Below are 70,447 nucleotides of genomic sequence, written 5' to 3' on the forward strand. Positions count from 1 at the left end.
TATGTATACATATACATGTAACTTTCCTTTTCATTTTAAGTTAAGAGCCTATAATTTGGAGAAATTGACAGTCTAAAGTGGTAAAAGTCTAAAAAAGAAAAAGAGATACTACTAGTCCAAAGTTGTGCCTTTTAATAGGCAACATTTTGCACAAATATCTTGCCTTTTAAAGTAGAAATGATAGATCTGGATCCGGATGGCCTTGGGCTGAAGTATCAACTTACTAGCTTCATGAATTAGAGCATCCCACTTAGCTATTCCCAGCCTTGGCAAAGTGCTTATTATAAGTATCTGAAATAAAGTCAATTTTCAGTACAGATCACTAATAGCTAGCAACATTTAGGTAATAAACATTGAATTCATAAAGTGTATGATATGTCTCATTGTGTCTATACAGCTTAATGTATACTGTTCATTTTCTTTCTGACTGGCTTATTCTTATTCTAAAACTTTATCACCACAGGCATTTATGAATCAAACCAGTATGTACCATATTGTTTATTGAATTAATAAATGGTGTCTTTATTATGCTAGTTTGGAATGTAATGAAAACATATGTCCAGCAGAGTGCCTGATACTTAGTAACTTAGTTCTCATTTGTTTATATTACCTGGAGACAGCTCATATGGAGGTATATCCATAAACTCAGCATAGAGCCTTCCCCAGATTTAAAAACAAAACAAAACAGGAAAGCAATTAGAAGAAAAATGCTCACAGCTCCCACAAGTAACATGAGAAGTATCAGCTTTGGCTGTGCCAGCTCCAAGTCTTGCTGGAGGGGCAGATTTGGGACAAGGAGCCATCAGGAACCAGGAGTCTTCACACAGAAGAGCTCAGAGGAGAAAGACCACAGGACAACACAGGAACTGGTTTAAACCAGATATGGTCAAATCACATTATACGCGTGCATAGAAATATCACAATTTTACAATTGATATGTGCCCTTAAAAAGGAAAACATGAGCCGGGCGCTGGTGGCTCACGCCTGTAATCCTAGCTATTCAGGAAGCTGAGAGCTGATCACTGTTCAAACCCAGCCCAGGCAGAAAGTCCGCAGACTCTTATCTCCAATTAACCACCAGAAAACCAGAAGTTACACTATGGCTCAAATGGTAGAGTGCTAGCCTTGAGCTGAAAAACTCAGGAACAGCATCCAGACACAGAGTTCAAGCCCCACGACCGACTTAAAAAAAAAAAAAAAAAAAGGAAAATTTGTTATATGTGCATTCAAAGGAAATATTCTAAGGGTGTTATCCTTATTTTAAGGACCAAAGTCATCAGTCCTAGAATGTATGAAAAGGATTTGATTGTTCCCCCTCCTCCTCCCACTCTGCAAACAAACTATTCTATTTTTATCTGATATGTGAATGTCAGTTCTTAGTATCTTACAAACATTAGGTGTTTAGATCATCGTTATGATTTAGATTATTCTCTTTCAAGCCCCAAAAGAGCTGAAAACATAATTGGTCGCGCCCTTGTATCATGCACTTGCTAATTCCATGAAAAGTGATCAACTGTGGCAATGGAACAGCATAAATCTAAGAGCTAGTTCCTACATCCAGTTGGAGACCCACAATTCTGCCATCCATCAGAGCTCTTATACCATCCTTCTATGCCATTGAGGGCTCAGACGGCATCACTCTTCCTATTTTAGCTTTATTTTAGGTTCCTAGTTTAGTCTTATATCCTGCAGGACGTCATTTTATCATTAGTTTTAGTGATTTTCCTTTAGTTTTGCATTTCTGTATGTGAAAAGTATGTCTTAGGTGATTAAAATCATGTAGTGTCTCATGGCTGTGTTGCACATCACCTCAATGTAGTTTTCAATGGCAGTCATCGTTGAGTTCTCTTCGTTAAACCACTTTATAAAATCATATGACTGGCGGGAATGTGGCTTAGTGGTAGAGTGCTTGCCTTGCATACATGAAGCCCTGGGTTCGATTCCTCAGCACCACATATACAGGAAAAGCCAGAAGTGGTGCTGTGGCTCAAGTAGTAAAGTGCTAGCCTTGAGCAAAAAAGAAGCCAGGGACAGTGCTCAGGCCCTAAGTTCAAGCCCCAGGACTGGCAAAAAAAAAAAAAAAATGTGACTTAAGATGAGTTCAATAGGTGTTTTAGATAGCTGAACAATAGCTGATTTATTTAATCAAGACCTGGAATTGGTTTGTAGGGGTTATTTAGAAACATAAAACAAATCTGGGTGCTGGTAGATCACACCTATAACCCTAGCTACTTAGGAGTCTGAGATCTGAGAATCACAGTTTGAAGCCAGCTCAGGCAGGAAAGTTCATGAGACACTTATCTCCGATTAACCAGCAAAGGAGGGGGGAAAAAACCTAGAAGTGGTTCTATGGCTCAAGTGGTAAGGCACTAGCCTTGAGGACAAAAACTGAAGGACAGTGCCCAAGTCCTGAGTTCAAGCCCTAGGACCAGCACAGAAAAAAAAAAAATGTTTACTCCTTTATCACGCTGAAGCTAGACTAAATCTTGTGATGTGGAGAATGATATGTGGAAAAGAGTAGGCTAAAGAGTTTTAACAGGATCTAGCACAAAGTAAGACCCCTAACAGGAAAGGTAATACTATCCTACTTGGAGTCTAACCACTGGGGCCTAAATGACAGTGGAGGAGGTGGAAGTCTAGTTATTTCCCTCTCTACCATCTGCCTTCTACCCCAGGGATTCTCACCCCTGCTGGGCACCAAATCAGATAAGCAGATGATCTTCAAAATCTAGACCAATTCCTCCATACTTAGGAAAAGAAAAAGTGTGGCTGGCTTATTGCTAGTAAATGTGGCCTCAGAGATGTTTGGCCCCTAGTCTTTGACCTCCACCACCTTTAGGTCTCTTGGTTCATGAAGAATCCTAGAAGGGTTAAATAAGAATGCCGACCTCTGAGATGTCTGTCCTTCTCATCCCCAAGGGAAAACGAACCTCTTAGGGTATTCTCAGCCCAGACTAGACTCCTGAGGCTAGCTCTTAATTTTCAGTCATTACTTTTTTTTTTTTTTTTTTTTTTTTGCCAGTCCTGGGCCTTAGACTCAGGGCCTGAGCACTGTCCCTGGCTTCTTTTTGCTCAAGGTTAGCACTCTGCCACTTGAGCTACAGTGCCACTTCTGGTCATTTTCTATATATGTGGTGCTGGAGAATCGAACCCAGGGCTTCATGTATATGAGGCAAGCACTCTTGCCACTAGGCCATATTCCCAGCCCCTCTCATTACCTTTTAAGTGACTTTCAGAAAATGCTCTCTCTCTCTCTCTCTCACACACACACACACACATACACACTCATGCATGCACAGATGTGTGCACACACATTTCCAACCTGCTGCGTGGTTGAATTTAGCCACATGTAGAGTGAGCTCTATCTGCCTGTTTCACGAGTAACATGGCTAACAGTTCCAAAGTGAACAGGATAGAAGAACTGATAGGCTGGGACACGACTGATGACTTTCACTGAGACACGGAAAATGTAAGATGTAGAGTAGAAATGGGCCAGGGAAAATGTGACTATATTTAGAAATTCTGAACCAGAGACTCCCCCAGGACACCCAGAGAGAAGGCCAGTGTGCTGGGTAAAGCATAATGACATTAAGAGACTTAGGAAGTGTAGAGCTATAGAAGAGGCCAAGTGCTGGTGGCTCATGCCTGTAATCCTAGCTACTCAAGAGGTTGAGATCTGAGGGTCGTAGCTCAAAGCCAGCCCAGGCAAGAAAGCCCGTGAGACTCTTATCGCCAATTAACCACCAGAAAACCACAAGTGGCACTGTGGCTCAAGTGGTAGAGCGCTAGCCTTGAGCTGAAGAGCTCAGGGACAGTGGCCAGGCCCAGAGTTCAAGCCCTCCAAAACAACAATAATAGCAATAATAACTGTAGAAGAATTCTACTGTGACTACAAATAAATATGGCTAAACTCTGAGAGAGTTTATTAATATAGACTAATATATGAGTACTACTGTAAGTACTCTATTAGGGAATGAGTTACCTCAAAGGTAACATCATCCAGAAACATAAACTTTGTAGATAAAATTTGGTTATGTTTGGAAGATGAGGAATGAGAAAGGCTCTGTATTTCTTGCTGGAAGTAAGTTCACAATGGCTGGAAGTAGTGAAATACTGACATGCAAAGGGAGATACTTGCAAGAAATCAGAAACAAAAAAAATCAGAAATAATTTTCTACTATTGAAGTGCTCACAAGGTAGCAGAATCAAGCTTTGGTGTACATGCTAGTAGTAGGGCTTGAACTCAGAGCCTTGCATTCTTCTCAACTTCTTCACTCAAGGCTGAAGCTCTACTAGGTTGAGCTACTTCTGGCTTGTGTTTTGTTGCTGTTGTTGTTAACTGGAAGTAAGAATCTCACAGATTTGTGTGCCTGGGCTGGCTTCGAACCACAATCCTGAGATTTCAGCCTCTTGAGAAGCTAGAATTACAGAAGTGTGCCACTGTCACGAGGCAGAACAAAACATTTTGCAGGATAAACCTAAATAGAAGGGGAAAATGATGTTCAGAGAAATGGAAGTTAACCTCACAGACCAGGATACCAAAGAAGAGCTCTTGTTCAGAAGGAGACAACGTGTATTTTCAATCCTTTCAAGAGACTGGCCCTGTAACCAGAGAAACACAAATGCAAAACTGTGCCTTCAAGAGGCCTTAAGGAGGACATGGCTTTGGGGGGTGATCAACAGCCAGGATTCCTTCATGGCTACTCTGGAGGAGAGTAGGAATGGCTCGTGGTGTGTTGCTGATTGAGCATGAGTAATACTAATAAGAATCTTTCCATTTACCTGTAGTTAAAACTTAAAGAAGATTCTGTTGTCAGGGATATGAGGATAGGCAAAACCCAGCTCTAAAACCCCATCACATGACCAATACCTTTCCACATAATGCTCCCTTTTTCTATTCCCCCAAGGATGAGCACACACATGAGGACCCAGGCAATCTTTTTTTTTTTTTTTTTTTTTAATGTAGAACAGTCTTGGGCATTGACAGGGGAAGAATTCCTAAGTAAGTGGATTTCCCCCTCCTCCCTCTGCCTCTTTCCTCTCTCTCTTCATGGATGGGGGCACTGTGAGCACAGCCCTAGGCCAGTGGCACCCCAAGAAGCTTCTCAATGGCAGCAGGGATGTCTCCATCTGTGGCTATGAGGGCCTGCAGGTTTGCTTCATGATCAGCAAAACCCAGGGCCTTCAGCTGCTCCAGTTCTTGTTGGTAGCGACTTTCAGTAAATTGGGATGAAGGGAAGGAGGATTGGGTCGACTGGGAACAGGCATTGGCCAGTGAGTAGAGGAGCTGGAGAACAGCCACCATAGGTTGTGCAGGGTCTTCTCTATGACCTTGTCTTCTACCCCTGGTTTCTGGGACTCCTCTAGCCACACGCGGTCTAGCTGGATCTCGGAAGAATGGTCCCAGTCCAGGCACCTCCTTGGACAGTATGTGGAGGCCTTGTTCTATCTGTAGCAATGCCTGCAGCGCTCGTGGGTTGGTGAGAATGGGGAGAAGTGGAATATGGCGTAGCAGGGGGCTGCCAGTGGCCAGCTGGTGTAACAGAGATGGATTCTGCTGCAGGACATGCAAGGCTCGGCGCAGAACCGAGGGTGAAAGTCTCTGCTGACTGGCTAGAGAGCCTTTCTCTATGGGTTGCTGGCTGTCCTGGGAGGGAAAATCTTGCCCTGGGTATAAGTCTGCCATACCAGTTTTGCACCCCAAACTGACCTGATTTGGAGCCATTCCCCTGACATGGGCACCTCCTCCTGTACTGACCTCTTGTGCCAATGGCCTGGTGGGTGCAGAGGTGGTTGGGATGGTTGAGGTGGTGGTGGGATCCGAATTGCTTTGAGCATTGGCTTCTCCTCTGCAAGATTCAGAACCCGAAACATAGCCTTTGGCGGCCACCAGTAGGGCCAGAGGCGAGAACATGAGCTGCTGGATAGCGGAGTAGACTGGGTGCATAGCATTATCACCACCTGGCACTGCCTTTAGAGAGTCGAGGTTCCGCTTCTCTTCCTGCAGTAGCTCGTGTTGCCGGGCCGGCTTCTGAAAGCTTTCCAGAGTCTTGAGAGCTGGGTCACGTTTCTGCCCAGGTCTTGAAGATTCAGGAACGTGGCTGCCATTGGCTGCTTTCTCACTTGCCAGGCCTTGAATCAAAGGGTCTTCCAAGAACTGCACCAGAGACTCTGGTGCGGTCATCAGCAAGGGAGCCAGCTGGCAGAAGACATCAGCTAGCTCGGGGAAATTGCGGGCCAGCCGGCCCAGCCTACCCGGAATCCCCACAGTCTCCGAGGCCGATGGTTCCGAACGATGGGTGCAGTGGGCTGGGGGGCCTGGCAGAGCTCCCGGACAGGATGGCCCCTTCAAACGAGTCCTCACCACCAGGTGAACGGTCGAGCCATCCTGGACGCCTCTCTGGCTCAGGACATCTTGATCGCGGAGGAGCTTCCCGGTGAAGATGAGAACCAGTCGGTCAGGGTCACAGTGAAGGCGTTTGGCAATCTGCTTCTTAAAGTGGCAAACATTGCTATTTTCTGCCAGCAAAAAATCCTGATAGTCCTGTGGGGTCTTGACAGACACTCGGATGGTTCGTGATGATGTCTCCCGGCCAGATACCAGCTGGCTGTCCCCTGCTTCTTCCCTCGCCCGTGCCATCCTTCCTTGCAAACAGAAGGCTGGGTTCTCTGAGGGTACTGTGGAGCACAAACCTGTAGAAGCGTAGGTGTGGCACCGAGCACACCTGGGTGCAGGGACCAGTGGGTGTCCAGCGATGTCCTTTCACCCACGTCCCGCAGATGCCACCTCCCAGTGTAGCCCTGCAGCCACCTGGCTCCCATAAGAGGGGGCAGCTTGCTCCCGCCTTAAACCAGCCTTTGGGGTATGATGTCAGTGGTGAGGTCATAGAAGTCAGGCCTGAATGGGGGAAGGGCACAGGTCTTACCATCTGCTTGGGGTTAGGCTGTCTTCATGGTCTGGTTTAAACAACTGTAGGAAAATATTGTTATTTTCTAGAAAGCTTTTGGAAGCCAGCTTGTTCCACCATTGAAAGTCCTAACAATTGTGTTTGATAAATGTTTGAATGGGGTAGAGTTGAAAGGTACTCATCTGAGCATTCAGAGCTACTGATTCCAGTCACTAAGCCTTCAATAAATCACTATAGACCGAACCATGGTCCAGCCAAGTCCTCCTGTCCCTGTTTTGGTCAGAACAGCATGTAGATATGTACAATTAGTTCAAATAGTCTCAAAGGGGCCTAGAGGTAGCTTACACCAAAGTCCTCCAGGCGGAATAATCTATCCCCATAGTTTTAAAGACATCATCATATTCTCAGAGAACTTGCCATCCAGGTTGCTCTCAGAGGGAGCCTATAAGCTCAACTCAGAGCAAGAGAACTCAGACAAGAAATCAGAAGATGGTAACAGTTTAAATCTCAGCCAGTATGATTTAACAACTAGTAAAGGTGGTAACATCTTTAGGCAGAAGACAGCACTTGGGAGGAGTCATGTTTTTGTTACAAAAGCTAGTCTCTGAAGCACTGTTTGGACCACATCAAGCAGCTGGCGCCCTAGGGTAAAGTCTAATCCCTAGAGCAATTACTTGTTGGGGAAAGAGTGGACACATCCAGCTGTTTTAGGTTTGTATCCATTTAAGATTGCTGTTAGGTACTGGATCCTTTTTTCCTGATTCTTAAAGTTCCAAAGACTATGAAACCAGAATTTGGATGCCCATGAGGTCACCTCAAAAAACACCAACGAAACATGAGTGTCATGAGCATCTAGATCTTCCTAAGTTTGTTTGTTTTTTTGTTTTTGTGTTGTTGTTGTTGTTGTTGTTGTTGTTGTTTTTTGCCAGTCCTGGGCCTTTGACTCAGGGCCTGAGCACCACTGTCCTGTCTTCTTTTTGCTCAAGGCTAGCACTCTACCACTTGAGCCACAGTGCCACTTCTGGCCGTTTTCTATATATATGTGGTGCTGGGGACTCGAACCCAGGGCTTCATGTAAATGAGGCAAGCACTCATTGTCACTAGGCCATATTCCCAGCCCCCAAAGTTGTCATTTCTGAGACTGAATGAAGTTCCCACTCCCAGGAACTTTTGAGGCTGCTGGGCCACTCCTTGTGTGCAGACCTCAAGACAGCATCTACTATGTAAGTATTCCTGCATAACCAACTCTTTTGGCAATTCTCTTTGGTTGGCCCTCCAAAGAATCACATACTCAAATGAGTGTCTGGCTTTCTCTCAGGAAATACAATAACAGGTAGCAAGAGTTAAGGAATAGTTTAGGTAACAATTTTAGATCAAGAACTACCTTTGCAGTCAGATGCTGGTAGCTATTAGCAGTAATCCTAGATACTCAGGAGGCTTATATCAGAGAATGGTTGTTTGAGTTTTCAGTCCAAGTAGAAAAGTCCCTGAGACTTTGTCTCCAAAATCAACATCACAAAGCCATCGTGGAGGTATGGCTCAAGTGACAGAGTGCCAGCAAAATAAGCAATCAGAACAAGTGACAGACCCTGAGTTCAAATCCTAAAACTGCCCCAAATAAATTATCTCCCTAATTAATAAAAACGTGGCCTGTTGAGCATGAAGTGACAAGAAACTTGACTCATATGTAATCATTGTATTATATATGATATATATTAATATAAAAGTATTTTATATTTTTTCAAAAACCTTTTGAAGCTCTGACTGATAAAGATTTTAGTGTCTTTGTTCATGACATGTAAGTGTCTTTGTTCAGCCTATATATTGTTTTACAATTTCCTTTCTGGAATTTTTTTTTTACTGATTTTGTTATTAAACTTATTCTGATCTCATAGAATTGAAAAAAAAAAGATTTTGTTCACCTTGCTTGTTCTTCCATTTTGTTTTGGTTTTTTTTGCTACTCCTGGGGCTTGAACTCAGGGCCTGAGTACTGTGCCTGGCTTCTTTTTGCTCAAGGCTAGCACTCTACCACCTGAGCCACAGCTCCACTTCTGGCTTTTTCTATATATGTGATGCTGAAGAATCGAACCTAGGGCTTCATGTATACAAGGCGAGCACTTTACCACTAGGCCATATTCCCAGCCGCCTTGCTTGCTCTTAAAAGCAAGACAAAATAGAATTACCTTCTTATTTTCCCATGTATTATTTTTCCCTTTTATAAACTCTAAGGTGAACCATCTTTCAGTCACCTTTTCTAAAAGGCTGTACTGTCAGAACCTCAATAATTAAAAAGGATCAGGTAATGTGACAGAAATGAGTAATACCATCTTGGCCATATTTAATTTGGGGGTCCCGTTAGATTTCATGGATGCCTGTTCAGCTGGAGATGCAGATCTGCTCCTCCTTAGCATGGACAGTCCTTCTAGAAAACCAGAGTCACAGCAACTAGGCCACAGCCTAGCCAAATATATTATTAATCCCATATTATAAATTCACAAAAATAGAATGACTCTTGAATCGATTAGCAGTTTCAAGCTTATTTAACAACTTAAAGTGCCTTTTGGAGTGACTATAGATCATATCTCTCCATTAAAGCAAGATAGAAAGCTGGACACAGTAGCTCTCACCTGTAATCCTAGCTTCTTAGGAGACTGAGCTCTGAGGACTATGGTTCCAAGCCAGCCCACGCAGGAAAGTCTGTGAGACTCTCATCCCCAACTAATCACCACAAAGCCAGAAGTGGAGCTGTGGCCCAAGTGGTTGAGTGCAAAAAAAAGCTTGGACAGAGACAGCATGCTCAGGCCCTAAATTCAAGCCCCAGAACCAGCACACACACACATATACACAAACAAAAAGCAAGATAAGACGGCACTGGAGACACCTTTCTCATACAAGGAAACTAAGGATGCTGAGTGCAGAAAGCCTAAAATTTGCACAATTGTGCCTTGTTAGCACCTAACTTCTTTTTCAATATCGCATTCTAAATAGTCCATATGGACCTTGCAATCGAGCACTTTCTTGAGAAATTCAAGTTCTAATATGTCCCATGGCAGGTGAGCAGGTTTGAGGTGATGGATGTGGAATGGGACTAATTATCTTTCATTTGAGGAAACTCTCCCAGGGATTCCCTTCTTCCTCCCACTTTCCTCTTATCGTCAGAAACAGAAAGTAAACACAATTTGAAGAGGCTGAAAGTCTAAAACAGGAGGAAAAAACGAAGTTGGTGAGGTACGCATGGGAGGGCATTTGCTTTGGCTAATTTTAAACCCACAGAATGATGAGAAGAAAACTGCAGAGCCACGAAAGGGGTGACACTGTCTAAAAAGACATGTGCTCTTTATCTGACTTATGTAACTGTAACCCCTCTGTACATCACCTTCATAATAATAAAAAAATTAATAAAGAAGAAAAATGCAAACCCTACAATACCTAGCAAATGCCTAATGGGGTGTGTGTGTGTGTGTGTGTGTGTGTGTGTGTGTGTGTGTGTGTGTTTTCTTTGGGTTTCTGGGTTTCTGTCTCACTCAGCTATCTCTCTGACTCTGTGTGTGTGTTGTGTATGTGTGTACTTCCCTCTGTTTCTATCTACATTAGCTCTGTCTCACTGACTGTGTGTTGTGTGTGTGTATTTCCCTGTTTTCATTTCACTCAACTGTCTCCCTGACGTGTGTGTGTGTGTGTGTGTGTGTGTGTGTGTGTGTGTGTGTATTTCCCTGTGTTTCTCTCAGTGTCTATCTCACTTGGCTCTGTCTCTCTGTCTTTGTGTCTTTGTCTCTCTGTGAGTGTCTTCTTTTTTTTTTTTTTTTGGCCAGTCCTGGGGCTTGGACTCAGGGCCTGAGCACTGTCCCTGGCTTCTTCTTGCTCAAGGCTAGCACTCTGCCACTTGAGCCACAGTGCCACCTCTGGCCATTTTCTATATATGTGGTGCTGGGGAATTGAACCCAGGCCTGCCACTAGGCCATATCCCCAGCCCTCTGTATCTTCTGACTAAACATTTCAGTTCCTCCCCTCAAGCTCTCCCTCTTATCACCAGCTTTTCTCCCATTCTCTCTCCTTTTTTGTCTGCATACCAGTATTAGGGTTCGAACGCATGGTCTGGATGCTGTCCTTTAACTTTCTTCCTCAATGCTAGTACTCTATCACTTGAGTCATAGCTCCACTTCCAGTTTTTTGCTGAATATAGATAAGAGTCTCGTGGAGTTTGCTGCCCAGGCTGGCTTCTAATTGCCATCTTCAGATCTCAGCCGTCTGAATACCTAGGATTACAGATGTGAGCCACGATCACTTGGCGCACCCCTCACCCCCTTTTTATAGCCCATAAGAATCAGACACAGGCAGCAGGTGACACTGGAGAATGGATGTAATTGCATCTCAAGGTAAACATACACAGAGCTCAGACAGGGGCCCTATGGCAGGAAAGTGGAAGGAGTAGTTGAATCACACGCAGTACCCCGACCCTATTTCTGGCTCTTTAGTCTTCCTCAATGACTCTGGACCAACATTGTCTCCTTAGTAAAGAGCATTATAGTAAATTTGGTTTATAGTGCTGCTGTATTCAAGTGCAGGAGAGCTACGTAATAGGCTGTGGGGGAAAGGTGCAGAGGACTCTTATGACTGCCTCAGTTTCTCCACAGCAGCATCTATATCACCCCCGGTAGCAATGAGGGCCTGAAGATTGGCTTCAGAATTTAGAAAGCCCATGGCCCTCAGTTGCTCAAGTTGCACCTGGAAGTGAGCCTCAGGCTGCAGCTGCTGAGGACTGGTAGTAGATAAGGCTTGGAACATCTGGAGGAAGGGAGAGGAGTGGAGACCTTGCTCTGCAGACCCCTGTGTTGGGGAAACCTGAGGATCTGGGGTTGGGTGGGGGTCCTCAGATATAAGGCTATCTTCTCTAGACTCTGTGCCTCCTGCTGCACCACCAAGTCCTACTAGCCAAGGCATGAACCAGAGTAAGAGGCGAGGGGATTCCGATGCCAGCACCTGCAGGCCCTGCTCAATCTGCAGCAGGGCTTGCATGGCCCGAGGGTTTTCCATGGCTGTCTGCAGGTGCAGTAGTAATGGAAGCTGTTGATGCTCCTCATCCTGCAGCTGTGGGACCTGATTCATCCCAGCTGTCCTCAGAGATCTTGGATAACCTGACGAAGACAGCCAGGGAGACTCGGGGCCTCTAGGAATGGCTGTCATAGGGGAAGATGGTGAAGGAACAAATGGGGACCTATTGGCAGAATCTCCAGACAGCAGATCGGGCATGCTAGCGCTGCGGCCAGTAGAGTCACCCCCTATCCCATCTTGGCCTCCACCTTGTCCAGTACTGCTCTCTGGGGGATATCTCAGGAAAGATGGACAGGAGGACTTCCCCTTGACTGCTACTGACTCTGTGGAGAGAGGCTGTCCTGACCCAGGCTCCTGGGATGACGGTGACATTGGGGGACCTCTGTTCACTGGAGGTGGTAGCTGTCCTTGGCTTGGATGGGAGGAAGCTGCAGACCCCTGAAGATAGGACCCCAGGGATAGGCCTGTCTCATGTAATTGTTGGAAATAATCAAATAGCCCTATATTACTCAGAAAGTTTGGAACCCTATTTCTAATTTCAGCTGTATCTTGGTCCTCGGGCCGCCTTCCTTGCCTGCCACCTGAGCCTCCTCTGTAGGTGGAAGTCCAGGGGTTTGGGAGAGGATCACAGTTCTCTGTCCTTGAAGGTTGGCTGCTACCGGTGGTTGTATTAGCATTCGTGGTAGCAAACGGGTTGCCACCAAACTGCTCCTGGACTGCGTTCAGCATGGGGTCCATGATATCTGTGTACATGGTGCGAAGTACATTGTAGCCACCAGGGATGCTCTCCAGGTTACTGAGTGCCCGATCCTGGCTACGCATCATCTCTTGCATCATGGCAGGGTTACGTAGAAACTCCAGCGTCTGCCGCATGATTTCAGGGTTGTTAAGAATATGCCCAATCTCAGGGTTGTGCTGGATCAGCTGCTGTATATGAGGATTGTCTAGAACCAACTGGCGTACCAGGCCCGTATTGGACAGCAGGCCTTGGATGAAGGGGTCATCAATGAGCTGAGCCACAAACTCAGGCACTGATACATGCTGCCACATCAGTGAGCTTGGCTGGTCAGGAAAGCTGCCAGAGGTCAGGCCCAGCCCATTGAGGCCTGTGAGGACACCTAAGCTGAAGGTGGGTGGCCCATCCGTTGGGTAAATGGAGGTTGGCTGAGTGAGGGACCCAGGACTTGGGCCTGGCGCCGAGACTACAGCAGCTGGGCATTCGGTGCCAATGGTGCGGCGCTGCATCTTGATGACCAGGTGAACGGTGAGACCATCTCGTACTCCACACTGTGCCAGGGAGTCCGTGTCCTTGAGGATCTTTCCAGCAAAGATTAGGACCAGCTGGTCGGGAGGGGCCTTAAAACGCTGTGCTATCTCTTGCTTCAGCTGCCAGATGGTGCATGTGTCCGTAACTGAGAAATCTTCCTTGTCCTTGGGCGTCTTCACTGTCACCTTGATGAGGTGGGGATCCTGGGCCGGCACTGAGCTGTCCTGTGGCAGAGCCTCTCCACTTTTGGCCATGATGGGCAGCAGGAGGCCCAGATCTGTGGGGACACAGCTGAGGGAATGGGGATGGAAGACCAAGATCAACCCTTGGGGCAGTGGTGAAAGGAGCAAAAACTGAGCATGAAGAGCATCGTGACTCTTGGGGTTGGGCAAGTTGTCAGGCCCACATGGAGGGGGCCCTGCGGGTGCTAGGACAGGGTGTTCAGGTGGATGATGGGATTGAGAGATGTGGAGGTCATGGGAGGAAACATTGAGGCCAGGGACTTCCGGTGATAAATGAGGAGGTAAAGGTACCAAGAAGGGCCTACTCCTGGGGATACATACCAGTCAGCTGTGGCCCCGTCCTTCCTCTTATGCAGGGCTCCAAACCGCCCTCATCTTGCTGCACAGCCACCCCTTAGGCCTTCTGGGCCGGAATCCCCTCCATCAAGTCGCCTCTGTGACCTCAGGACTGACATCACAGCCTCTCTCAATGGATTCTGAAAATGCCTGCAAGGTGTTCTGGATCCCTGGGAACCCATCCCTTTCCATTACCTATTCTGTTTCCTGTTCCTTGGTTGCCTTATTTAGAGAGAGGGCCCTGAGCCGAGCATTCCTCAGGCCAAGAGCCCTGACTCCACTCCAGTGTGGTAGATGGAGGCTGATACTGGGGTTGGATAACTATAAAAGCTGCTTGTGGCTTATGTCTTCATTAAGAACAGAGTTTGGCTCCTTCCTGTTTGAAAGCTTCCTCCTTGATTCCTGTGTCCCTGGTTTTTGCTTTGTTTGGGGGTGTTGTGGTGGTGGTGGTGGTGGTGGTGGTGGTTGTCAGTCCTGGGGCTTGAGTCAGTGCCTGGAACTGTCCCTGAACTTGTATGCTCAAGGCTGCCTCTCTATTACCCTGACCACAGCTCCGTTTCTGGTTTTCTGGTGGTTTATTGGAGAAAAGTATCTTAGGAATTTTCCTGCCCAGGGTTGGCTTTGATCTAGGATCCTCAGATCTCAGCTTCCTGTGTCTCTGTTTTCTGTCTCAGTCAATATTATCCATAAATTCTTTTTTGTATAAGCACAGGAAAAGGGGTTTTATTATATGAAAATATTTGTGTTTGAGAAAGAGGGGGTGGTAGGAAGCAGGGACAGCCCAACCCAATTCCTGCAATGAGAAACTAGTTTTCACAATCTGCACAGAGCCATCTCCTGCGATTTCTCATTAACATGGTACCCTATGATCCTTTTTTAAAATAAATACATAAGAAAAAGCAGCTTATGAATGTAACACAGCTTAATCAGTGAAGACAGACCCAGATAAACACAGGTTGCCTCGTTTCCTCCATTTGTGGTAGATAGAATGAACCTATAAATCTAGAAGTAAACATATTAGGACGGACCATATGCAAGTAGCTAGAAAGGAATTAGCTTTAGTATAATAGATATGGAGAGCTCAAGTAGTATAACATTTTAAAAATAGGTCAAAACCCAACAAAATTTGTACCAGGAAATGGTACATTTAGCGGGGGGTGGAGCCAAGAGGAGAGGGGTAAACAAATGAGGGGGGAGGGGGTCAAATGCAGTCAATAATTCATTGCATATGCCACAAAGTTAAGAAAAGTAAGGGAAGGGGTGGGTAGAAGGGCCGTGAGAATGTTGAAGGGGTGACACTGGTCAAGGTGAACTCTTTGTATGTTTTCAAAATATTGATTTGCTGATGAATAGAATTCGGAGGATTACAGTGGAATCGAGAATGACAATATTTTTGGCCTTTAAAAACAATAATATTGGGGGCTGGGGATATGGCCTAGTGGCAAGAGTGCTTGCCTCGTATACATGAGGCCCTGGGTTTGACTCCCCAGCACCACATATACAGAAAACGGCCGGAAGTGGCGCTGTGGCTCAAGTGGCAGAGTGCTAGCCTTGAGCAAGAAGAAGCCAGGGACAGTGCTCAGGCCCTGAGTCCAAGCCCCAGGACTGGCCAAAAACAAACAAACAAACAAACAATAATATTGGGGCCAGGGATATGGCCTAGTGGCAAGAGTGCTTGCCTCGTATACATGAAGCCCTGGGTTCAATTCCTCAGCACCACATATATAGAAAACGGCAAGAAGTAGCGCTGTGTGTGGCTCAAGTGGCAGAGCGCTAGCCTTGAGCCAAAAGAAGCCAGGGACAGTGCTCAGGCCCTGAGTCCAAGCACCAAGACTGGCCAAAAAAAAAAAAGGAGCTCTTTTCTAAAAACAATAATATTCCTAACTGTGAGCCCTCTGTATATCATCTTTACAATAAAAAAAACTAAAACAATTTTTTTAATTTTAAAAATGTTCTAGATGAAAAAAATACTATTTCCTAGAAAACTTTTTTAATTTACTGAAGTAAAGTTAAAATGCCAGCGAATAAGCAGGTTGTTAAGCAGAAAAGTAAGTTTTGTTGAACAGTTTTATGTATCTTGGAGAGGTCTGTTTAATAGAGAGAGACCTGGGAAGATAGCTAAATATAAGGCTAGAGCTCATTGGCATTTGGAGTATTTAAACTCATGACCTATGATTAGCTAGTGAGTGAGTATAGGGTAAAAGACAGTTTCGTGGCTCTTCAGCACGAAAGAGCAGGCTCCCTAGAATGGAAGGGAATCAATGAAATGAAACTGCAGAAAAGGAAAAAGAAGAATGAAATTAATTCCACAAAAGGAGAGTGTAACCAACTGCATCAGTTTATGCTATTGGAAGATAGAATGAGGACTGAGAATTGATCACCAGATAAAAAGAGAGAGTGAAAGACTGTGATAAGAACAGCTCTAGAGCAATGGCAGACAGAAAGCCTAACTAGAATTTAAGAGCAAACTAGAGTTTAAGAGCAAATGAGTTGAAAGGCAAGTGGATAAAATATTGTGAATGAGAAAGAGAGTATGGAGGAATAAAACAGGGTGTAAGACTTAATCAGAGAAATACAGGTAAACATTAGTTTTCATAACCTTCTAAACTTACCTCTTTGGCAAATCGTGGTGGTGCAGCAGGTTCTACGGTAGTGGGCTTATTTGAAGCAGCGGACTCTTTCAGTACTGAGCATTCTCTTCACTTGTGAACTGGTCATGTCAAGACTGGGTGTGTGGGGAATACATAAACCTATGGATTCCCTCAAGTCCAGAACCTGACCGTTTTCTCACTACTCCTACCTTAGTCCCAGACATAACCATTTTTTACCTGCTTTGTTGCAAAAGCCCCCTGGCCTAGTTTCCTGGCTTCCCGGTCCTCCATTATCACAGTCTATTCTTTACCCAGCAGCCAAACTGCAGAGTTGAATACAGTACTCCATTCCTCTGCATAAAATCTGCCAGCACCTGTTTTATATTGCTTATGAGACATAAAATTTTTAAGGTACAGCTTTAATGATTTGATCATCTCATTTTCTTTTGCAACTAAGAGCAATTATTTTAAAAATAGATGAATATTGACAATGATAAAATTATACAACAAAATTCATAATTACATTAGAAGTTTCATACAAATGAAAAGACACAGAGGGCAGCCAAGGAAGCATATCAGAAGACAGTGTTGATTTCTATTAATATAAAAATGAATAAGGACCCAGACAGTAATTGTTTATACCTGTAATCCTAGCTACTCAGGTAGATGAGATGTGAGGATCACAGTTCAAAGCCAGCCAGGCAAGAAGGTCCTTGAGACTCTCTCCAAATAACCAGCAAAAAGCTAGAAGTGGGGCTAGGAATGTGGCTCAGTGGTAGAGTGCTTGCCTAGTGTGCACGAAGCCCTGGGTTTGATTCCTCAGCACACATAAACAGAATAGGCCAGAAGTGGCCATGTGGTAGAGTGCTAGCCTTGAGCAAAAAGAAGCCAGGGGCTCAGGCCCTCGGTCCAAGAGCCAGGACTGGCAAAAAAAAAAAAAAAAAGCTAGAAGTGGAGACTTGGCTCAAATGATAGAGCAGTAGCCTTGAACAAAAAAAAAAAGAAAGAAAGAAAAACAGGGTGTAAGATATCTCAGGAAATGTACACACTGCCCTATTATGTAACTGTACCCCTTTTGCACAACACCTTGTCAAAAAAATTAATTAATAAATAAATAAATAAATAAATAAATAAAATGAGGACATAAAGAGAAAAAACGAGAAAAAAGGAAACCTCCCTGTACATCAGTTTGATAATAAAAATTTGAAAAAAAAAAAGACAAAATGAAAAGCAATTCAGATGCAAAAGCCAGTAATGAATAAAGTAGCCAATGAAAACAGAAAGTATCCATTAATCTTAAATAACAAATTACAAAATTTTAGATGAATAAAGACATTTAGAAAAGCAACTCAAAAAAAAAAAAAAAAGAGCACAAGGCCCTGAATTCAAGCCCCAGTACACACACACACACACACACACACACACACACACACACACTCAAAAAGAAATATTTAACAGCTGCCCAGAGAGCAATGAGAGGAACCTCCAGAAGAGGGTAAGAGGATAATTAATCCTGGGATTTCATTCTCAGGAAGTGTTTTGATCTTGTGATATATTTGCATGCCTATAATGTGTCCACCAGTGGCTATTGCAGTCACAGGAAAAGGCAAAATTCTCACCAAACGTACAAAGCTCTGCACAATCTCTGTGATCCCCCCCCCCGCCCTTTTTTATGCATTTCACTTCTACCTCCTCATTATTCTTCAGACACCATGGGAAAACCCCAATCTTGGAGCTTTTTTTACTCTCATGCAGCCTTCTCTCCCCTTCTTCTGGGAACTACGCATGTAGATCTCATGTCCTGATTCCAGCTCAAATACCACTTTTTCAGAAATGTCTTGTCAGATCACTGGAATTAGAATAATTTATCCCAGTTCATTTTTCTTCATGGCACTTATCACTCACTACCTAATGCATTTAGAAGTTAATTTGAAAACTATCTGTATCTCCACAAAGGAAAAGCCCCCCAAATAAAAGATCTTTGTTAAGACACTGTTCTAACAATCGAAAGCATGTTGACTTATTAAACTAGGACTCAAATGCATGAAGTTGTTTCATACTTAAATAATTGAACCAACATTGGTTGCATACTCTGCTGGGATACTCTAATCGAGGGGAAAACCAACATGGGGCCTGGTCATGGTGGACAGGACAAGCTGCAGAGATAAGACACAAAGGGGATGGAGCACCTGCCTAGGAATACAAGAACCTGAGTTCAAATCTCAGTACCACCAAAAACATTATGTATCTGTATACATGGTTTGTGTATATATGTGTGTTTGTGTATATGTGTGTGTGTTGCCATGGCTGAGTTTGTGTTGACTCAAATATGCAGTGAAAGAGGCAATAGCTGCATATATGCGTTCTTCCTCCTCTTAATCCATTTAGGCCATTTTTTTACTTTCAAACAATGTAGATTTGAGTAAACTATGAAGAAATAACAATCTTTATGACTAAATGTCTGGGTTTTATAGTGTTTCCCTTCTGACCGACTTCTCCTACATGGACATCTGTTTATGAGTCTCTGAATATTTCTATGCATCTGCGGACCGGTGTACATAGGCTACATTTACTTATTCTTAGATATGTGAGCATTATATGTATAACTATTTTTCTATTAATATGTATGCATGGGAGGGGGGTAAAGTTAGAATATTTAAGCCATTTAGTTACCTTTCTGCAAAATAAACAAAGCCAAACCTCGGGTGAGGGCGAGTAGGTGTAGCCATTTTATTGACAGATCTTCCAGCCATGACCAGTGGTCTAGTATTTGATTGAGAAAGCATTAGTTAGTTCCTCCTGTCCCAGGACTTCTGGAAACAGCAGATGAGATGATCAAATGAGTCCGCAGGCAGATAGAAAACAAACAGGTGGGTGTGGTATTCAGAATCCCTGGGACCTCTTCAGCTGGCGAATAGCAGCCTTAGTGTCACCCTTGTTAGCAATAAGCGCCTGCAGATTGGCGTCGTGATTCGCAAATCCCATGGCCTGGAGAGTTTCCATCTGCTTTTGGAAACGGTTCTCAGTGCCTTGTAGAGGATGGGAAGGGTCTCTGGAGAGGGATTGTAGACTCTGCAGGACTGCTCCAGATCCGGGGCAGCACTCGTCAGGCTTCTTGGGCTCACCCATCTCTGGCACATCCCAAGTCCAAGGCACTGAATCTGGGTAGCTACAACTAGGAGCAGGAAGCCAACCCAGGCCCCATAGGTAAGGTGCAACCCAAGGCAAAAGAATAGGAGTCTCTATGGCCAACAGCTGGAGACCATGCTCGATCTGTAATATGGCCTGAGATGCCTTAGGGTTTGCTAGAGCTACGAGCAGGTCCGAAGTCTGTGACTGTTGCAACAATGTGGGCAGCTGCTGCCTCCAGAGTTCGCTCAGCTGGGGCATGCTCAAGAACAGCATCATCTGAGCAGCCAGGTGAGGGTGGTTCATAAGCAACTGTATCATGCCTCCTGTAATCTGAGCTTTGGTCTGCTCATCTAACAGCTGGAGACCCTCTAACTTCTGATTCAGGCTACCTAGAGAGAAGGAGTCGTTTGTGTCATCTTCCTGGGGCTTCTGAGTGATGGCTATGCTGGGTAGAGATGGCGTCCCGACAGAATGCTGAATAGCGCCCACACGGCTTTGGCCCTTGATCGTGGCAGTATTCACCCTAGCAGGACAGTGGATCTTGTTGGAGTTGGCTTTGGTTGAGGCGATTGAAGATATACCACAAGGATTTGTACTTCTGACTGATGTAGTAGGGTCTTGTTGTCCCTGGCTTGGTTGAGGTGGTAAGAGTGTTGGCTGGACTTGTTCCTGGGCTTGTCCTGCTAGAAGAGTTGTAAAAGAGTTACCTCCAAACAGACCTTGTGTGCTGTTGAGCACTGGGTCATGGAAATCAGCATAAGTGGGACCCACTGCATTGTTCCTATTTGGAATTGTCTCTGAGCCCAGGTATGGTGGAAAGGTTAGTGGATCCTCAAGGTTCTGCATGGGTTGTTGAAGCTGTACTATCTCTTGCATCACCGCCAGGTTCCGAGCCAGCTCAAGCGTCTGACCTAAGATCTCAGAATTGTCAAGCAGATGGGAGATTTCTGGGTTCTGCTCCACCAATAGTTGCATGTCTGAGTGGCCTGAGGCGAGCTGCTGTATGAACTCGGTATTGGACAGAAGCTGCTGGATGCTGGGATTCCCCAGAACCTGTGTTAGATATTGTGAACTGTCTGTTTGCAGATTCTGTGCCTTGGGTGTGTTAGATTCCACAGGGAGACCTGGCTCTGCTGGGACTTGACTCACACCAGCAGGTTGGTACACTCCATTGCTGTTTGCTTTGGTGTTTCTGTCCTGGGAGCAGGGCTCCTGGGTTGGCACATTCTGAGATGAATTGGCCAGGGACCTGGAGCCATTCTTGGACCTGATGACCAGGTGGATGGTGTGTCCATCAGCAATGCCCCTCTGGCTCAGTGTGTCCTGGTCTTGGAGAAGGCGGCCCATGAAGACCAGCACTATTTGGTCTGTTCTGCAGTTGAAGTGAGCTGACAGCTTCTCCTTGAGCTGCTTTACTGAGGTGTTGTAGGCTAAGGTGAAGTCTTTCAGGTTGCCTGCCGTATTCACTTTCACTCGGGAGACACTTGGACCGATCTTACTGTTGGCAGGCAAAGCAGAAGGGTGCCCGTTCTGAGGCACCCTGTGCGTGCGGAAGACAGCATTGGGCTTGGATCTTCCTACTGGACACGCTGATGGCAAGCAGGTCGAAGCAGGGGCAGAGGGGTGAGGGGGGACAAATGTTCCTGCAGGCCTTCGTTTTCTTGTTGCCATGGAAAGGGGTGAGAGTGACCAGGCTAGGGGGGTCAGGAATTTGTGATGTTGTCCCCTCACCCCCAGTTCTCCAGATGTGGCTCCGCTGAGGCCTGGCGTGGCTACTGATTCATACTTGACACAGGGTGGACTAAGGGCTGACCTTCTCTCTGCCTGCCCCGCCCCTAAATGCAGTGCCTGTTCAGAAAGGGGATATTGTGATGTCAATGAAGCCTCACAGTACATCAGGGCAAGTTGGGGAGGGAGATGGATTTGGGGAGGAGGGAGAAGTTTCGATGATAAACTATGACTGTTTGCCAGTAGTCAAAAACAATAGTAACAACCAGATCATTTTTGTTTTTAAGATGGGACGTGTGTTGCTGGAAGGTGCCAAGCATAGGCTCTTGTAGAGATGACAAACCTATTGTATAAAATGTTGGGTTGTGCGGCTGGGAATATGGCCTAGTGGCAAGAGTGCTCGCCTTATATACATGAAGCACTGGGTTCGATTCCTCAACACTATATACACAGAAAAAGCCAGAAGTAGCATTTTGGCTCAAGTGGTAGAGTGCTAACCTTGAGCAAAAAGAAGCCAAGGACAGTGCTCAGGCCCGGAGTTCAAGCCCCAGGACTGGCAAAAAAACAAAACAAAACAAAACAAAAAATGTTGAGTTGCTGGGCACTGGTGGCTCACACCTGTGAACCTCAGGAGGCAACGACCTCAGAGTCACAGTTCAAAGCCAACCTGGGCAAGAAAGTCCTGAGACACATCTCCAATTAACCACCAAAAGAAAGAAAAAGAAAAAGCTAGACATTGTAGAGCACTAGTGTAGAGGAAAGAAAGCTCAAGAACAAGGCTCAGGCTGAGTTCAAACCCCAAGACCAACCCACACATTTCTGAAAGCAAGAAGGGAGTCAGTGCCACAGACTGAAGTTCATTCATTTTGCTTGTGGTCTGGAAACGGTAAGCATTAGGAAAGAAACAAAAACAGAAGGTCTTATGAGGAAGCTGAGGTCATATTTTCCTCTAGATTGACGGGTCCAGGTTGAAGAATTCTAGACTGCTTTCAGAGTGTCCCTTGGTGGTAGGCTCACGATTTCCACTTCAGGACACAGGATTAGGGATAGCTAGAGAGGTCCCCTGTATGGGTAACCTAAGCTAAAGGTCGGAGATATTAGTTGCAACTATACACTTCAATATATGTGTGTGGAGGAGGAGGTGCCAGTACTAGCGTTTGAACTCAGGGCACTCTTGCTTGGCTTTTCCAGCATAAGGCTGGTACTCTCCAAGTTGAACATTTCCATGCTAGCTTTTTGCTAGTTAATTGTAGAGAAGAGTTTCGTGGATTTTTCTATCTAGGCTGACTTCAATCAATGATTCTCAGATGTCAACCTCCTGAGTAGCAAGGATAACAGAGCCTAGCTGCGCTACATTGTTTTCTTTACACGTTTCACACATAGTGTGGTGTTTTCTGCATGCCATCCTAACAGGATGTTCAGAATTATTTTATTGCTGCAAGGTCCCTGTTTAGTCTTAAATGTTCACCTTTTTGTCAATGCATTAAGGGGGAGAGACTTGTAATCAAGAGACAGGAGTGACAGTGTTATTAGTATCATTGCTGGGGTGGTGGGGAACAGAATCAGGAAACTACAAAGTCTGATGGACAGTACCCTGAAAACTTGAAGCAAGTGTTTGAAGCTGATGGGAAGGTGATGAATTATTAATGGCATGCTAAATTGTCTATGTGGATGTTTGTATGAAGATGGAAGAAGTGTGTGTACCAGAGGGAGAATATTTGTTTTATTGATTATAGATTTATGAATGTGTGTCTCATCAAAGCATGTTCTCTATGTGACTGAAAGGACTTCAGGGTCCTTATGTATTTCATTTACTTGCCACTTTTGTTTTGTTTTTGTTCTGTTTTTCGTGCCAGTACTGGGGCTTGAACTAAGGTCTGGGTGCTGTCCCTGAGCTTCTTTTGCACAAGGATAGCTCTCTACCACTTGAGCCACAGATTTTTCTAGATAGTTTGATGAGGATAAGTCTCCTGGCCTTTCCTGCCTGGGCTGGCTTTGAACTATAATTCTCAGCCTCCGGAATAGCTAGGATTATAGCTATGAGCCACAAGCATCCAGCTTACCTGCCTTAGTAAGAGCAAGAAACCCTATGCAGACAGCAAAAGGGCATGAAAAATGTTTGAACCTCTATTTCCTCAGGGGGTTGAAGAAGAACATCAACAACAAAAGCAGGGACAGTTTAACAGGAGACTTTCTGCAATCAAATCCTAGATTCTTTATTAAGAATATCTGGATCCCCCTTCCACCAGCCCAGTCCATATCAGATCCTACTCGTATATCCCTGCCTACCAGTTACTAGCTACTCACTTCCTAGAAAAGAACTGGGGCTTAAACCCTTCTTTCCATTGTACTCAAAGTAGATACTGACTGCAAACAAAGTATTGCTCTTCAGACCAAGCTGACCTCCAGGAACCCCAGAGGAAAGTGAGGCTCTAAGAGGGAAATGCCCGGCGCTAGTAATCAGTGCTCACAGATCATGTGCTCTCAACCTGACACCATTTTTATGGGCATGACCCTAGAATCCTAGAACATGTATTGACAGCTCTAAAGGAGAGAATATGAGGTGCCAAAATATCAAAAAGAAAAGGGAACAAGTCCCCGGCTAAGTGTGTTATTTTGGTGCTGGATAATTTCTTTTCCCTCCCCCTGGGCTGGGTGTAGAACCTTGTATTCTCAATCAAATCCTCCCAGATGATTAGTGAAGAGAACCTTAATATGAGAGTAATTACATAAGGAGCTAACTAGATAGAATCAATGTTTCTCAATCATTAAGGCCGATGGCCATTTGCAGGAGTGACCTTCATAGTAATGAGGTAAAGGACACACTTCTCTCAAGGCCCTGTCCCAGCCCTGGTGCCTCAGGGTCTGGAGGGTTGGATAGATTTTTGGGGAGCATGAGCCCCAGACAGCCTTTTGGCTGGTGGTCTGGGGAGCTGGTACTTCCTAGTCTGGAATGTGAGGTCATAAGTTATTAGGAAGCCATCATTATAGACATAGAGCTTGTGGTCCCAGGGGCAATAATTGATACCATGCAGTGTTTCCAGCATCTTGTCCAACAGGATGCTAAGGGTGTGCTCCTGCCCCGTGGTGGTGTCAAATGCATAGAAGATCTCCTCCTGGCGAGTGCTCAGTGAGCGTAAGGCATACAGCACCCCGCAGGCCATGAAGGCCCCTGACAAGGCCGGCTTGTACTGGCTGGTGTGCCAGGTTTTCTCTACTTCCAGGGTGCTTTCATTGAGACGACTTATCACAAGGTTGCCTTTGCTCTGCTCAGTGGCATAGAGCACCCACAGTGCTTCCTCATCGCCAGCAAAGTTTAAGGCCGTCCATGGCACATCAGCATAGGAGAAGCGGTTGTTGTAGGTGGCACCAGGCAATGAGCGCCTGAGTACCAGGGTGTTGGAGGACAGGTCTACTTTGGCCATGTCATTGGTGCCATAGTAGTTAAAATACATGAAGTTATTGTACACTGTGTTGCCACTGCCGTCGCCATAGCCCATCTTCCACTGCTCGTAGTTCTTCAGTAGCATCAGGTCATCATAGGATCTGTATAGCCGATAGAAGTCGAAGTACCTAAGCCAACACATGCATTAGAATCATTAAGTGACAGCACAAGCAGGACAATGAAGTGCTATACAAATGGGCAGTTGGATGTGTCCATTAAAGCAAGGACTTTAGAAGCAGGCAGAATTCAGTTTAAATGTAACTGCTTGTGTGTGTGTGTGTGTGTGTGTGTGTGTGTGTGTGTGTGTGTGTGTGTGTGTCAGTTGTGGGGCTTGAATTCAAGGCCTGGGCACCGTGCCCAAGTTTCTCTGTGCTCAAGGCCAGTGCTCTACCACTTGAGCCACAGAGCCACTTCCCTTTTTTTGAGTGTTACTTGGAGATAAGAGTCTCACAGGAACTTTTCTGCCCAGGCTGGCTTTGATCCTCAGATCTCAGCCTCCTGAGTAGCTAGGATTACAGGCGTGAGCCATCAGAAACTCGGTTCTAACTGCTATTCTTTTTTTTTAACCACTAGATGCTATAAGAAAATGAATAGTTCCTGAAAGTTATACTAACAAGGGATAGTGGGACCATTCAGTTGGTAGAATGCCTGCCTCATAAACATGAGATTTTGAGTTCAAATCTCAGCGCCACCAATACTAGAAAATAACAAAAAATAATGTAAATCATAAATAATAGCAGTAGCAGTAACAGTAAAAAAAAATACCAATAGCTACAATGTCTGTTGAGTCTGGTAAGTAATTATGTCATTGAATCACAATTAAAAATGTAATAAAGATTTTATTCTAATAGACTATGAGTTAGATCTCAGAAAGTAAAGTATTCTGCTCAAGGTCACAAGACTGAAAGGTAAATCTGTAAAAAGAATAACAAAAAATCCAGGTATCTGTGGCTCCTGCCTGTAATTCTAGCTACTTAAGAGGCTGAGATTTAAGTATCTCAGCCCAGGCAAATATATTTATGAGACTCTTATCTCCAATTAACCACCAAAGAACCAGGAATGGAGGTGTAGCTCAAGAGAAAAGCATCAGCATTGAGTGAAACACCAAACGAGGACATGGCCCAGAGTTCAAGTCCTAGGACTGACACACACAAAAAGGAATAACTAAAGAGCATACTTCCTTGATTGTCAGGACTGAACAAGATAATAGAGAGAAACCATTTAGTACAGCATATCATCCCAAAGGGAGCACTCAACAATGGTAGTTATTACATTTTCTTCTTTATGGATGTTTTCCCCATCCTAGACTCCACAGTCTTCCACCTGCCTTAACATGCAGGTTTCTCATAGTGGGACACAATTTCGTAATTGAATTCAAGGTTAAGGTTCTCTCAGCCACTCTAGAAATAACCTAAGTAAACTAAATTATAACTATTCTCATTTCTTTCTTCCTTCCCTTTTTTTTTTTTTTTTTTTTTTTTGATGCCAGTCCTGAGGCTTGAACTCAGGGCCTGGGCACTGTCCTTGAACTTTTTATGCTCGAGGCTAGTACTCTAACTCTTGAGGCACTGTTCCACTTTTGGCTTTTGGGGTTTTTTTTATTTTTAATTGTTTGGTACTTTATTAGAGATGAGAGTCTCGCGGCTTTTCCAGCCTGAATTGTGGCTTCAAACCACAATCCTCAGAGCTCAGCCTTTTGAGTTGCTAGGAATACAGGCATGAGCCAGTAGAGCCCTAGAGTATTTTCTTTTCTGAATACCATATTAAGTCCTAAATTAATCACTACAACTTTGAGAAGATTCAAAGAGCAAAGGTATATTGATGGGGCTGGGGATATAGCCTAGTGGCAAGAGTGCCTGCCTCGGATACACGAGGCCCTAGGTTTGATTCCCCAGCACCACATATACAGAAAACGGCCAGAAGCGGCGCTGTGGCTCAAGTGGCAGAGTGCTAGCCTTGAGCGGGAAGAAGCCAGGGACAGTGCTCAGGCCCTGAGTCCAAGGCCCAGGACTGGCCAAAAAAAAAAAAAAAAAAAAAAAAAAGGTATATTGATGTGTTTTGTGTTCTACAGAATGCTTACAGGAATTGAGGTGCACTAGTACCATTAATATTAACCTTTTTGAGAAGAGCTTCATATCAGAATCTTGAGTGCCTGGTACTACCCACCTTGGTCCCTTCTTCCCAAGACCTTCTGCTCAACTGGCCACATCCCATGCTACCATGGAAGCACTGAGAAGTACGCCTACTTTTCTAGCCGGTTAGAATTGAAGGGCTGTTTGTCTATTCACTGAATTATTCAGCCATTCTTTTAGCCAATAGATATTTGGCAGCACTCGAATTTCATTTATGCTTTCCTATGTATCTCATACATTCTTCTCATAGATTTAATTATCCTAAGAATGGGTCCTTTCCTCTTGACTGAAGTGAGACTCAAACTTAAATCAACTGAAAACTCCAAGTCGCAAACTGAGCTAAGGGTCATTCTCTAAACATCTTCTCAGAAGGAAGCTACGCCCTTCAAGGCAAGGTATAGAAGAGCTTGTCCTTGAGATAGGAGTAAACTAGAGACAGAACTATGACCTTGGTCATAATATTTAAATTTTTCACACCATGGATTTGGAGGAAACTCGGGGCCATCTAGGCCATGCTTACCCTATAAGAAGAATGTTAAGAGGAGACCTATTGGGTACAGGTTCGATTGTCCCTGGAAACATGCATAAAATGGGGAGAGGAATGTGGGCTGGGCTACAAAGAAACTGGCTATGGTAATGGAGGGCACATGTGGAATGAATCTGGATATAGAAAAAAAATGTCATCCAGGACTCACCTGCCGTCTGCACGCAGAGGGGCTACCCAGTATACAGAAGAGGCTGGTTTGGGGGCTGAGTCTCGGCCCCACGCACCTGCCTTGTATGCAAAGCCCCTCCAACCGAGCTTCACCACAAGGGGTTTGCCAACTTTCTGGAGTCCTCCATGGGCACAAGAACCTTCAGGGGAGAGCAGGCAAGGTGTGAGCACGTTGCAAAGCCACAGGGAACCGAGTATGAAGTATAATTACGTGCAGTAGAGAGATGTCCAGGCATGGGAGTGCATACACAAGTACATAAACAAGGAGCATGCCTAGAGATTAGTGTGCATGTTTATGAAGTGTTCATATCTATATCTATATGTGAGACTATGCCAACTAGAGTGTGCCTTTCTCAATGACGCACAAACCAAAGAAATTAAGGATGACTCCCCCCCATCCAAGACCTTGACTGCCCTCTTGGGAGGCTACAGCCAATCCTGCACTCACCCAGGCAGTGGGGAAATTCAGTCTGTGAACTCACCGGGGGGCAGGGGAGGGCCAGTGTCTCTGGAGGCCTGTTCCTGCTCCTTTTCCCTCTCACACTGGCTTAGCTGGCCCTCCAGGGCATCCACTTGCTGTTGGAGAGCACTGAAGCTGCTCTGCTCAGAGTCATCCAGGAGCTTCAGGGTGAGGCTGGCATTTGTCACCTATGGAGAGATGAGGGTCCCTAGAGTGTTCTCAAGAGCTGATCTCCAGTGTGTGCTTTCTTAGTTAAGGATCACCTTCCACATGAAGAAGTGATTTGCGGAGCATATCCACTGTGTGGGATTAGCTAGGACAGGAGACTGAGAAAGGAAGGAGGAAGGGTTCTTTCATCTATCCATGTACCTTTCCTTGGAGTTGGTGGAGGAGATCTGCAGCCCCGCTGACTCCTCCCTCGGCCTTAAGCTGGGTTGCCAAATGCTGCGCTCCTTCCAGCTCCACACGTAGCAGGTTGGAGGCTGGGCTCCCAGGGCGGGAAGCAACCGTGCTAGGATTCCTGGACTCCAGAATGTGGCTCATTTCCAGGTCGTCTTGATCGCCAATGGCAGGTGCATAGTCATTGGCCTGGTGTGGGAGCATGGACAGGCAGTCCTCCGCAAAGTCCTCATGGCTCTTCCCATCCATCCATCCCCTCCCAAGACCATACAAGTTACAAGGCACCCTCATGCCTAACACCTATCTCCCATCCACCTCATATCTGTTTGATTGGCCCTTGAGATGAGTTCCCATTTCATCACTGGCTCTATTTATATCTTTCTTTTCATTAAAGCAAAAAAACATCTTCTAACACTCATACCGTCCTTTTACAAATCTTCATATCCTCTTTCCCCTTTTCTAGTTAGAGCTCTCTCTCCACACTGGGAGAATAAATGGCTACAACCCAGCACATTTCTTCTCCCAGCTCAACAAGTAAAGATGCGCTGAACCATTGCCCTCTTCGCAGTACTGATGCAACACTTCTGTTCCCTCGTCCTTATTGTAGCATCAGTTCCAAGCTTGCTGGTATGGCCCACACACCCTCCCACACAATGCACTATTTTTTTTTTGTCAGTTATGGGACTTAAACTCAAAGCCCAGGCACTGCCACTGAGCCTCTTTGTGCTCAAGGCTAACACTTTACCACTTGAGCCACAGCGCTACTTATGGGTTTTGAGTGGTTAATTGGGGATTAGAGTCTCACGGGGGACTTTTCTGCCCATGCTGGCTTCAAACTATGATCCTCAGATATCAGCCTCCTGAGTAACTAGGATTACAGGCATGAACCACTGGCACCTGATTAATGCACTGATTTTTTTAAGATTTTATTGTAAAGGCTATGTACAGAGGGGTTACAGTTCCATAAGCAAGGTAATAAGTATTCTTTTCAAACAGTGTTATTCCCTCCCTCATTTTCTTTCACTTTCTCTCCCTCCCCCTCCTCCCCAAAGTCGTAAAGTTCATTTCCACAGTCTCTAGTGAGTATTGCTGTTGTAATGCACTATTTTTACCTCTTCAACTCAGACTCATTCGAGCCACCTTTCCTTCAATTATCACTTTCCAGTCTTTGATTACTCTATATATATGGCTAAATTCTCCCCACTTTCAATCTCACATTGGACTCATGCCTTTAATTGTACAAAGCAACCACGGCATTCATGATTCTTTTTGTTTTTTTACTACTACTACCTTTGGGGTTCTCCAAATACAAGTGTCTAACCACATACACCCCCATCCTAAGGATTTGTCTCAAAGATAAAAGGGAGTGCTTCTTTTCACTTCTGCTCTAACAGGGGTTGTTCCCCTGCTAGATCAATCAAGGCTGTGCTTAGCTAACACCTGGCCCCATCCCCAGACCCAGCCCACAGCTCCAACACTTACCCTGGACACCTGCTGCTCATACATGCCTGTGAGCTTCTGCACTGCACTTTGCAGCTGCTCCAGCTGCTGCAGTAGGATGGAATTGTTGGGCAGGTGGACCACACAGTGGCATGTGCCACTCTCATCCACCAAGTTTGACACACTTCTCACCAGCTGCAAAAGCATGGTCATAGGTACACTAAGATACAAGGATACATACTGGACCACAACATTTGCAAATATGAGGCAGAAGAAGAGGCTGACCCTGCTCTGGAGTGCCAGAGAAGAGTCCTCGCCCACCCTACGCCCTCCACACACACACACCCCACGCACAGGAGTTTGAGCCACTTTTCCCTAGGTTAAGAGTTTGAGTTACTTTCTTTTGAATTTCCCAGAACTGAAGCTTCGGCCTCTCTCTGGCTCCCATTGACTGGGCCCCCCTCACCTGACCTTACACATTGATCTGGTTGTAATTCACATACTGAAAGCCAACTTTTCCTTCAGGCTCTGTAAAAGGAAGCAAAGCTGGCCTGCAGAGAAGTGTTTGGGGACATGCCTAAGGAGCTCTATTTCTCCAAGGTGTCCTCACTCTAAGGATTTGACAGGTTCCTACAAATCTATCTGAACCTGAAGGAAATAGGTAGACAGAGTTCCTAACTAGAAAGCCAAGTAACCATGACAGCATAATGACGTATCATATTCTGAACTAATATTTAACATTCAAAAAAATAACATGACATGAGATGAGTTGAAATCCATGTTTTTGGAGAGGGAGTACTGGTACTGTGGCTTGAACTCAGGGCTTGGGTGCTGTTCCTTAGCTTTTTTTGCACAGGGCAGATGCTCTACCACTTTAACTATACTGCTGCTTCCAGCTCTTAGCTAGTTAATTGGAGATAAGAGTCTCATTGACTTTTCTGCCTGGGTTGGCTCCAAAATGCGGTCCTTAGATCTCAGTCTCCTGAAGTAGCTAGTATTACAGGTAGGATCCACCACCATCCAGCCTAATTTGGGTTCCAGATGTTGCACAAATTCATCTTTCTGTCCCCTGTGTTTTCAGGTGAATACTGGTAGAAATCATGGCCTTATTGTTTTACTTTGGGAAAGAAGGAAGAGGGAAGAGAGAGCAAAAAGGAGAAAGAGAAGAAGGAGAATCGAGATAGGAAGAGATAAAGGGGAGAAGGAGGGAAGGAAGGAAGGAAGGAAGGAAGGGAGGGAGGGAAGAAGGAAGGAGAAAAGATTCATAAATTCTTAAAGTACTTGTGATTGCTTGCCTATGATAAAGTCACCTATTAGTTATAATATTCTAAGTCAATTTCTATACTCCTATTTTGAAGCTAAATGAGCCAGTACTAGATGGAAAACTTTCTAATTTCTAAACCAGCTGGAATTTCCATATAAAATTTTCAGGAATTCAATATGTGGCCTCTGTACTTCTCTAAGAAGATCCTTTCTCCGACTCCCATAGCTTCTCTGGCCCTGGTATCCATAACTAACTCTGAATATGTCTTTTGCCTGAAACTTCCTCTCAATAGTTTAGATTTGGGTAGAAAGTGAAGCAAAGATTCTATAGTGTATAATGGCCTGGGCTGGCCACTGTCGGCTCCAGTAATCTTAGCCCTGGAAGAATGTGGCAGAAAATACAGTTTCATAAATGAGCAAAGTGTTTAGTTCGGAGCTCTTTGTTCTACTGTCTTTGCCCTTGTGGCACAATCCCTGAAACAGCCAAGAGAAATATCAGAGAAAAATGCTTTCCTGTCCTCCTTCCTCCTCTAATTCTCTCTACTATTCTGTTTTCTTCCTTTTTTTTTTTTTTTTTTTTTGGCCAGTCCTGGGGCTTGAACTCACAGCCAGAGCACTGTCCCTGGCTTCTTTTTGCTCAAGGCTAGCACTCTACTACTTGAGCCACAGCGCCACTTCTGGCTTTTTCTATATATGTGGTGCTGAGGAATCAAACCCAGGGCTTCATGTATACAAGGCAAGCACTTTACCTCTAGAGGCTCTCTCTCTCTCTCTCTCTCTCTCTCTCTCTCTCTCTCTCTCTCTCTCTCTCTCTCCTATTATTCTCTGAGGACCTGGGATTACGGGAACAGAATCAGAAGACAGAAGGCAGCTCAAATCACAAAACCATCTTCCCAACCTGATAGCAATCCCTCCACCCTCTGCCTGTACCTGAGGCTGGCCTGGGAGCACCAAGAGCAGCCACAGTAGCATGGCCAGAAGAATTGGAGAAGGCTGCATCTTATCCCAGCTGCAAGAGTAGAACAAGCCCTGGAAGTTCCTCTGGGCTTTTATCTCTACTGCAAAGGTTTTAATCCTCTCCATAGGAGGGGACGCTGATTTCAACATCTAAAGAGCTGAGAACCTGAGAAGTGGGGAGGGTCTGGAGACCTGAAGAGGATTATGACAAGCTGGTACCTCCAAACAGGAGCTGATGTCCTCGGTCTTATCACCACAAAAACAGGGTCATCCTCCTCCATTCCCAGGCCCCTCTTCCAGCTATGCCAGCCCCTCCTGTGCAAACAGATTAAAGCAAACCTGAGACATCTTGGGATGGGTTCCTGTCAAAAGGGATTATGGGTTTCCCTTCAGTTTGAAGGGAAGGAAGAGTCGAGAAGGAAATGCAACCTTACCTGCTCTGGTAATTTAGAGGACAGAAGCTTAACTGTGTTTTTGGATGAGGGCCACAGCATATAGCTGGGGGACCTGCCCCAGAAGTACTATACTGGATGGCTCCATTTTCCTCCTCCACTGCCCTAGGTGCTCTGTCCACTTGCCCAGATGTTCCCCAAACTCCCCTAATCTGGGTGCCCATCGCCTCCGCGACTTGTTCTCCAAGCCCTCGTCCAATAGTTTATAATCTGCCACAGGAGACTATCAAATCTCAAGTTCTCTGGCCTCAAGCATTTGTTTCCTGAGGCCTAGACAAAAACCCACAGTTCAGTGTTCTTAGTTCTGGCTGCTCTAAATCACAATCATCTCCTCTGCCATCTCACTTGAGTGCTTAACAGGCAGTGAGAAATCACACATCTAGAGGCTGGGGTTATAGCCTAGTGGCAAGAGTGCCTGCCTCGGATACACGAGGCCCTAGGTTCGATTCCCCAGCACCACATATACAGAAAACGGCCAGAAGCGGCGCTGTGGCTCAAGTGGCAGAGTGCTAGCCTTGAGCAAAAAGAAGCCAGGGACAGTGCTCAGGCCCTGAGTCCAAGGCCCAGGACTGGCCAAAAAAAAAGAAAAAAAAAAAAGAAATCACACAACTACCTAAGTGCATGAGGGATATCAGATGTCCTGTGAATTTGTGTATCGTTCATTTCCTATTTTTTTTAAGCGTGGCATCTCATTTTTTCTGCTAAGTTTGGTCTCTGTAGTGCTACCATCCATACTGTGTTACTTCCCTACCTCTCCCAGTATCCCTGACTTCATATACTATGACCATCAAGTTCCTTTGCTTGTCTCTCTCTCTCTCTCTCTCTCTCTCTCTCTCCCTCTCTCTTTTGGCAGTGGGAGTGGTTATTCCCTGAACTACATTGGAAAAGAAAGGCTTTTCTACTTCCCCTTCTGGAAAATGTTTACATGAATACAGGAAAACATAGCTAGGCCTTTATGGGGGATCCTTTATCCTTCAATGAATAAAATCCATAAGATTTTGTCTTGATTTATAGAGAGTCTCAACATCTTGTCCATGACCAGAGACTCCTCCATTAACTCTTGTAGCTTGGGCTTGGTAAGTATAATCATGGGATGCAGACAAGGTTCCAGAGAAGCTGGCTGGGAAACCCCTGGTGCACAGATTAAGAAAACATCTGGACCACTGTCTAATGGGTGTCAGTAAATCCACAGTATTTTGTGTAGGAGGGGACAGATAGGTGAGAGAACAGGGCAGGCAGCATGACAACAAGTGTGGAGTTATCTTCCCTATTTAACCAGCTGCATCTAGTCAGTGGCAGACACAAGGCAGAAAAGCAGAAGCAGCCTCGGCATCTGATCACATATATATGGGTAACAGCACAGGTTGGGGCAATCACAGTACTGTCCTGTCCCTTCCCAGGTATCCAGAGCCCCAAGTATAAATCACACAAGGTCAGAAACCAAGTCCGTTTCCAGAGCTTTGTTTTAAAAATTCACATTATACCATTCTCCACACTGCCCTGACTTCATCTTTTGAGCAAACATTGAGTTCCTGGTCACTATGCAAAGGCCCCACACTGTCTAACTCTGTCTGGATGGAGTGATTGGGAAAGACAAGATCTTAGTCTCCCGAATGCATCCTGGTCCTCCTGTTTGTCATAGTCTAAGCGCGGCTGCCTGTATTTGTGTGACTTAGCTGGGGATGCAAGAGCAGAAAGCACCAGGCAGGGTTAACAGCACACTCGGCCCTACTACTTTCAGGAGGCAATGGGTCAGGGTGACCATAGCGCCTCCTGGCTGTAGAAGGTGGAGCTGCCTTGGTCAGGGTTCTACCCAGATGAACCAGCAGCATCCCGTGGCCAGAGCAAACAGTGCCTTCACTTGGGTGAGCAGGCACACTGGGGGCCCACCTTCCTCACCGCCCCTGCCCAGAGGAGCCCAAGCAAGTGCCGAAGCCTCTGAGCGATCTGCTGGGTCCGCACTCCATAGACCACGGGATTGAGGGCCGGGGGCACCACCACGTAGAGGTTTGCCAAGAGGATGTGGATGTGACCGGGTACCGTGTGGCGGCCGAAACGATGCGCCAGGAAGGAGAAGAGCGCAGGTGTGTAGAAGAGGACAATGACAGCGGCGTGAGCCCCGCAGGTACCCAGGGCCTTGTAGCGGGCCCCGTGCGATGGCAGGCGGCAGACAGCGCGGAGGATGAGGACATAGGAAGCGCCTATGAGCACCAGGTCCAGGGCTGGGGACAGCAGCGTGGTGGCGAGGCCATACCAGATGTTGGGGCGCGTGTCCCCACAGGCCAGGCGAGCCACACCCATGTGCTCACAATAGGTGTGCGGCAAGGCCCTCTGCCCACAGTAAGGCAGTCTCTGGAGCAGCACCACCGGGGGTGCCATGACGCAGGCCCCTCGAGTCACCGCGGCCGCAGCCACCACGGCCACCACGCGCTGGGTCAGCAAGGCGCCATAGCGCAGAGGCTGGCAGATGGCCACATAGCGGTCCACAGCCATGGCCAGCAGCACCGAGGATTCAGCAATGAAGGCCACGTGGGCAACAAACAGCTGGGCTAGACAAGCCCCAAAGGAGATCTCATGGGACAAGTCCCACAGCACAGCCAGAGCTTTGGGCACAGTGGATGTGGCCAGAATCAAGTCAGCCACTGCCAATAGCCCCAGAAACTGGTACATGGGAGATCGAAGTGCTTTGTCAGCTGCAATCAGCCCGAGTAGAAGGGAATTCCCTATCAAAGCCACCACATAGAGCAGGCACACAGGCACAGAAAGCCAAGGATGTAGGGCCTTCAAGCCTGGCACCCCCAGCAGGACAAAGGGCCCAGGCCCAGAGAGCAGTGAAGTCTGATTGAGAGCAGGCAAGGCAAGATCTGCCTCCATCTTCAGGTTCCACGTGGCTGTGTCCCTGGAGGGTATAAATGAGTCTTGTGAGAAGCAGCTACCCACTGTACAGAACTTTTAGCAAGGTCTGGATGAGGGTCCATAATTAAGGTGCTATAGTATTTCCTAGGACCAAATAGAGCAGCTTTGTAGGGATTTATCGCATCCTGAATAATGGATTTCCTAAGAGTCTTGTGGGTTTGCTCACATTGTCATCTTATGGAGGAAAGATTTTTGGCTTCTGAGTGGTTCATAGACTCCTAAATCACACAGCTGATAAGTAGAAGAGCTAGGATTTAAGCCAAAAGTCGTCCGACTGAAACACCACACCCTTCTGACAGTCCTTTCCTCTGGACAGAATGTCCTTCCATCAGCCCAGGAAAACCATTGTCATCTAAGCCTGATCCCTCCAATGGCAGACAGCTTTGTGTTCTCTCCACACTAGGAGAGATGTAAGCCAGCTGCATGGTAATATGGAATGTCCATTTTCCAGTCCATTTAACTGACAGATGCTCCAAGTTCCTGTTGCACTCTACATTGCCTGAAGCATTTTTTAATTAAGTTCAGGACCCCCTCCACTGCCCGGCCTCTGTGACATTCATTCATTCATCCTCAGTTTGTTCAGTCTGTCCAGCTGGTCTTAACATCATTCTCTATCTTTATTCACCAGAGTTCTAGCATCTGGTTCAAAGAACTTAACTTTTTTTTCCTTTGACCAGTATAAACATCCATTGTCTAACGCAATTTTGTAGCTCATATTCTTTCGTCCATAGAAAAACACTTTGGGATCCACAGAACTCCATCTGGGGAAATCCCATACCCACTGAGGACTTCTATTGCCATGTCTGTACGGCAGAGTGAGGACTGGGATTGGAGGGCTGAGAGGCAGTGACACTGGCAGTCAGGTAAAGATGGCCATAGTGAGAGGAGAGAGCAGACTCCACTTACCTGGGTTCAAGTAGATAAAGAACAGCCTGGAAAGGATCTAAAGGAAGGAGAGCATTTCATGCCCCATCTGAGGACCACAGTTATGTCTTTCCATGTCTTGAGAGACAGAATCTTGTCTTCTATCCTGGTGCCAAAGATTGATGAACCTAGAGCAGATGAGCAATGACTACAGTAGCCTCTCACCCTGGGGGACGGGAGGGACACCAAGCTCCCCATGTGACCCTCACTTCAATGCTGCCTTCCTGGGGTCCTCACTCATATCCCCACACTCTTAACTCCTACAAAAGAAAGACAATAAAACCCAGACTAGACTTTCCCATGTGTTGGTCTTCTTGGTTTATTAGTTTAGGAACCAGAGCTTCCTTCTGCAGCGTGAGGCTTTGCCAAGTCACAGGGCCTGGCCCTGCTGCCCTCCCCATGGGAGCCCCACTTACTCCTCGGAACCCTGGGAACATCCTGGCAGGGCCCCATTTACCCTGGGGCAGGCCTAACCTAGACAAGAGAAGGAGGGTATCCACAGGAGCTGGGAGTGTCTGCTCCCACACCACAGGGCACCCATAATCTGCACCCAAACAAGGGCCTCTTAAGATGGGGAGGCCTCTTGATGAAAGTCTGTACTCAAGGGGCTTTGCTAGTACATTTCCTCTTGGCCTGATTCCTCCATGTCGGTAGCTTGCGATTCTCCTGAGGAAGGACGAGAAGGAAATGGGACGTTCCCCACACCTGGTCTTGGCATTGTTATCTGATTCTCTGCAAACATGGTGACACCTTCTCATCATCCACCTTCCTGCTCTGCTCCGGTGACCCCTCTCTCCTCACCTCACACATGGGCCTCACCAGCTCAGCTTCCTCTGCACAGTTCAGCAAGGGGCCCAGAGAGGGAGAGGGAAAGAGGTGTCTCTAGCTCCCTGTGTGTGTTTCCAGGGCAGGATTGCCTCTGGGCTGTGACTCCGAATCCTGAAGCATGATAAAGGACAGTCTGGAGGCAAGACACCTATGGCTCGTGCCTGTAATCCCAGCTGCTCAGGAAGCTGAGAACTGAGGATCCAGGTTCAAATCAGCCTGAACAGACAAATCCAAGAGACATTTATCTCCAATTAACTAACAAAAAACTGGATGTGAAAGTATGGCTCAAGTGGTAGACTACCAGCCTTGTGATGATGCTGATATAGCCACATTCCACTATCTTGTGCTTCTTTATAGGATTGTGAAACCCGAGTACAAATAGGATTGGGTCATATAGATCTGGGGCCAAGAGGAGGATGGTCTGGGCCCCAATCCCAGACTGTCCTCTCAGATTCTTAGCCTCGCTCTGCACATGGCAGCCATTTTTGTCTTGGCAGAAGAAGCTGCTTGTGCCACTCACAGATTCTAAAGCTCTGCCTGCCCTACTAAGGATGTGTGTGTCCTGACTCCACTCACACATCAACTCCTTCTCCCAGCACAGGTCTTTGGGGCATAGATGATCCAGACGTCTGCAGGAGTCTTGCACAACCTAGACATATATATGTATATATATATATATATATATATATATATATATATATATATACACAATCTCATTTTTCTTGTATGACTTGATTGATTGATTCATGCCTCAGAACCATGCATTATTGAGAATAGATGAACCTCATTCTAAGCCTGGTAGCGGTAAAGGTATAGTGGCAAGATGAAAGTAAGTTCTATTTTTTTTTTCCATTCTTATTCATTCACACAGCAACAAAATCCAGAGTGGGCTCTAAAGTCAGTTTATATAAGTGAATCCTAGTTCTGGCACATGAAAGCTGTGTGACCTTGGACAAGCTCCTCTACCTCTCTGTACCCCTATTTTTTTCATCACTAAATTGAAGATCTCGGGAATATCTCCTCTTTACATGGAACACCTGGTAAGGATTAAATACAAGATTATACCAGATTCAATGATGCATCTGGTAACACAGCAAATGTCCCAATACATTTTCAATGTTTTCATTTTCATTAACACTTTTATTATTCCTTGAATTTGTCTTTTCTGAGCCCCTTTCCACTGCATGCTTAGCCCTCAGTTTCATAAGCCCTTGAGTATGTCAACTATTTTTTTGAAGAAAAACTGAACTGGGGACTGAGCAAGAATGTTTGGATGCAAGAAGATCTGTGGTTATTTTGTAATAATTTGCAGAAAGACAAGGTGCCTGTGTTTCTTGAACTATAATCCAGTTATTTAAGAGGAGGAAACAGGAGGAACTTGGTTCCGAACCAGCTCACATGAGAAATGTGCCTGAAACCCTATCTTAACAGAAAAGGCTAGACCTGGTAGTGTATACCTACCATCTCAGCCATACTAGAAATTATAAAGAGCAGGTTCACCATTGAGGTAGACCCAGGCAAGAACCAAGAACCTATCTCAAAATAATGCACAAAACGGCTGGAGGCCATGGCTCAAACAATTACAGCACTTGCCTGGTAAATGCAAAATCATGAGTTCAAACCCCGGTACTGCACTTCCCCCAAAAAGACTGAAAAATCACAAGATTCCAGTTAGATCCAAGAAAGGATTTCCTTTGCCATTGAGCTGGAATTGCTGCGCTGACTACGGAAACTGGGAAATATGGTGCTATCTTATTTCCCCACCTTTCCCCATTGTTCTGACCCAAGACATGAAGACAGAGACAACATAGAAGTACCTGACCATGGTTCTCAAGTGAGAGAGCCCAGCAGCCGTTTACACTCAGAAGGGTTCCGGAGCCTGTGCAAGGCCGCACAGCAGTGAGTCTTACTCATCCTCCTCTGCTTTAGTTATCCAGTACAGGTAAAAAAAAAAAAAAGCCTGAGCCACCCATCAGTTCAAAGGGGGCACTTACTTGGGTATTGGCACTTTTTACCTTCAGATGTGGGCTCCATGTGGAATAAATCCAGTTAAGGAAAAAGAGGGGATACATTTTTCAGGAGTCACCGGATATGGTCTGGAGTCTGACGGGTCATGGCTGAGGAGCAGCTGGTGCGAAGGGACAGGGACTTCTCACCTGTTTGCCGGGGAGGTGGGATTAAAGGAGAGGACTGACCACCCGTCTCTGTCCGCCCAGTCCTGCCGCAGGCCTGGCTTCTGCAGTTTCTCCATGTAGCTGACAGGGTATCTGAGACCTGGGAGATTCTGAAGATGTTTCTGTGGCAAGCCTGGGGAAAGGCATGTGAGGGAAAGTAGGATTTATGGACTTGTGTGAGCACCTCAGGGGCAGCTCCTGGCAGGCTTGAGGCTGTGTTAGTCTCTGCTGTGGGGTGTTAATGAGGAATTTGCAGAAATCCCAGGTTGTCTCTGGGGACTTTCCTGGGCTCCTGGTTTCTGAGCCTGGGAGGCTAAGGACCTTGGGAGGGTAGAGTGTGTCTCCCTTGGCGGGAGAGTGTGTTCTCTGCAAAGCCCTTGGTTAGAGACTGGCTTCCTTGCTACATAAGGCCAATCCCATTCCCTTCTGGAAACTGACAGAGTTTTGTCCACCCTTAGACCTGCAAAAAGGCCAATCACCTTGATCAAGATGACCAGGGCCTTTGCATAAAGCTCCGCTACTCTGCAGCCTTGGACACACTCTGAAAACCATATGAGCTTCATTTTTTTCTCTGTATAACAAGGATTACTATATAGTCCCAAAAAGTGGCTATATAGATGAATTGAACAAGCATCTAGCACTTGGCTTGAGCTCAGGAGAAGGAACACATCACACAGGGATGTGTGACTTAGAAAGAGCATGCTTGAGCTAGGTATGGGTGGCTTATACCTGTCATCCAAGCTACTTGGAAAGTTGAGACTGGAAGACCCAAGCTCAAAGCCAGCCTGAGCAGAGAAATCTATGGCAATTATCCATAGTTAACCAGCAAAAAGCAGAAATGGAGGTATAACTAAAGTGGTAGAGCACAGCCTTGAGTGAAAAAGCCAAGGGAGAGGGGGAGGCTGTGAGCTCAAGCCCTAGGACCAAGGGTAGGAGGGAGGGAGGGAAGAAGGGACAGAGGGAGGGAGGGAGGGAGGGAGGGAGGGAGGGAGGGAGGGAGGGAGGGAGGGAGGGAGGGAGGTTGAAGACAAATCAGAGCTACATGGAGAAACTATTGCATAACAATAATAGACATCATTTATTTTGCCATACCTCCCTTGCAAAAAATAACACACACACACACACACACACACACACACACACCCCTATCCTCTTTTAGAGCAACTTAATAGTTTTCACAATGTATTACTCACAGTTGACATTTAGTTTTAATTCCTGGATTAGAAGAAATTTGGCTTATATATACTTTCATAGAACAAATTCATAATTTCTCAATTATGTTTATTATTTTACTGTTCTAGTTTCCTGCGTCTTACACAAGTACCAGCCCACAGTTGCTGTAAAGTTTTCCTCATCAGACGTTTAAATCTTGTGCCAGGTGACTCTGTTTCATACCTTTAATCCTACTACTCTGGAGGCTGAGATCTGAAGATCAAAGTTCGAAGTCAGCCCAGGCAGACAAATCCTAGAAACTCTTATCTCAAATTAGCCATCAAAATCTGGAATTCAATGTTGGTGTTGAGTGAAAAAGCTGAGCAAATGTAAAATGCTCTGGTATATAGCACAAAAATAGATAAGATAAATCTCATGGCTCTATTTTTATCTGTTTGATTTTTACGCCTGTCTTTTAGTTTCTAAAAGAAAATTAAAAGACATGTGATTAATCATAAACTCAGCTATTAATGATGGTATCAAACTGTGAAACTGCATATATTCTATCTATCCCTTTCTTTAATTATATGCTACTGGAGTTTGAACTCAGGGCTTCATACTTGCTAGCCAAGCACTTTACCACTTCAACCATTCCTCCAGCTGACTGTCCCAATCCTTCTGAGCAATGCCATCATTGATTGTAGTTGACTCTTCTGTCACTGTGGGTACACAGATTCCTAAAACACCTAAGCTCAAGTAAATTTTGGCCTGGCATTCCTGTTCCTTTTATTCTTTTTTTGTTTTTGTTTTTGTTTTTGCCAGTCCTAGACTTGGACTCAAGGTCTGAGCACTATCCCTGGCTTCTTTTTGCTTAAGGCTAGCACTCTGCCACTTGAACCACAGTCTCATTTCTGGCTTTTTCTGTGTATATGCAGTACTGAGGAATTGAACCCAGGGCTTCTTGCATGCTAAGCAAACACTCTGCCACTAAGCCACATTCCCAGCCTCCTTTTATTCTTGTGACTCAAATTGTGTGCATTTTCTTTCAAGTAACAGTTACTTTGTGAAAGTTATTGCATGGAAATTTTAAGGGACAAAAATCTTACAAATTTATTTTCTAATCCAGGCTCAGAATGGCAGATATAAAGCATAAAACCCTACAATTGCCTCTTTTTTTTTTTTAGTTTTACAGTACAGAAATCAAACTCAAGACTTTGTGCATGCTAGGCACTCTACCACTGAGCTACACTTTCAAATCCTTCATTATTCATTTTTAAGAAATCCTAAGTTGGTCTCCAGAATCCAGAAGCCACATCTAATTGTCACTGATATTTAACAGAAAGGCTATGCACAGCCTTTCGTCTAGATAAAAATTGAAAATGTCTGAGTTAAGATGGAACAAATGAGATAGAACAGTGTGTTAACAAGATTAAAATACTACGGGAAACAGAAATGGAATGACAAAGACTTAGTATAGTTCAAGTCCTTTTTTTTTTTTTTTTTTTTTTTTTGGCCAGTCCTGGGCCTTGGACTCAGGGCCTGAGCACTCACTGTCTCTGGCTTCTTTTTGCTCAAAGCTAGCACTCTACCACTTGAGCCACAGCGCCACTTCTGGCCATTTTCTATATATGTGGTGCTGAGGAATCGAACCCAGGGCTTCATGTATACGAGGCAAGCACTTTTGCCTCTAGGCCATATTCCCAGCCCCCTTAGTATAGTTCAATATGGGAAGTCTGGAAGAGACTACTAGGAATCCATTCATGAATCCCTACTTGTAGGGATTTTCCCTATTAGTAGAATCACTAAGATAAAAATTTTGCACAAGGGCAATGTATGTGTGCGTGTGTGTGTCACATTTTGAGCTCTTGCTCAGCTTATTCACTCAAGGTTACCACTTGAACCACAACTTCACTTACAGCTTTTTGCTGGTCAAATGGAGGTAAGAGTTGGGGATGTTTTTCTGCCCACAATGGGTTTGAACCTCAGTCTGCAGATCTCAGCCTCCAAAATAGCAAGGTCATAGGCATTAACTACAAGTTCCTGACTTATTTTTTCCAATACAAACCATAAGTTGTAATTCCATTCATAGTTCAGTGAGGGAACAGAAAGTTTCTAATCTTTCTTACCACAAAGAGCCAGTGGGAAGCAAATTTGTCCTGGTCTGTTTTCTCTTCTTATAAAAGGTGAGGAGAAGGGAGTATTTTAAATGAAAAAGTGATGAGCTCAATTTTAACTATTATGTTGCACTGATAATTACTGAGGTTGCACTGATAATCAGTAAAAAATAAAGGTATATAAGACATTTTATAATCTGCAAGTCACATTTGTCTATATTTTATTTTTAGTACTATCCCTAAGAGTCCAGACAGAAAACATTAAGATTATTTAAAAGATCATGTTAAGTAAAGTAGTCAGGCCTAGAGAGACAAAGAATGCATGTTGTCCCTTAATGTCGAAGCTAGATATAATCTTGTAAACTTACAAGCAAATACACTGAGTGGCATGCAAGAGGATACAAATGTATTAACTGAAATATGGGAAATTCAGGGGTGAACTCTAATAATGTAATTCCTTATAAAAGCAAAGCCAAAGTTGATTAAAATAAACACCAGGAAGTGGGTACGTGTGGGGCCAGGGCAAGAGGAAAGAGAAGGGGTAGGGGGAGTAAAAAGAAAAGGTTTTATATTTTAAAAAAAAAATCACTATGGTGCGTATAATGTTGCCAGCAAAAAAGGCCATTTAGGTAGAGTTGTCATGAGAAGAAGGCTCTGTATTAGCAAATTGGCAGAGACATAGAGTAGGAGGAAGCACAAGAGACATTCTGACAATGGTCCCTTCCTGTTTTGTTTTGTTCCTAGAGCCCATTAGTCTTTCATGGAAACCATCTGTGCGTATCTGAATAATCCTGGACTTGAGTTCCTGTCAGGATGACTAGAGTATGTCCTTTCAAATGATCTCAGCTCAGAATCCATTTATTATATCTTCAGTAAGCTTTCAAAAATACCAGCTCTTGGCTAACCCATGATGAAAAATAACAAAAAGAATGAGAATCACCAGAAAACATAATGCTGTCTACGAGCGTTTGTGCAAGCGGCCACAGAAAATAGCTTCCTCGTAGAAATGATGTGGCTTACTTTAAGATGACTGAGGTCCTCACAGAGAATGGAATGGTGGTTAACAGTCCTGAAGGTGGGTGGCAGGCCAAGAGGAGATCTTAGCCAAAGAATGCATTTTAATTAGGCAGGAAAAATAAATTCCTGGTGTTCTGTTACAACCACAGTGACGATGGTTAATACATGCACTCTTCAAAATTGATAAAAGTAGATGTTTAGAACATTTTACTAGCACATACCAGTGATATACATTCACCCCATTCATCTCTCTTCCTCAAAGCACATAATAATTGTTCAAAGAGGTTTTGCAGTTGCACTTCACATATGTATATACTGTACTTAAATCACATTAGCCTCTCCATTATTCTCTTTCTCCATCCCCCACCCTCTATTATCCCATATCCTTTCCGTGAATACTGTTATGCCATCATAATATACATATGCATTGATTTTAATATTGCTTATTCTCCATCATTTTCCTATCCTGTTTCTTCTCTCCTGATCTCTCCAAATAGCCCCCTTCTTTTTTTTTTTAACTTTTTTTTTTTTTGCCAGTCCTGGGGCTTGGACTCAGGGCCTGAGCACTGTCCCTGGCTTCTTTTTGCTCAAGGATAGCACTCTGCCACTTGAACCACAGCGCCACTTCTGGTTGTTTTCTATATATGTAGTGCTGGGGAATTGAACCCAGGGCTTCATGTATACGAGGCAAGTGCTCTTGCCACTAGGCCATATCCCCACCCCAAATAGCCCCCTTCTTACTACCATGTTCTATTTGTGTGTGTATGTATGTGTGTGCACCTGTATAATCACATATTTATGTGAAACAGTAGTTTTTAAATATTCCTACCACAAGAGACAATAAGACCAGGCCCTGGTGTCTCACACTTTTAATCCTAGCTACTGAGGAGGCTGAGAGCATGATTGAGGTTCAAGGCCAGCCTGGGTAGAAAAGTTCACAAGACCCTATCTAAGACATAACAAGCCCAAAGCTGGGCTGCAAGTATGCTTCAAGTGGTATAGACTCAGAAGCACAAGGTGTTGAGTTCAAACACCAGTATCAAAAAAAGAATGAAGAAATCACACACACACACACACACACACACACACACACACACGAAGTAGCAGATGCATTAGATTATTCCACAAAGTATACATGTATAATGTATAATATCTCATTATACTCTTAATATATACAACTGACTCAATGAAAAACTAATTATAACTTAAAAATTAAATTTTAGAAATATAGTTCACAACAACAATAGAAACAGGGACTCATATATTTCTAGATATTTTTTCCCCTTCCTTTGGAGTCTACTGTCACAAGCGTGAAGTTGTCTTCAACAGGATTGGGGTTTAAAGGATTGTATTCTAGTTCTTCATTAATAGCTTCCTTGCAGTGTGCTTTGTAAAAGTTATCTGCACACAGCGGGATTCCATTTCTTCTTCTGGGAATGGGTCTCAGATGACTCCAGGCCCACTGGGTCTGGCTCTGCTCCTCCTACTCTCCCCACCTCCCATCTCATCCCCCCTCCCATCCCTCCCTCCACTGCAGCCTTAGTAACATTACTTCTGTCCTCCGTACCCATATGTCTTCCAAATAAACTAATTATTCTCTCTCTCTCTCTCTCACTCTGTGTGTGTGTGTGTGTGTGTGTGTGTGTGTGTGTGTGTGTGTGTGTGACAGTTCTGGGGTTTGAACTCAGGTTTTTCACTCAGGGATGGTGCTTTACCACTTGAGCCATGTCTCTACTTCTAGGTTTTTCCTGGAGATGAGAGTCTCTCAGATATGTCTGATGGGGCTTGGCCTGGAACCAGAATCTTCACATCTGAGCCTCCTGAGAATCTAGGATTACAGGTTTGAGCTACTGGCACCCTGCAGTAAATCATCTTTAAAGTAAGGTTTCCTGAAATAACTAGTTGTTAAATGGAGGATCACCTAAGAACTTGATAAACAAAGTAGATAATGAAAGATTAATGTGGTTCAGGTTCAAAGAAACAGAACCAAGACATTTCTTGTCACGTGTTTTGAGATGCACTCTATCAGTTTTTCAGAACCCAGGCCCTTGGGATAGAGTTGAAAGCCACTGGATCAATCAACTATCTGTGTTGCCTAATGTCCTACAATTATTCTTCTCAAATTTGTCTTGGATAACATGTCATATTATCTAAATTCGAGTGCCTATAAAATTCGGTGTCAGTTATTGAAAATGTGTTAGTCTGTTGTAGTGTTCCCAACCTTGTTTGTCAGCCTCGCTATTGATACATCTTGTCATTGATTCTTTCTGGTAACCAAGGAGTCCCACTCTGCAGAACAGAGTGCCACAAATTCTCCTAACCAGTGTGGTTATATTTTCACTCAATTGTCCAATTTGAGGTTACAATGGCAATTCCAGCCCTCCCCCCCCCCCCCCACCCACCAGATCTCCAACTGTGTGCAAGGGTTATGTTTTCCTAGCACTGCTTCTGCAGTTCACCTTCCTCCGGTCATTTAGAGCCCAGAAACTACTTTCTCCTCCCAGGACCATAGCCAGCGCTCCTGGCATTGGTACACATGCTAATGCTCTCACTCCTGTGAAAGCCTGCTGATAGAACTTGTGTCTAGCAGGCTTGGAAGAAAGGGGAGTCACATTTAAGGTATTTACACTGAAGCACAAAACATACATACAATAATCCGCATCAATTATTATCATAAATAACCTAAATATCCATCATTTGATCCCCTAAATTGTTTATTCATTTTTCACTCTTAGTCTCTCTTCATCAGTATCTCTACCTAAACACATTCTCTCATCACAGCTTTAAACCTTACTTTCCAATTTCTAGGGGCTGGGAATATGGCCTAGTGGCAAGTGTGCTTGCCTCATATACATGAAACCCTAGGTTCGATTCCCCAGCACCACATATATATCAAATGGCCATAAGTGGCGCTGTGGCTCAAGTGGCAGAGTGCTAGCCTTGAGCAAAAAGAAGCCAGGAACAGTGCTCAGGCCAGGCCCTGAGTCTAAGGCCCAGGACTGGCAAAAAAAAAAAATTCTAATGGATTTTTCTTTGCATTTAGAGTAACTGAACTCTGTTTTCAATTGTTTCCTCTTGATGGGGCCCCCTATCCAATGCTATGTTCCACAACAAGGTCAATCAAGGGTTTTTTGTTTGTTGGGGGTGGGGGGGAGTTGTTTTCAGTATATACATCGAACTATCTCTTTCATGTAGATCATTCCGCCTTTCTGCAACACGCCGATGGATTTAAAGCGCATGTGCATTTCATCCTGACCACATTTACCTACACTACACGTGGATCCTGGAACATCATTCCGTACTTTTGGTGGAAAACAAAACAATGATTTTTCTCCCTGATCTGCTTGGTCTTCACTCCGTAGACGATGGGGTTGAGCACGGGTGGGATAACCATGTAGAGGTTGACAAACAGGATGTGGAAAGTGCGGGGGACATTGTGCCCGAAGCGATGGGCAAGGATGGAGAAGAAGGCAGGTGTGTAAAACATGAGGATGACACAGACGTGGGAGCCGCAGGTGCATCTCGGGAAGGGAGGTGAAACACCGCACGGAGGATGAGGGTGGAGGAGACGGCGATGAGGACCACGTCTGGGACCACCGTCCTGATGGGAACGCAGAAGCCGTACCAGATGTTGATGGAGATGTCCACGCAGGCCAATCGGGCCACACCGATGTGCTCACAGTCCGTGTGGGGGACCATGCGGTTCCCGCAGAACGGGAGGCGAGGCTTGTCAGCAGGAATACATCCCTCAGGATGATGCAAAAGCTTCGGAAGGAGATGCCTGCCACCATCTTGATGATGGTCCTGGGAGTTACAATCGTGGTATACCGCCAAGGGGAACAGATGGCCACGTAGCGATCAAACGCCATGGCCATCAGAATGGCTGAATCCAGGACAAAGCTGTCGTGCAGGAAGAACATTGGCGTAAGGCACCCGGGGAATGTGATTTCTCGGGCGCCTAGCCAGAAGATACTGAGGGTTTTAGGCACGCCAGCCGTAGACAAGATGAGATCGGTAGTGGCCAGCAGGGAGAGAAAGAAGAACATGGGCTCGTGAAGGCTGCGCTCGCTCCACGGAGATGAGGTAGAGAAGGACACCATTTCCCAAGACTGCCACAGTATAGATCAGGCAGAAGGAAATCCCAATCCACACATGGAACTGCTCCAGGCCTGGGATCCCCACCAAAATGAAGAGCCCGGGGTTGTGAGCGCTCAGGTTTAAAGCCACCATAGCCCCAGAGCCTCTGGTTCTGAGAAGAGATGATTCCAAGGACAGTTAGGCTCATGTAAATCACTCCCAACCCAGTCAGGACTGACTCCTGAGGTTAGAGCGGTCATATAATTTGTCATCCAAGAGGGACTCCCTTTGCAGGGAAAGAAGATTGCCGTGAATGAGGAAGGCAACAACCTGCATTACCAGGACTGTCTCAGACACAGTCACCCTATCTAAAAAGAAGCTCTTCCTCCTTCCGATCACTTCCCCACAGGTTTACACAACCTCTCCAGGTAGCTTTCCAGATAGGCTGTACTCTTCATTACCTCCTGTCCTCTGATAGAAGTTACCAAGTGACAGGACATACTTTTGGTCTTACATTATTTTGTGGCTATCATGGGTCAAGGCCTGCTTGCTCGGCCATTACAGAACACGTACCTCTGTCCTAAGAGCACCGCTTGCTAGTTCTGGGGCTTGAACTCAAGACCTAAGCACTGCCCTTGAGCTCTTGGTTCAAGACTTGTGCTCCATCACTTGAGCCACACCTCCACTTCTAACTTTTGGGTGGTTAATTCAGATAAGAATCTCAGGGGGCTGGGGATATAGCCTAGTGGCAAGAGTGCCTGCCTTGGATACACGAGGCCCTAGGTTCGATTCCCCAGCACCACATATGCAGAAAACGGCCAGAAGCAGCGCTGTGGCTCAAGTGGCAGAGTGCTAGCCTTGAGCGGGAAGAAGCCAGGGACAGTGCTCAGGCCCTGAGTCCAAGGCCCAGGACTGGCCAAAAAAAAAAAAAAAAAAAGAATCTCAGGGACTTGCTTGCTCAGCCTGGCTTTGAACTGTGATCCTCAGCCTTCTGAGTGGCTAGAATTATAGGTGTGATCCACCAGGGCCTGCCTCTACTTGCCCCTTTAAAGGCTGCCTGAAGTGGTTCTTAGATTTGTGAGATCAACAAACTATATCATCTACTGATAACTTAATTTAGCCCAGCAAACACTGAGTCTTTTACTGTGCTAGATTAACATGTGTAATTCAATGTTAAATGAGAAAATTTCCTTAGAGCTGAAAGTCATGGATTTTCTTCTGTAAAAGTTTCAATGCATTATACACTAATATCTTAATATTTGGGACTTAAAGCTAAAGTAATACAATATCTTTATACTCTCTGTTGGCTTAATAACACTAATGAAGATTTTTTTTTTGTCCAAATGAAGATACTTGTCTTTGGTAGACCCATGACCTAAGACATATACTCTCTCTAGAACATGGTTGAAGGCCATGTACAATTAATAATAATAATCATAAGAATACCCTGATCTATACTTATATTCTGTCAAATACTTTGCCATCATACATACATATATACCATCTTACAGTTATAAACGCTCCCTCCTTGATTTACTAATCTATCTCTCTCCCTCTCTCTCTCTCCTTCATGCAACACACACACACACACACACACACCAGTGAAAAAGTATGATGGAAGTATTTCATGATTGCATTTTGTCCCTGCCATATGTGTTATAAACTCCTAAAGGCTTTTGAGAATGTATCTTTTAAAGGATAGGTTCTGTGCCTTCTTCCTTCTCCAACATGCTCACATGTTTTTACCTAGAAGGCTTCTTGTACTCTAGGGGACCCAAGTTGCAGCAAAGCCAGGAACCTCCAGGGTCAGGACTACGAGGAGACTTGTAACATCCTTCCAACCTCACAAGGGCGAGATCATGTTTACCCTTGTCCTTACTCCCACTTCTAGGCTAGCATAGGTTAATTGTACAATGGTAACAGTTCTAGACACACGTTTAATGTATTTTGATCAAAATTGCCTTTTACTCTTTCTTTTCTACTTCTGTTTAAAGAGTTTTCAGTGGGTTTTGTTATAGTTTTCATGCATGTATACAATATTTCAACCATATTCAACCCCCATTGTACTCTCCTCTTCCCCTTCCTCCTCCCAGTGGTTCTCCCTCCAATAATTCTTTTTTTTTAACATTCATGTCCTATTTCTTCAGTCTAGGTTACACATAGAAGTGAGAAATGTAATATGTTTCTTTCCAAGTCAGCATGTCCTGTTCAGCATGGTAATCCCCAGTTCCATCCATTTCCTCCAGATATCATAATTTCATTATTTTATGAGGGGCAAGAGAGTGTTTAAACTTAGAGCTTTGAGTTCTCATTTGGCATTCTTGCTCAGAGCTAGCACTCTGCCTTTTAAGCTACATATCTAGGCCAGCATGTGTTTTTTTTTTTTGTTGTTTTTTTGTTGTTGTTTTTTGGCTTGTCCTGGGCCTTGGACTCAGGGCCTGAGCACTGTCCCTGACTTCTTCCGGCTCAAGGCTAGCACTCTGCCACCTGAGCCACAGCGCCCCTTCTGGCCGTTTTCCATATATGTGGTGCTGGGGAATCGAACTGAGAGCTTCATGTGTAGGAGGCAAGCGCCCTTGCCACTAGGCCATATTCCCAGCCCCTAGGCCAGCATTTTAGTGGTTAACTGTGGACATTTCTGCCCTGACTGGGACTGGTTGTGGGTTTTGTTCACATGGTTATTTGTTCAGTTTGTGCCAGTCCTGGGGCTTGAACTCAGGACCTGGCTGCTGTCTGGATGTTGTCTCTAAGCTTCTTTTATTTTTATGTTTTTGGCCTAAGGCTATCACACTACCACAACTCTATTTCTAGCTTTATGGTGGTTAATTTGGAGATAAGAGTCTCACAGACTTTTCTGTCTGGGCTGGCTTTGAATCATAATCCTCAGAACTCAGCCTCTTGAGTAGTTAGAATTTCAGGCAGGAGCTATCTGTGCTTAAGGCTTCATTCTTCTTTGTAACTCACTCTCAGGCTAAGCCCACAGTGCTTTCCATTTTCCAGACTAAGTAGTGTTCGTTTCCTATTCTCCTGCTTTAGGCAGAGGAGACATGGGATTTCCTTTAGCTTTTTGTTTTGTTTCCCTATTTACAATTAAAAGCAACTTTCTGGAACCATCAGCACCACTTCTATGCTGTCTCCATAACTCAGATTTCCTAGCTTCTAAAAACAGTCTAGACTTTGGGCTAAAAAGGGGCCCTGTTCTCTGACTCTGTCACCTTCCTCTCTCCTACTTACTCACCTTCACCTTGGTTCTCTGATCCATAAGGGACATAGAATATGCTGATAGTAAAGACTTCATTAAACTATTTAGCCTTCAGGCTGAAAACCCATTTTTAATTGTTCTAATATGCAGTAGCTAGAATCAGCAAACCAGAACCTTTATTAATAGATATTTATACATAATCGGTGGTCTTTTTATTTCCTGAACTCAAATAGAAGAGATGTTCCTATACTCAACCAAAAGCACCCAAAAGCACACGTGGGCACCCAGACAACAAGCTAACTATCAGATTTGCCATTGTACAATGGACAAATACACAGTGTGAACCTACTTACAAGACACTCTTTGTTTTTGTTTTTAACAGTCAAAAACATTGAAAAGTGAGAGACAATATAAAGAATACATCAGTTCCAGCTTTAAATAACACTAAGAGATTGAACAGAGAAATACAATGTGATTATACATTCAATTTTGTTTAAACAAACAAGGTATAACATTCAATTTAAAAAACAATTGCAGGGGCTGGGAATACGGCCAAGTGGCAAGAGTGCTTGCCTCCTATACATGAAGCCCTGTGTTCGATTCCCCAGTACCACACATATAAAAAACATCCAGAGTTGGTGCTGTGGCTCAAGTGGCAGAGCCTTGAGCAAAATAAGAAGCCAGGGACAGTGCTCAGGCCCTGAGTCCAAGGCCCAGGACTGGCAAAAATAGATAAATAAATAAAAACAATTGCATTTTTTATTTTTAATAGACAAATGATAATTATATATGTTTGATGTTTTGCTATATGTATATAATGTAAAATAATTTAATCAGGCCAAGGAATAAACTTATTCTCACACACTCACTGTTGCTGTGAAAATATTTAAAATCTATTCTTTTAGGAGCTTGGAGATATTTCATATTATATCCACCACTTTATACTGCAGATTACTAAAAATTGTTCCACCAGTTTAACTGAAAACCTGTGCCTTTTTTTGCCCAAATTAAACCCCTTCAAATCGTCAGCACTTACCTAGTCTTGGGAATCAGGGCAAAGAGAAAGAAGAATGAATGAATACACTGACATCCACACAGAATATCTCCAAGCGAACAAGCGTACCAACCCAAGAAATAAGTGGAGGAGATGGCAGGGATTGGTGGAGAGGTTGCTTCCCCATCCACTTGTATGCTCTGGTCACTGCTCAGCGTGGAGAGGAGGCAGCATGAGGGCCTGAGGGACACTAGTGCTCTCTGTTCATCCTCAGGGGAAGAAGATGAAGATGTTTCTATTAACCCTGCACAAGCCACTGCTTCAAGGTGATTTTTTTAAAATACTTTTGTGTCTGCCTTTGCATATGTGCTGATGTTCATGTTGATGGAAGGCTGTGGGTATATTTGCCTAGCCTATCTCCCTGATTTCAGTTTGACACCATCATTTACTAGACTTAGAAAACTTTAGACCAAGTTACTTAATCTATATAATGATAATAATATTAATCATTATTAATTATAATTTTGTTATATTATCTTATTTATTATGTTGTCTACAATTATATATGATATAATAATATAATTTATATATTATTGTATTACTAATATTAAGAATGGTGGTATTTGGCACGTACCTATGTCCATCAATTTTTCATTGCTATGACAAAACATCCCACCCCCCCCCAAAAAAATTAAACAAGGAAGAATTTATTCTGGCTCATGATTTCAGGGATTTTGGTACCCAGTCACATGGCTTTCTTGTTTCTGGATCTGTGTATGGTGAGACAGCATGGCAGCAAGGAATATGCGAAGGATAAAACTGCTCACCTCGTGGCATCAAGAGGCAGAAAGAGACAGGAAAGTTCAGGGAACAGGACATATCCATCGGCCAAGCGCTGGAAGCTCACGCCTTTAATTCTAGCTACTCCCGAGTCTGATTTCTGAGGATCATGATTCAAAGGCAGTCCAAGCAGGAAAGTTCATGAGACTTTTATTTTCAATTAACCAGCAACAAAAGCCCGAAGTGGAGTTGTGGCTCAAGGTGTAGCATGCCAACCTTGAGCACAAAAAGCTCAGGGAGACCTCTCTAGCCCTGATTTCAAGCCCCAGGACAGGCAGGCTCACATACACAAGAAAGACATAACCTTCAAAGATATGCTTCAGTGACCCACTCACTCCAACCAGATCCCACCTCCTAGTAATTCATTCCGCTCTAAATTCATCAATGAACAAATGTATGGAGGAAGTAAGGGTGAGTTTCCATGATCCAATCACTTGGGAAAAGACCACCACACCTCGCAACCAATCTCTTAACACATGAGCCTTTCCAGGGCATTTGTTGACTTGAACCATATAGCACTGCCTCTCAAGAATATTTTGGAATGACAAATTAAATGAGGGAAGTTCTGTGACAATGATTAACGTACTGGCAAACTTATATTATAAATTTTAAAAACCTAAGGGAGGGGGTTACAGATGGTTCGCATACCCCATCTGTATTCCTAGCTGCTCAGCAAATCATTGCATGATGATTGGCCGGTTGTTTGTTTGATAACTATTATTTATATGCATAGTATATGTCAGGATATACAAAGAATGCTGCCCAAAGTTGGATAACAGTCACCACGCGAAAAGTCCAGAACTTTGCAGAATTGTCATAGAATCATTTCCTTATCCAACAGTGATGTAAGTTACAATACAATTCATATTTCTTACCGATATGTTTTAAAAGGGGATACCAGTAATGTCACTGTTTTTACTAAAACTTTTATACCATCTTAGGACAATTGCAAAGACTTAAGGCTGGGGCTTGGTACTGGTGGCTCACACTTATAATCCTGACTATTCCGGATGGTGAGATCACAATTCAAAGCCAGCCCGGGCAAAAAAGTTTTTGAGACTCTGTCTCCAAAACAACCAGTAAAAAAAATCAGGCTGGAGCTGGGGATATGGCCTAGTGGCAAGAGAGCTTGCCTCGTATACATGAAGCCCTGGGTTCAATTCCCCAGCACCACATATACAGAAAATGGCCAGAAGTGGCGCTGTGGCTCAAGTGGCAGAGTGCTAGCCTTGAGCAAAGAGAAGCCAGGGACAGTCTGTGCTCAGGCGCTGAGTCCAAGGCCCAGGACTGGCCAAAAAAATAATAATAATCAGGCTGGAGGTGTGGCTCAGGTGGTACAGTGCCTGCTGAGTAAGCGAGCCAAGCTATAAAGAGACCCTGAATTCAAATCCCCATGTAGGAGTAGGGGCATGGCTCAAGTGGTAAAGTGCCTGCCCAGCAAGTGCAAAGCCTTCATTTCAAACACCAGCTCTGCAAACAAACAACAACAATAAAAGGATGTTAAACGTGAGGCAGGAGGTGTGACTGAAATACAAAGCACCTGCCTAGCAGGTTCACATCCTAGCTAGTTCACACCCAGGTACTACAAAAAATAATAATAATAACCTACGAAGAGAATTTTAGAAGTATTTGATTCCAGAAGCAGAATAAATACTATTTTGTGAGCACAGAATTCACTTTCCAATGACTGGAATGCTGAAAATCACGAAGAAATCAAAACCGCAGTTCTGACACATAGGAATTTTTTTTTTTCATCTGTCCTTTCCCTGAGACCACTGGCCGCAGGCTCCATCCTCCATCAAATCTGCTAAACTTCCCCTCATGTCCCAGACTCCTGGCACAGGTCACTGGGACCTCTTGGGAAGGAGCAATACAATGACCTTGTCCCGGATCTGCTTGGTCTTTACTCCGTAGACAATAGGGTTGAGCGCGGGTGGGATGATTACATAGAGGTTAGCAAACATGATGTGGAATGTTAGAGGGACGTTCCGTCCAAAGCGATGGGCAAGGATGGAGAAGAACGCCGGGATGTAAAACATGAGGATGACACAGACGTGGGAGCCACACGTGCCAAGGGCCTTCTGGCGAGCGTCCCTGGAGGGGAGGCGAAAGACCGCTCGGAGGATGAGGGTGTAGGAGACGGCGATGAGCATCACGTCGATGATCACCGTCATGATGGGAACACAAAAGCCATACCAGATGTTAAGGGAGATGTCCGCGCAGGCCAATCGGGCAACACCAATGTGCTCACAGTATGTATGTGCAATGACATGGGTCCTGCAGAAGGGGAGACGATTGACCAGGAAAACACAGGGGACAAAAACACAGAAGCTTCGGAAAGAGATTCCCACAGCAATTTTGATGATGGCTTTGGGGGTCAGGATAGTGGTGTATCTCAAAGGTGAGCAGATGGCCACATAGCGGTCAAAGGCCATGGCCAGGAGTATAGCAGAATCCAGAACAAAGCTGTAGTGCAGAAAGAATAGCTGGGTGAGACAACCAGGAAAACTGATTTTCTGGGGCCCAAACCAGAAGATGCTAAGGGTTTTGGGGACACATGTCGTAGAGAGTACCAGGTCAGTCAAGGCCAGCATGGAAAGGAAAAAGAACATGGGCGCATGAAGACTGCGTTCCATTGCAATGAGGTAGAGAAGGACACTATTGCCCACCAGGGCCACAGAATAGATAAAGCAGAAAGGAATGCTGATCCACACGTGGTACGCCTCGAGTCCAGGGATGCCCAGGAGGGTGAAGGGACCTGTGTGGGGAGTACTCAGGTTGTACAAGGCCATTTGACCTGATGAACAACTTCTGGGTCCTAAAGACAAATGGACTGGCTTTGAGGAAAATCACATGGTAATTCTTCCTCCAGCTTCTTCCTGGAGAACCAGTTTGCTTCTTCCCTATATTTCAAGAAAGACACTCTTACTATTGTTAAGAATAATGTTCATCATTTTCTCCAGGCTCCGTATTCCTGGTACGAATCCTCAAGTTTCTCAGGATATCTTCAAAATACATTCAATGCTGTTTCTATTTAAATGACTAGGCTTTCCCTGAGTTAATATAATCTGTTGCTGCATATGTGAACATAAAGAGAAAAGTAATTTAGCAACATACGGGGATAGAAATTAAAAGAAGCATGTCATAATTAGGAAAATAAGCAAAGATCCCCACTGCACATCAGATTCATTGTGTTATCATACATGGAAAACTTTGCAATATATGTGTTTTCATCCCCTCTTCAGATCCTCTCTTTTTAATGTAAACTTGTTCAACCATTCTGGGGAGCAGTGTGGATAAAAAAAATTGAACATAGACCTACTCTATGATCCAGCAATTCCACTTCTGGATATTTGTCCAGAAGATTATAAACCAAAGTACAGGAAAGCCACCAGCAGAACCATGGTTACTGTAGCACAATTCGCCAGAGCCAAGGTATGGAATCCACCCAGATACCTCTCAGTGGATGAATGGATCAAGAAAATGTGGCACATATACACAATGGAATTTTAGTCATCCATTAGAAAGAATGATATTGTATCATTTGTAAAGAAATGGGAAGGCCTGGAAAACATGATGTTAAGCGAAGTAAATCAGGCCCAGGGAGACAAATGACACATGTTTTCCCTTATAAGTACAGCTAGATTTAGCTCACAAACTTGTAAGTAAATATGTTGGGAGATATACAAATGTACTAACTGAGATGTAGTAGATTCGAGGGAGATCTCAAATAGTGTTATTCCTTAGAAAAGCAAGATCAAAGTTCAGGGAGCTGGTACTGGGAAGAGGTGGGACGAGGTCAAGGAGAAAGGGGTAGACCAATTAAGAAGAAGGAGGGAAGAGGTAAATAGGGAAGGGATGGGTGAGAATGTTGAAAGAGGTTACATTAATCAAGGCATATTGTATTCATAAACTGCTTTGTTAAATAGCAACTCCTTTGTACATCTACTTAGAGATGATAATTTTTTTAAAGGAAGCAAAGAATCTTTGGAACAAAAATTGTTTCCTAAATCAGAGGAAAAAAAAAATTTTTTTTAATCTGAGAATCTGAGAAGTAACCTGTATGATTAAGAGGACTTTGTCTTTAGTCACTGGCAGAGCCAAAATCATTAGACTCCATTCAATGCTCTCTTGTAAGGCTGTCTCCTCAGCTAGGGCTCATCAACACACTGCCTAACACCAACAATTCACAAGATAAAAGAAGTATAGAGAAGAATGTAAATTAGACTAGCCAGAAGCCAGGTGCTGGTGGCTCATGCTTGTATTCCTAGCTACTCAGGAGACTGACATCAAAGATCCCAGTTCAATGCCAGCCCAGGCAGGAAAGTCAAGGAAACTCTTAGGTTCAATTAACCACCAGAAAACTAGAAGAGGAGCTGTGGCTCAAAGTGATGGAGTACCAGCCTTGAGCAAAAAAGTCAGGGACTGCCCAGGCCCTGAGTTCAAGCTTCAGAATCATAGGAAGGAAGGAAGGAAGGAAGGAAGAAGGAAGGAAGGAAGGAAGGAAGGAAGGAAGGAAGGAAGGAAGGAAGGAAGGAAGGACCAGTACTAAAATTTGTCCAAAATATTAAAGATACCTCAATTACAGTGACTCTTCTAGAATCCTGGAACTTGGAAACCAGAATGTTCTCCAGAATGTGATGCTTGATATCACAATATAGAGAATAACAGGGAAGGGGTGTGAAACTCCATCTCCAGTTCACCTAAAAAATAAATGAGGAGATATCCCATAAGAATCAGAGATACCTGACTCAAAACATTTATTTTTATTGAACAGAGGAGACCTCTGGTGGAAGAAAAATAGAACTTATATATTCTATATCCTGGGCTAAGATAAAAGCAAAGCACACTTTATAACAAGGGATGATTGTTTGATTTTTTTTCGTTTCATGGAAAAATGCTTTAAATTACTAACCAAGAGGAAAATGTAAATCAAAATCACAGAGAGATATTACATCCACTCAAGAAGAGAGAATTGATTTTTTTCTGGAGATTTTCAACATTCAACAGAAATAGAAAGATCTTACCATGAAATTGCTTTTTGTAATGCAATGTTATTTAAAACCCAATGAGATAAGCAATAATATTATCTCTATTTTAAGAGTCAGAAACTGAAACTGAGAAAAGTAACTTGTCAAAGCCACATAACAAAGATGATAAATGGGACTCCAGGAGTGTTCTCATGAGTTCTTATGTATATAACATCAGCTGTCTATGTATATGATCTCAGCCAGTAGAACATATAGAAAACAGAGTTTATGTAACATCAGCATAAAAAAGAACACAAAATTAAGCCACATAAAGAAAATGTAAGCAGTAAGCAACTAACAAATTAGCAGCATGAAACTAAATGCCTCACCTATGATTGTTAAAATTAAATTATTTTAATTCTACTATTAATAAGCAGAGTTATCAATGATGTTTTTACAAATAAAATGCAAAGTGTATGTTGCTCACATAGACCTAAACAAAATTACCCCCAAAGTATAAAACAATTTTTGCTAAAGCACTTCCATTAAAGGTAAAAATAAAATCATAACTCCTTCTCATCTACGGTGCCCTAGAAATCCTTACGAGTGATGGAAGAAATTTTTAAGAGTAATTTTTTTCATCCCTTTTATCTTGGCTTATGTTAAGATTCTTCCAGAAAACTTACTATCAACCAAGACTAAATGAAATGCCCCATCTCTACCCACTCACAGAGCAGAACCATGTACCTATTTCTGGTGGAAGTACTTAGCCCATTTATTACACTGGTTATCCCACCTTCTGTCTTTCTTGAGATTAAGAGCCATCTTTATCTTCTTATTTGAAGCCAATTACTGTAAAACTCTAATTTGACTATATAGAAATATGCACATCCCGGCACACAGCTTCTGTTTGAGATGGAACCTATTTGCCTTTCTAGCCATGTCCCTCCCACTCTTCTTCTTTTCTACCTTCTATTTTCCTAGGTTCCACTAATGTTCAGTATCATGAATAAGTGGTTAAAATAATGAATGAGTGAGTGGGTGGGTGAGGGAACAAAATAACAGTACAATTACATATGTGAGAGGATGCACATGGACTTACAAAACCTACACAGAACCAAAAATGTACGTGCTTAAAGACTTTCAGAATTGGGCTGGGAATATGGCCTAGTGGCAAGAGTGCTTGCCTCATATACATGAAGCCCTGGGTTCGATTCCCCAGCACCACATATATAGAAAACGGCCAGAAGTGGCGCTGTGGCTCAAGGGGCAGAGTGCTAGCCTTGAGCAAAAAGAAGCCAGGGACAGTGCTCAGGCCCTGAGTCCAAGCCCAGGACTGGCCAAAAAAACAAAACAAAACAAAAAAAGACTTTCAGAATTAAGTATCTTGAACTTGCCTTTCATCTGTGCCTCCCATTTGTACCATACTGAACAAGTTGTTTGATCTCTCTTATATTTCTTCATAAATTCATAGAGGTGGTATTAAAAAAAAGGTTCTCAGTCTAGTGCCTGCAAATTGTTGCTATTAATCAATGGCAATTATTTACATAGTATATTATGTAATATAATTATTAAAACACGCACACAAATACACTCAGATGGTGGGAAACCCCAAATGATAAGGAGGGTAAGTCACACAGAAAGCTAAGAGTCACAATCCATTCTAGATCAAATCTCTCAGATCCTCCTGTCAATGTTGTCAAATTATATTCTCCATATTATCCTTTTTCCCCACTTAATCAAATTCTATAAGACTTTAAAATCTAAGCAGCAGAATGATAAAGGACATAACAATGATCAAGATGTATTGTACTCAAAAACTGATATGTTGAATTGTAACTCCTTTATACAGCCACTTAAAGATAATAAAATAAATACATGTATTAATTTTTTCAATAAAATAAAATCTTGGCCCCGGAGCTTCAGGCTTCATTTCACAAGGAAACTGGACTAAGTCCACTCCTGGATTCTCTTAGTCTTTCCTTGACCTCTTAATTCCCATTATGGGTTAACCTCCTCCAGAACTTGAACTCTATCCTCAGCTTCCCAATCCTACCTGCTTTGTGCAAACCCAAACACTCACCAAGCCTCAGACCCTTGACGGGAGCTGAGATATGAAGAGAAATAGCACCCTTGAGAGGAAGTCTTCTTATTTCCCCTCCCTGAACCTTCAGAGAGAGCACTCAGCGTACAGGCCCCTGAGGGACTAGAGCCCTGAACTCAGCCAGTGAACTGTGGATTACACATGAGGCCCTTCCCAGCAGTCTAGTCACTGAGGCTCTGTGGTCCCAAAGGCTGAGGTAGACTAGGTTATGTTGCAGGCTGCTGTCTTCCACAGCAGGTAGAGAGAGGAGTCCCTGGGGTCTTTCAGAATGGCAAGTGTTCTTCTCATTGCTGTGAGAATAATCTACAGGGAAATTTTTGTGTGCTTGCGTGTGTGTTTGAATGAATTTGTATTTCTCTGTGCCTAATATGTGGTATCATAATTTTTCTGGAATTACATCACCATATAGAAAGGAAAAAATATATTATTGAATTTCTGAATCTTAAAAAAACACTTGTTCATTCATGGTACCATCAAAAACTCAGGTCAAGGCAGAATAATTTCATTGAAATTGGTCCTAAGTTAAGACCACTAATTCAGTACACCCGTTTCGAAGTCTATTTTCAGACTAAATCTATGATTCGACAGTAGTTTTGTCATCAGAAAAACCATATCACATCACAAGCATGGTTAAGAGCAAAAAGTAGAAAGAATCAAGTCTGACTAAATGCCCTAAATTCCATTTTTGGGGGAGGAACTGGTCCATATTTCCTATCCATGTCTCATTTATTTATATATGTGGAGCTGATAGTTTGGTATGTACACATATATAGGGTCCCTCTATATACAGGGATCCTACAGTCAGGTGATAAAACACCAGAAAAAGAAAGAGCTCAGTCCTCATAAATAGCAAGTGTACTGGTTTTTTAAAATACATTCACAAAACTTCAAGGTCTAAGAGTTGGAGCTGAATTCTTTCCCTTTGAAGGTAGGCTGGACATAATAGACAAACAGAATGCCAGGTCAGGGCAGGGCAGTGCAAAGCTTCTGAGATTAGACCTCTGAAGACATGAAAACTCCTCTTTTCTATTGAAGTTTCCCAGTCTGTGTGAAGTCTGTGGAGACATGTCTAGGGAGGACATGTCGATTCTTGCTCACGTGAGCACTATCTTGGAAGCAAACTGTCTAGTCCTAGTCAAACCCTCAGATACTTGCAACCCCATCATTTCCTCATTGCAGGTTCATGCCAGAACAATGAAGCTGAGGCTACATGTGATAATATATGCTTAGTGTTGAGTAAAACTGCTGTTTAAAGAATACACACACACACACACACACACACACACGTGTGTGTAGGCAGGCCTAGGGGCAGGCCCAACAAGTTCAAGACCCTGAGTTCAAACAGTAATACTGAAAGTAAAAAAAAAAAAGAATGTTCAGCACAGCCAGAGGCTGGTGACTTACACCTCTGTTGAATTGTTGTTCGCATAAGAGTTGATGAGACTCCATCTCCAAAAACAAAAGGGAAAAACTGGGCTAAAAGTGTAGCTTGGGGCTGGGACTACGGCCTAGTGGTAAAGTGCTAGTCTCATATACATGAAGCCCTGGGTTCGATTCCCCAGCACCACATATATAGAAAACAGCCAGAAGTGGCACTGTGGCTCAAGTGGCAGAGTGCTAGCCTTGAGCAAAAAGAAGCCAGGGACAGTTCTCAGGCCCTGAGTCCAAGCCCCAGGACTGGCAAGATAAATAAATAAATAAATTTAAATAAATAAATAAAATGAATAATTAAATAAAAGTGTAGCTCAAGTGGAAGCAAGGAAGCAAGCCAAATGACCAAGTGCAATGACCTGAGTTTGAACCCTGATACCAGCAGAAATAAGTCAAGCATGGTGTTGTGCACTGTTAATTGCAACATATTAAGATAGGAATATTGGGAGTTCAAAGCCAGCCTGAGCTATAGAGTAACACCTTATCTCAAAGAAGGTCTGCGCTTGCTAGCAATAGCTCTACCACTTTAGCCCCATTCCCTTTTGCTTTAGTTTATTTTTAAGATAGGGCACTGTGGCTTTTTTCCCCCTTAAACAGTTAATCCTCTAGTGTAGCAGGTGCGTTCCATCATGCCTCGTTCCTTATTGTTTACTTTTTAAAGTGAATAATGATAAATTGCCTCAGATTTTCTTCATGTATTCAGGATAGAACTGATACAGTGAATATTTAGAACTCACTGTAGCTCAATGTAAACTTCAGTACATAGTTTTTTCTTCCATTACATTCAACTCTACAATTCTTGGTGGCTGCTTCTCCTATTCCCCTAGACCTGTCCCTCTCAGGATCCCCTTTTATCTTCCCATGTTCTGTCCTCTCCGGCAGTCACGTGAATCCATACACATTTAAAAGCTAAATAGATTACAATAAAACAACCTGTCCACACCTCCACCCAACAATATTACCACACTTTACAATATTAAGGATCACTGGGGGAAAATATTAACCACAAGGGCATAAAAATCAGTGTTCAAAAGTCTGGAGGCCTGGATCAGATGGTAGAACACCAACCTGTGAGCAAATGTACCTGACCCTTCAGATTCTAGAGGGAACACCTGTGTGGAGGTCCAGTGGGAATCTGAGGATCTAAGGGACTCAGTTCAAAGCCAGCCTGAGTAGAAAAGGCCGCCAGACTCAGTTTCCAAAATAATCAGCAAAAGAGGGAAAGATTTGAAGAGGTGCACAGTGAAAAGTTTAGACTGTGTTCTAAGCAAAATGATAATTGCTGAGTGATTTTAATCATGAATTGATCCAAGCGGGAGTCCATAGTATCAATTTCACTTCTGAGGAAATTAAAACAGAATGAAAGCACAACAAGAAACTGGGTATCAGTACTTCATGCCTGTAATCCTAGCTACTAGGGAGGCTGAGTCTAAGAATCTCAGTTCAGAGGCAGCCCAGGCAGACAAAGCTGGGAGACCCTTATCTCCAATTAGCCAGCAAGAAGCCAGAAGTGAGGCTGGGAATGTGGCCTAGTGGTAGAGTGCTTGCCTTGCATGCACAAAGCCCTGGGTTCGATTCCTCAGCACCGCATATGTAGAAAAAGCCAGGAGTAGTACTGTGGCTCAAGTGGTAGAATGCTAACCTTGAGCAAAAAGAAGCCAAGGACAGTGCTCAGGCCCTGAGGTCAAGCCCCAGGATGGGCAAAACAAAACAAAGCAAAACAACTCTAAAGTCTGGCCCAGTAGTGGAAGTCATTATAAATATAGGAGATGCTAAAACAGATTGATACTATTTCCTGTACTATTCCCCGTTTCCTGAATACAAGCTCTATTTCTAGTGTTCTGGTTTCCTTCTTAAAAATTTAAGTGAATTCTGCTAAGCATTAACATTTAATCTACAGTCATATTCACATTATTTGTCTCAATTGGCTCAATAACATTGTGTTCTCTCTCTCTCCCCCACCCTCACCCTCAACCACAATATGACACTATGAATCCTCCATTAATTATGCTAAGTAGGATTATTTATTTGTCTCTGGGCTCCACAATACTTTATATCAGTTGTTGTACTGTAATTACAGTTAGTCTACTGACCTCAGAAGCTGAAAATATCAAAATTAAGCTTTACCATGTGTTTGTATGAATAAGGCAAGCAATAATTCCTTTGCATCATTCCCTTTAGGACCCATATTCTTATTCTCTCAAGAGATTCTTAGGGGTTTTGAAGAGGCACAGAGAATACTAATCCTGAAAATGAAACATGGGTTTGAAAAAAAGACCTTACAAAAGTGATCATTTTTTTTTTAAGTCCAGGCAGAAAATACTGCAGGAAGATCAATGAAAAGAAAAGAAAAAAGTCAGGATGAAGGCATAGAAGAGAAGTAGCATGTGAACAGAGAACAAAAAACAGTTAATGAAAACTTCCAGGTCAAGAGCCTCTGAGAGCACAGCTCCTCCCATCTCAAACATCCAACACTTCAATCAATAAATTTCTATTTGACTCTATGCCAAATCTGTACCTATTTGCCTTCAATGTTTGGGCATAGTGGCAGCGGGTGGGGGATGAGTGGAACTGAGAAAGGGAAGAATACAGAGGCAGGAGAAACGTTGATCCCAAGGGAGGAGAGGGAATAAACACTGGGTGGTAAGACCTGGGATTGCATTCTGTATATTAAGGAAGATTGAAGCATGAGGTATTGAACTGAAAACCTGATTGTGAGAAGGTGGCATCAGGGAGGTAAGTCTGGGTGATTTGTAGGATAAAGAAGAGGTATTATTCAGAAGAGGATAAGAAAACTAGACCCCTCTGTGACAGTGTTCACAGAGGGGCAGAGATCTGAAGAGAGTAGATAGCATTGTGGTTTTCTGAGGGGTGGGCTGGGAGAAAACTAGAGAGCCACTTTTTAGGTGATAAAAGTATAGTGAATATTCGATTCTTGGTGCCTAAAGGGGGGATCATGAATCACAAATGGTACACAGGTCTTGGTGCGTTAGGAGGACCATAAATCATGAATTGTACACGGACTCTGTTCTTCGACACTGAGGAATGATGGAAGGAAAACTAAACGATTGTGTATCAGGAAACATATGAAGGATGTCTACGTTAACTTACGGATGAAGCCGCCAGGTAAAGGATGGAGCTGTAGACTGGGATGATTTCTCTAGTAGAATGAAAGATGAAAGTGGAAAGCCAGAGGCCAGGGAAAACAGGAAGAAAAGAATACACGCTTGTTGGTCTGAACTTCTTTATGCAGAGATAAACTTAATTACTCTACTGGAATTTCAAAGAAAGGAGAGGTCTGAAGTCAACATGTATTGATTAAGAAACCAGCCAAAGGGGGGAAAAAAGAGTCAAAGGATGACAAGGAGATTCCAGTGAAAACTGCCTGCATTTGAAATAAATCAGATAGACTCATTTATCAAACAAAAATCTACTGCTTCCAGGATGGAAATAAGGAACAGGGGCTACATTGTCAGATGGGAAATGTGGTAAGTATTAGTCAAGTTTCCAACCAAGGTGCTCAGTATAGCAGAGTTGAAGCCAAGGGAAAGTGCATGAAACCTGCATGCATGTACTCCTGGAACTTGAAATGCTCATCCTTTGCTCCAAATCTGTCTTGAGAGATGTTTAGTTGGAGAGACAATGCGAGGGAGACATTCCAGTAAGGACAGAGGGAAGACTGCAGACAAGAGGACTCTGGGCCATAGAAGCCATGGAAGTCAGGAAGAAAGTGCTACAGGATACGTAACTTCAAGCAGGTTGCTAGAGTTGTTTGGTAGTATTAAAATCTGGAAATGGGGATGGGTACCTGAAGTACAGTATGACTCACAGGGACAAAGAGAGAGCGAGCCCAGGATGCCCTGAGTTTCACTATCAGGAGGGAGAGCCCACACTGAGCTGTATCCCTTTGTATTGTGGGCTAAGAAGGGTGCAGGTAGTTGAGAAGGAGCCTAGGATGAGGGATGCTGTGGAAGGACTAAAGAAGATGGCAGGAAAGCAGAAGATCTAGGGTCATAAACCTGTGGTTTCTGTAGCATTGGTGTGTGTTCTCACCTGTGGGAAGGAGCATGGCAGATGGAGTGGGATGGTACCGACTCTCTCATGGTTTGAACATTCATAAGTACAAAGTCTATTCCAGACATAAGCAAAGAAGACATAGTCTCAAGGAGCTCACACATACTGCAGCTGAAAACAGCAGTGTGACCAGGAGACAAAGGGACAAAAAAGAAGGCAGAGGGGAGAGAGAAAGGTAGGGGCATACAGGCATACTGTAAAACAGAAGTATAATTTAATTCAACTTAGGGGATTAGAAAACTATTTCTGTATAAGAAATCCATGTTGTCCATATTAAGGAAGATAATAGAAGTGGAGGACAACGAATAATTAAAAGACATTAGAGAAAGAACAAGAAGTTTCCATGACATATATGTTTGGGTAGAGAAGTTAGTTGGTGTTGGATTATAGACTGGGTCTTCCACATAACAGGGGATTATTGCTGATAAAAGAATAGGCGGGAGACCAGACAGACCATGAACCAAGGCCAGACTAGACAAAAGTTAGCAAGACACCTTCTTAACAGAAAAGGTTAGGTGTGGTTGTGAAAGCTGACATCCCAATGACAATGGGAAGGATAAATAGGAGGACCACAATCCAGCCTGGAACCAGAGCACAAAATGCTGAAGGTCTGGTTCAAGTAGTAGAGCTTCTGTTTACTGAGTTGAATCTCCTCCACTACCACCAGCAAAAAGAAAAAAAGAAAAGAAAAATATAAGTGTGGAAATTATTCTTGAAGATAGATAGATAGATAGATAGATAGATAGATAGATAGATTAGATAGATGTATATGTGCTGGTATATGGGTAAGTATGCATGTGGCATGTGTGTTTGTGTGTTGTAAGTCAAATCTGGTTTCAAAACAAGAAATAAGGATGCATTTCAGTGTAGAAGAATGTGCAAGGCCCTAGATTAAATCTACCACAGTGTAAAAAAATAATTTTTAAAAATTAAGGAAGTTTTCTTTATGTTTTGATAAAATAAAAAGTATTCCAACTATGACAAAGCAAGCATTGAAAAGCCAGAGGGACACTGATGTGGTCTTCTCTTTGACCAGAGAAAGGTCAGAGGGGAGTATAAGTACAAAGATTAAATCTCTTACAGAAGGGGGAGTACTGTGTGGAATTGGGTGCTGGTGGTCTCAAAGTCTCAGGCAGGAGAAAACTGTAACTAAGAGAGAAACAGGATTTGGGGAACAATAAGAATAATATAGTCACTGTGATAATGAGTTAATAGGACCAAGGGAGGCTCAGGTAGCCTAGTATACAATAAAGCCCACAGCAGCGCTGTGTGGTTACAGCATCTAGGCTGGAGATGAACACTTCTTTGTTTTGGTTTGGTTTTTTTGCCTGTCCTGGACCTTGGACTTAGGGCCTGAGCACTGTCCCTGGCTTCTTTTTGCTCAAGGTTAGCACTCTACCACTCGAGCCACAGCACCACTTCTGGCCATTTTCTATATATGTGGTGCTGGGGAATCAAACCCAGGGCTTCATGTATACGAGGCGAGCACTCTTGCCACTAGGCCATATTTCCAGCCTGAGATGAACGCTTCTTGAACTTAGTTAGGAGCATTTTCAGGAAGAATGCAGCAGAAATCCAGTGAGGACATCAGGGATCCTGGCAGAACTGAGGACAGTCAGATCAGATAAGGTGGAAGTAGGACTGTCCTTACACATGGTTTGCAAACTTTGGCATGTGTCACAGTCACCTGAGGGGCTCACTAAATCACAGATTCAGTACATCTGAAGCCCACCTCTTCCAGTTCACTGTGTCTGCAATAGAGAGAGCTCAAGAACTCCTGATGACCCTGAAGATAGTTCAGAAACCTGGCCTTCCAAGCTCCTTCCGGCTCTGAAGCGCCACATTTCAAGCACACACATGACACCACCTCAATTAATGGCTTCAATAGACAAAATTAATTTACTAGATGAATAGCACAACGACTACATTGTTGTAAAGGTGAGAAAAATGGTTACTCAGAGGAGACAATCAACACAAATAGAGTAAATCTCTAGGGGGGGGGGGTGGTTTAGAAAGTTCTCCAAGGTCATTCCTAACTATCAGACCAGCCTTAAATTCCTCCATACTCATCCCTTCATCTCCGCCTGGGGCCAGGGGTGGGGGTGGGCAGGGAGCAGGAATGGTTTACAGTCTGCTCCAATCCTCCTCTTCCACAAAGTTTGCTAAGCAGGAGCAACTGATTTTAGGCATGGGACTGTAGTTCTATGAACTGAACCTGGGCTTTTGCAGAGCTTATTATAGTTCATCACTAAACCACATAACAACCTCAAGAAGCTGTTTTTGGTTTTTATTTTTGTGCTATTCTAAGTCTTGCACTCAGAGCCTGGACTCTGTCCCTGACCTGTTTTGCTCAAGGCTAGTGCTCTACCATTTGAGCTGTAGCTCCACTTCCGGTTTGTTGGTGGTTACTTGGAGATAAGAGTCTCTCCTAGACTTTCTTGCCCCGGCTAGCATTGAACCACAGTCCTTAGATCTCAGCCTTCTGAGTAGCTAGGATTACAGGCATGGGCCACCAGAACCCGGTCATTTTCAGCTTTTTTGGTAGTTCAGCAATAGTTTTTGATAGTTTAGTTCCAAGAAGACCACCGAGATTCAGACACTCCGAAATGTAAAAGCAAGGCAAGGTTTTATTTAACGAGCTGCCAACTCGGGCCTCGTCCTACCCACAGACACAGCGGAGGTTAGGAGGAAGCACCGAGCTGTGATTACACAGGGCTTATAAAGGCAAAGAACAAGGTTAAAACAATCAGCTGTGCAAGCGAGATTAGAACACAGATACAAATCTGATTGGCTCAGGGTTCGATTCTAAAATGGGGTTCACGTGGTGGGGCCTGACTTCAAAGTCTGGCACCTCAGTAGTTCAGGTAGAATTACAGATGTGAGACCCTGAAGCCAGGCCAAGAAGTTGATTTTTGATGTTCTATAAGTCTCTGCTTCTCAGAAACTGTGACAGTCAGTTGAGTCTGCAATTTTTATGAGCTCTGTGTAAGGTCTGTCTCTGGAAGTCTCCATGTAGATGCCCCCACCTCATTAAGTCTCTACCCAGTTACCTGGGTAACCGGAATGTCTGGAGGCAGTTACCTCCCCTTTCCCTAAGGTCACATCCTAATCCACCTGGCCACACCCCTTGCCCCTGCCCTAGATATAAGGCAGGGTTGGGTGGGGGTCGACCTTCTCTCCCTTCTCTCCTTTCTCTCTGGCTATGGATTATCTCAGCCACAGGCCAGCAGTTCGGTAATAAACTTTCTCTCCTGCCTGAATACCACTTGGCGGTCTCCTTTACCGGCTACCTACTTTAGCCTAACACTCTGTAGTGTTCTGAAAATCTTACAACCGTATAAAGAGTTATGAGTAAGATCTAGTTACTGGTAGCTCACTCTTGTAGTCCTAGCTACTCAAAAGCCTAAGATCTAAGGGCAGGTCTAAATCAGTAGGAGCAGAAAAGTCCCTAAGACTCTTATCTCCAATGAACCAGCAAAAAGCTAGATGTGGAGGTGTGGTTCATGTGGTAGAGCACCAACCTTGAATGGAAAAAAGCTAACAGATAGTGCCCAGGCCCTGAGTTCAAGCCCTAGTATCAGCATACAGACAAAAAAAAAAAAAAAGTTCCTGAAAAATACAAACTGATGCAATCTGTGGAAAGGGGCTGTCTACGCACTTTGGACAATCTGTATACTTTATGCAGAACCCTCACCTGTGAGTATGTGTAAATCTTATGGTGTGTTCATTTTGTTTGTTTTTTGCCACTCCGGGAGCTTGAACTCAGGGCCTGAGCACTGTCCCTGGCTTCTTTTTGTTTGTTTTGTTTTTGTTGCCAGTCCTGGGGTGTGGACTCAGGGCCTGAGCACTGTCCCGGGCTTCTTTTTGCTCAAGGCTGGTACTCTACTTCTTGAGCCACAGCGCCACTTCCGGCTTTTTTCTATATATGTGGTGCTGAGGAATCGAACCCAGGGCTTCATGTATACGAGGCAAGCACTTTACCACTAGGCCATATTCCCAGCCCCTCCCCCCCACCCCTCCACCCTCCCACCCCGCTTCTTTTTGCTCAAGGTTAGCACTTGAGCCACAGCACCACTTCTGACCTTTTCTATATATGTGGTGCTAAGGAATGGAACCCAGGGCTTTATGTATACAAGGCAAGCACTCCTGCCACTAGGCCATATTCCCAGCCCCAAATCTTATGGTGTGTTTGCAAGCCGTACACTGTTAGTATGTTTATATTTGAAATCTGAAGCCATTTTGCCCCTGTGACAAGGGTTACTCAGAAAACCATGCCTATCTTATCTGCTCACAGCATAATGACTGGGAACAACTCTGACACCCGCACGGCTGGCTGCCTCCTCACCGGCATCCCGGGGCTGGAGCACTTACACACCTGGCTGTCCATCCCCTTCTGCACCATGTACATAGCCGCCCTGGTAGGCAACAGCATTCTGATTTGCATCATCATCTCCCAGCCAAGCCTGCATGAACCTATGTACACCTTCCTGTCCATGCTGGCCAGTGCTGATGTCTTGCTCTCCACTTCTACCATGCCCAAGACGCTGGCCAACTTCTGGTTAGGGTCTCGCCACATTTCCTTCGATGGCTGCCTCACCCAGATGTTCTTCATCCACTTCCTCTTCGTGGCTGACTCTGCTGTCCTGCTAGCTATGGCCTTTGACCGCTATGTGGCCATCTGCTCCCCTCTGCGATACGCCACCATCCTCACAAGGAAGGTCATTGGGAAGATCGCCACAGCCGCCCTTACCCGCAGCTTCATTATCATGTTTCCGTCCATCTTTCTCCTCAAGCGCCTGCACTACTGTCATGTCAATGTCATTGCACACACCTTTTGTGAGCACATGGGCATTGCCCGGCTGTCCTGCTCAGATATTTCCATCAATGTCTGGTATGGACTGGCAGCTGCTCTTCTCTCCACCGGCCTGGACATCATTCTCATTGCCGTTTCTTACGTTCACATCCTCTGTGCTGTCTTCCGCCTCTCGTCTCGAGAAGCCCGGGCCAAGGCCCTGAGCACTTGTGGCTCCCATGTCTGTGTCATCCTGCTCTTCTATGTCCCCGCCCTCTTCTCTGTCTTTGCCTACAGGTTTGGTGGGAACCACATTCC

General features: G+C 44.2%; 7 protein-coding genes and 1 pseudogene across 7 annotated transcripts in view; 1 reads left to right on the forward strand and 7 right to left on the reverse strand.

Annotated features, from left to right (window-relative positions):
• Positions 1-5,077: 5,077 nt before the first annotated feature.
• LOC125362389 (ubiquilin-1-like) lies at positions 5,078-6,640 on the reverse strand. Its single transcript, XM_048361242.1, has one exon. The coding sequence runs from the start codon at positions 6,638-6,640 to the stop codon at positions 5,078-5,080; it is 1,563 nt and encodes a 520-aa protein (XP_048217199.1).
• Positions 6,641-11,517: 4,877 nt separating this feature from the next.
• LOC125362140 (ubiquilin-3-like) lies at positions 11,518-13,545 on the reverse strand. The gene has a single exon (XM_048360806.1). It carries the CDS (start codon positions 13,480-13,482, stop codon positions 11,518-11,520), a length of 1,965 nt encoding a protein of 654 aa, XP_048216763.1. The 5' UTR covers positions 13,483-13,545.
• A 5,735-nt stretch (positions 13,546-19,280) lies between these two features.
• Positions 19,281-21,200, reverse strand: Ubqlnl (ubiquilin like). Its single transcript, XM_048361243.1, has one exon. The coding sequence runs from the start codon at positions 21,198-21,200 to the stop codon at positions 19,281-19,283; it is 1,920 nt and encodes a 639-aa protein (XP_048217200.1).
• A 2,915-nt stretch (positions 21,201-24,115) lies between these two features.
• Positions 24,116-32,110, reverse strand: LOC125361224 (olfactomedin-4-like). Its single transcript, XM_048359506.1, has 6 exons — positions 32,042-32,110; positions 29,891-30,043; positions 28,379-28,597; positions 28,032-28,197; positions 27,530-27,689; positions 24,116-24,830 (listed from the first exon to the last, which is right to left on the reverse strand). The coding sequence occupies exons 1-6, from the start codon at positions 32,108-32,110 to the stop codon at positions 24,116-24,118; spliced, it is 1,482 nt and encodes a 493-aa protein (XP_048215463.1).
• Positions 32,111-34,377: 2,267 nt separating this feature from the next.
• Positions 34,378-35,394, reverse strand: LOC125362392 (olfactory receptor 52D1-like). Its single transcript, XM_048361244.1, has one exon. It carries the CDS (start codon positions 35,392-35,394, stop codon positions 34,378-34,380), a length of 1,017 nt encoding a protein of 338 aa, XP_048217201.1.
• An 11,542-nt stretch (positions 35,395-46,936) lies between these two features.
• LOC125361845 lies at positions 46,937-47,875 on the reverse strand (annotated as a pseudogene).
• Positions 47,876-54,602: 6,727 nt separating this feature from the next.
• On the reverse strand, positions 54,603-55,550 carry LOC125361603 (olfactory receptor 52H1-like). The gene has a single exon (XM_048360161.1). It carries the CDS (start codon positions 55,548-55,550, stop codon positions 54,603-54,605), a length of 948 nt encoding a protein of 315 aa, XP_048216118.1.
• A 14,073-nt stretch (positions 55,551-69,623) lies between these two features.
• Positions 69,624-70,447, forward strand: part of LOC125361598 (olfactory receptor 52B6) — a 966-nt gene continuing 142 nt past the window's right edge. Inside the window, exon 1 of the mRNA XM_048360153.1 lies at positions 69,624-70,447. This exon is cut by the window's right edge and continues 142 nt beyond it. Within this exon, the coding sequence (XP_048216110.1) occupies positions 69,636-70,447 (812 nt within the window). The 5' untranslated portion in view covers positions 69,624-69,635.

The sequence above is a fragment of the Perognathus longimembris genome, chromosome 13 (genome assembly GCF_023159225.1).
Source record: "Perognathus longimembris pacificus isolate PPM17 chromosome 13, ASM2315922v1, whole genome shotgun sequence".
Taxonomy (NCBI): domain Eukaryota; kingdom Metazoa; phylum Chordata; class Mammalia; order Rodentia; family Heteromyidae; genus Perognathus; species Perognathus longimembris.

Coding starts and splice junctions, on each gene's coding strand:
- LOC125362389 (XM_048361242.1), bottom strand. CDS start 6,640: ATGGCACGGGCGAGGGAAGAAGCAGGGGACAGCCAGCTGGTATCTGGC.
- LOC125362140 (XM_048360806.1), bottom strand. CDS start 13,482: ATGGCCAAAAGTGGAGAGGCTCTGCCACAGGACAGCTCAGTGCCGGCC.
- Ubqlnl (XM_048361243.1), bottom strand. CDS start 21,200: ATGGCAACAAGAAAACGAAGGCCTGCAGGAACATTTGTCCCCCCTCAC.
- LOC125361224 (XM_048359506.1), bottom strand. CDS start 32,110: ATGCAGCCTTCTCCAATTCTTCTGGCCATGCTACTGTGGCTGCTCTTG. Junction 27,690..28,031: donor TGGCCCTCCCCTGCCCCCCG/GTGAGTTCACAG, acceptor TCTCCCCTGAAG/GTTCTTGTGCCCATGGAGGA. Junction 24,831..27,529: donor CCTCTGCGTGCAGACGGCAG/GTGAGTCCTGGA, acceptor GTGTTGGCTTAG/GTACTTCGACTTCTATCGGC.
- LOC125362392 (XM_048361244.1), bottom strand. CDS start 35,394: ATGGAGGCAGATCTTGCCTTGCCTGCTCTCAATCAGACTTCACTGCTC.
- LOC125361603 (XM_048360161.1), bottom strand. CDS start 55,550: ATGGCCTTGTACAACCTGAGTACTCCCCACACAGGTCCCTTCACCCTC.